General features: G+C 39.5%; 3 protein-coding genes across 4 annotated transcripts; all 3 read right to left on the bottom strand.

The window, feature by feature from the left end:
• Positions 1-1,101: 1,101 nt before the first annotated feature.
• On the bottom strand, positions 1,102-7,610 carry slitrk5b (SLIT and NTRK-like family, member 5b). The gene is made up of 2 exons (XM_004557826.2): positions 7,341-7,610; positions 1,102-6,881 (listed from the first exon to the last, which is right to left on the bottom strand). The coding sequence occupies exon 2, from the start codon at positions 6,824-6,826 to the stop codon at positions 4,226-4,228; it is 2,601 nt and encodes an 866-aa protein (XP_004557883.1). The 5' UTR covers positions 6,827-6,881; positions 7,341-7,610; the 3' UTR covers positions 1,102-4,225.
• Positions 7,611-30,712: 23,102 nt separating this feature from the next.
• On the bottom strand, positions 30,713-44,184 carry LOC101481378 (protocadherin-17). Its single transcript, XM_004557827.3, has 4 exons — positions 40,595-44,184; positions 39,357-39,415; positions 39,037-39,206; positions 30,713-32,413 (listed from the first exon to the last, which is right to left on the bottom strand). Exons 1-4 carry the CDS (start codon positions 43,061-43,063, stop codon positions 31,836-31,838), a joined length of 3,276 nt encoding a protein of 1,091 aa, XP_004557884.1. The 5' UTR covers positions 43,064-44,184; the 3' UTR covers positions 30,713-31,835.
• An 18,809-nt stretch (positions 44,185-62,993) lies between these two features.
• On the bottom strand, positions 62,994-66,730 carry pcdh8.1 (protocadherin 8, tandem duplication 1). Of its 2 annotated transcripts, none has more exons than XM_076874999.1 (4): positions 64,292-66,730; positions 64,087-64,157; positions 63,664-63,809; positions 62,994-63,525 (listed from the first exon to the last, which is right to left on the bottom strand). In XM_076874999.1, the coding sequence occupies exons 1-4, from the start codon at positions 66,653-66,655 to the stop codon at positions 63,197-63,199; spliced, it is 2,910 nt and encodes a 969-aa protein (XP_076731114.1). In that variant the 5' UTR covers positions 66,656-66,730; the 3' UTR covers positions 62,994-63,196. The 2 variants fall into 2 exon arrangements, with proteins under 2 accessions (XP_076731114.1, XP_004557885.1); XM_004557828.2 differs by having other exon boundaries at positions 63,676-63,809.
• Positions 66,731-72,089: the final 5,359 nt, after the last annotated feature.

The following is a 72,089-nucleotide window of genomic DNA, read 5'->3' as shown; positions in this document are numbered from 1 at the left end:
CAAGTTTGCTTCCCTGATGGAAGATAGCAAAGGTTTTTCCTTTGGTGAATGCTTACAGTCATATGCTGCCTTCACAGTGCCTGACACATCTCTTCAAGCTTACATAATGTAGATCTGCCCTAATTTCCCCCTGCCTCACAAAAACTGGAGTCTTCAAGCAGCTAAGAAACATAACACCATCAGTCTGACAAATGGCGTCAGTCAAACGCTGATCTGTTGTTACTCGTCTTATTAGAACTGACAGTTTTCAGTCACATTTTTTGTCTGTCAGTTATGGTTAAATATAATGCAGCAGCACATGTATCCTACAAATCACCTTTTGTCTATATGCACAAAGGTGTGCAATTTAGAGATGTGTGCAAGACACAATTCACTTAAATCTCAACTCTTTGAGTTACAAATGTGTTCAACTCTGTGCTGACATTGTACCTCTTGCTCTAGATTGTTTTTCTGTGTCAGGTAATTGGATGTTTCCATGGATACTGGGCTTCCAGAAAGCTATTTCTGCAAAGTGTATAGTTTCTCTGCTAGTATAGGGATGCAGATGTGTTCATATTGCAGTTACTGTAAGAATTTCTTTTTTTTTAGCATTAAACACAACGGCGGCAACACAACAAATACATTTTTTGCTGCTGCGAGAAGCTCAGTGTCAAACATTTTGTAGTCAAACATGTACAAGAAACTCTAGTTTTGCAATAGCACCAAAGGCTTATTTTGGCACTGCTATTTGTGCAGCTGTCATAATCCTTTGGGGCATCTGATAAGCATTTATAGATGGCATAATTGATCATTTAAGCAGTTAGTTTAAATAGCTTTGAATGTGACTGAGTAATCCTAAGGCATTGTGAAGTAATAAATATTCCATCTTGGTGTTGATTATATAACATAGCCTTCTCGTTATTTCCAATTTGTCCGAATGAAACTATGACACCTCTTGATCGAGACATTTGAATTAGATATAACAATTTTAGCAAGAAGAGAAAAAAAGGAAAAAAAAACTGCCAATAGCTTTGCGCAACACTTTCTCTCCTCTGTGTGCACTATGACATTTGCTGCAAAGAACATGGTTTAAAGGGTGAAGGGAAAACAAACACGAGTGTATCAAATGAATGCATATGTTTTATTCATTAGCTAGCAACTAAAGAAACAGCACATTGTAGATATATTTACCCCACATATTCCTAGTTGTACTGTGTTTTTGCAAGAAGAGACCAGGTTTTTGCTTTTCAAAAAAAGATGCAAGTTTGCATGAAAAGGCTGATGAAGTGTTCTATTTACAAATCAAAGGTTTACACAGGAAATCACTGTTTCATATGAAAAACAAACACAATCGAATAAGACACTGACTTCACCGTGTCTTCTTTGCGAACTGAACATTTGCACATATACACAGGATAGTCACATTTCAATTTAACACAATTTTGGATGATCAATATTTGTAGTCTTACATGTGACAAAAAAATCTGCATTTGGTCAAGGATTACAAAAATCTGAACAAGAGAAAACAGATTACAAATTTCTGTTATATACAGCAGATCCTGTTGTTCGATTATGCAGTTTCTTTTTTGCAAGATTCTGTAAAAAAATAAATAAACCAAAAATATATATATAAATAAAATAAAGTATGGAATCTCCCACACAATACATTTTCCTTTTAATACTGGATTATCCACTCTTTTGTCGCATTAGTTTGGGATGTAAAAACTGACACGTGTAAAAAAAAAGTTGAAACACAATCAATTAAATGCCAGCCACTGTTCACAACACAAACATTTTTTGTGGATCAGTCTGTGCATGTCTGCAGTTTTACATTGTTTTCAACACTGACTCACAGCAATGTAGTCTTTAAAAACAAACCTGCTGTGTAGGTACATGCTTTTTTATTTTCTGTGCAGACTTCAGTTCATTTGTTCTGCTGAATTTCTAAAGCACAGAGACAGGTCAGGTGACAAAAGAATCACAAAATGACTGAACACGTGAAAGGCAACAAACCCAGACTGTAAACAGCATGGTAAACAGCATGACTAATACTGCAGTGTAATATTTGGTGACATGCAGACCAGGTCCAGAAACACCATGTCCTGTAATTAGCTGAATTAAAATGACAGGTTCAGTGCATAATACTGCATATGATGTGAATTTGCTGCATGTTTGCAGGGAAAGTCACATTTCTAGGCATTCGCTATTGACCCAGAAACTGGTTAGGTGGCGTTATGCCTACATGATGTGTTTAGCTTCCTTTAGAGCATTCAAAATTTTATGCATTTTATCCATTCAATCGCTGCATTCATTTGTTGTGATTTTCAGTCTAATAATGCTAAAGCACTTGCAGATTTTTACACAGTTGTTACACTAACCATCAATCCCTCCCTAAGAAAGAGACAAGCAGAGACTGCTAATTGCAGAAAAACTGTCTAATTTCTTGCGACCCCGAACCGAACAAATGAGACAAACAATGCCAAGCAAATCCACTCAGTATTCCCCTAAAAACACATGTAATTAAAAATATATTACTTTTGCGAATAAATGAATTATCCAAAATGTGGCACAAAAGTACCTCTGAATATTCATGTGTGCTGAATTCCAAATGAGGAGTTATGGGATGTGATAGTATTATTAAATTTTGTGTTTATGGATGCTTTTGGTGACGGAGGGGTGAGCAGTGGGCAGGTTTGCAGAGATTGTCTAAGGATAATCCATATCTATGCATAGTGCAGTGCAAGAGTTTTTGACAGATGTAATCTTTATGTATGAAATTATTAAATCTATTTCTATGGCTATATGCACACTACTACATTGTGCATTTCAGAAAGTGACATCATTTTTGACCTGTAAAAGTCATAGTGCATTCTTTTTTTATATAAAATAAAACATAATAAACCAAATAACTGACAAAAAGCTCGATAACCGTATTTGTTTGCATAAGAATTTGAAGTTACTCAAATGTTTATAATGTATGAGCCTAAGGCCAAAACACTGAAAAATCTGAACTGAGTTTCAGATAGAATACTTTGCAGATATATCTCATTGTATTGTAAATTCACTCAAATGTGTTGTAACTGGGATACTACAGTAGACACATTCTGACAATTACAGTAAAGAGTTATTATAGGTTCAATATTTCACAGGACTGTGTTTTGATGTAAACTATATGTTATTCTTTGTGGACTGCTTTGGTAGTGGTACACGTACGTAACAGATGAAGGTGTAAGCGTGTGTTTATGTAAAATGCCAGACACACTGTTTGCACACATTTGTAACACATGACAAACATTGGCAGTTAAAGCTCATTTTCTTTCCTTTACAATACACCTGAATACAGTTATGAGTATAATGTTTTAGTTACAACATTTTTGAGCACAATTACAATGCATTAAATTTAACTCCAGCCCAACATGCTTTCATGATCATAATCACTTAGTGCTGTCAGGCTGGAGATAGGTAGTCTTTGAGGGATTTCACTGTACTGGTTCAGTTCAATACATTTGTAGGATATGAATTATTGTGATTATTCTCTTTAGAACCTCCCAACAAGTGAGCTGCGATTTATGAGTCTAATAATCTGTGGTTTGAAACATTACTTTAGAATTTATTCCATGATCTAATGCATTAAATATTATTACCTCCGAGCTGTGACTCCTCGAGGACTGCATAGCTAAATGGGTCTGGCTCAGTGCTTAAGTGACTTTTGTCTACCTAAAAGGTCAACTTCATGGCTATAAATCTATTTGCAGGACAAATTTGTTTTAGTCCTATGCACGTGTTTCATTTTGAATAAATTTGAAAAGGCAGAACTGGCAGCAATACATGTATCTGTGACAAAAAACCTGGTTTATTTTGGGACAAGTACATGTCGTCTGCACGGTTCATTAGCACTCATAAAATGAAGCTAATTTGGGAGTTAAAGCTCAGTCTCACATTGTTGTCAATGATACAGCTCCAGGATAGAGATGAGTCATATGAGCCCTGAATCTGTGCTTTCTTCTTTATATTTTTAAAATTAAACCAAACTGTTAAACAAAACAGGGATAAAGTGTTAAGTGATCATTTAAAATGAAGCGTGTTGTCTTTTCTTGCTCACTTCTGTTAGGCATGACTCCGAGAAGTGCACGCTGTAACTCCCAATGCACTGTACTAAAGTTGAGAAAATAATTATGCCTATTTTTTAGGACATGTTACGACTCCTGATTAAAATAGATACATCACAGAAATCCGTCCAAGTCTCTTAAAACTGTGTGAATGTAGTTCGTTTTTCAAGAACCTCCAGGTAATCTGGGTCAATGTGAAGCTTTGCTTTCAGTTCCCAGTACTCACTCCTGTTCGGCTCCACATAAACAGTACTTGGCGAAGTACAATACAGTATTGTCTGTTGTATTCTTTCAGGGGGAACATACTGATGCCTCGCATCAAAGTCTGTGGCATACTGATTTGATGAATGTGCTGTATGTCTGCATGGCAATGTATTGCTGTAGCGTGCGTGCTTGTCAGGCTCAAGCACATCCCTGTGGAAGCACGGGTCATTTTGGTGAGGGGTGGAGGGCTTGTTAAGAGGCTCTGGAGTGGTGGCACTGTATTCTGAGCTTATTACATTACTGGCTGGCTCTTCATCCGAGTTACCCAGAAAAGCGCCACTCAACTCATCAAAGTCTCTAAATCCGTCCGCTGATTTATTGTCCGCTGGGGTGTGAGCAGTGGTTCTGCATGAAGATTCTGTAGGAGGTGGGATGTACTCGTACACATGTCCGCTGGAGGTCCTGACTTTGGGGATGGATCCTTTTTTGTAAAGGCCATATTCCATGTTGAGAGAGCTAATGCAAGCATTCATTGAGTTATTCTGCTCATTTTGACTCTTTTGACGTCTCTTTTTCATTGCCACAAACAGCCCTGCAGCCACAAACACAGACATAATGAACATGAGGAGAAGGGCAAGAATCATCACAGATAAAGGAATGGTGCTGTACTGAGTGTCAGAGCCCAAGGATGTTTCTATGGTGATAGTGCTTCCAGGAAAAGATTCTTCAGACGGTGGAATCATGGAGGCAAGTATATCAGAGTTATTAGGGCAGAAATTAGTCGTCTTAATGTATCTCATATCCTCTCCAGCTAGTTTCTTAGGAGATCCACAGATGACATTGTTTACAACTGTGCCCGTGCTGAGCTGCTCCAGCCACATCTTCAACTCCAGTATGCTACATGAGCAATCCCAGGGATTCTCAAACAAATCAACTTGTACCAGTGCTGTAAGCTGATCTAGCACACCCCTGACTGGCAGATATCGAAGATGGTTGTTGCGAAGATTTAGTCTGGCTAACGTCAGGCCAGTAAACGTTCCCTCTGGTAAAGTTTTCAGTAGGTTATTGTTTAGAAATAAAAGCTGAAGCTTAGGTACATGCTGAAAGGTGTCAGATGTAACCTCTTTAATTACATTATATTCTAAATACAAGAACTGCAGGCTATCTAATCCATAAAATATATCAGCTGGAAGATGATCTATTAAATTACCATTAAGGTATAGTCTTCTAAGATTTGCCAAATCAGCAAAAGCTCTGTCATGTACTTGGGCTATTCGATTGTTACCAAGATGAAGCAAGTCTAATCCAGTTGCATCAATAAAGTCTGATCTGCGAACCACAGTGATGTAATTCCCAGTGTAATACATCTTTTTGGGATTGTAAGGTTTGGGATTTAAGTCGGAGATCTGCTCGATCTTTCGCTCCTGACAGTTCACGTTCAGGCCAAGGTCTGAAATTTGAAGATTGCACGTGCAGGCTGTTGGGCAATCTAAAGGCACAGGGGATTTGGTCTGATATGAAATAATTTGGCCATAATTTTGTGGTTTATTGGACGAAATGCGAGCTGTGGGTCTTGATTTTAATTTGGCTGACTGTCGAGGTCCCTTAGTGGGTCTTGATGAGGACCGTGCGAACCCAGATGAAGCGAAGGAGGCTGTAAGAGCTGGCGTGGTTCTATAGTATGCATCGGTGCTCAAATGCGGCAGGGGTGGCATCTCATATTCAGCAATGGCTCTCCTCGGGCACAACTCTTGTTTTGAAACTTCATCAAGGTCTCTCCCGTGAAGCCGAAAAGGGAACTCACAGACAACATCCCCAACTAAAGCTGTGTATGATATGCTCTCGAGCCAGGTTTTAAGAGCAATCAACTCACAGGAACAGTTCCACGGATTCTCCTCTAGCTGCAACTCCACAACACTGTTCATGTGCTCCAGCAGACCTGTGTAGGGAAGTACTTTGAGCTGATTTCCCCTTAAGTCTAAGTGGGTCAATGGTACATGCGTGAAAATGTTTACGGGCAGGGCAGATATTAAATTGTCATTTAGAATCAGGACCTCCAAATGTCGAAGTCTGCTGAAGGCATTTGACACAATATGAGTGATATAATTATAATCAAGTTGTAGATATTCCAGACTATCAAGGCCAAAGAAAAACTCTTCCTTCAAGGCATCAATTTTGTTATTGTTGAGATGTAATCGTTTTAATTCCTGCAGTCCATTAAAAGCTCCTGCTTCAAGATCAGATATTTCATTATTTCCCAGATGTAATATTGTAAGTCCTTTGTACTCAGCGAAATCATTGGTGGATAGCTTTTTCAAAAGATTTCCAGTAAGCAGCAGATGATACTGGGAGAAGTACACTGGGCTTATGTCTGAGAGACTTTCAATTCCTCTGTTTTCACAGCTCACTGTAAGCACCCCTTCTCTCTCCTCACAGGCACATAGTCCTTGACATATTTCTCCATAATGGCTCAACATCTCAACAGTGCACACTGACGTTGCACTCAGCAAAACATATGGAATCCAAAGATGCATTTTCCTGCAAATGACGGCCAAGCTCACAGTCCTGCTAAGGTATCCTCAATGTCATCTAGAAATAAAAGACAGGATGATGTAAAACAGGCGGGCTGCGATGAAAGCAACTTCTAAACCAGAGAGCTCTAGTCGGCATGAGTCAAAGCTTTGATTGCTGTTACCCAGAGGTAACTTCTGTCTTTGTGCCTGCTGATTTAAAACGGCTAAAGAAAAAAAGAAAAAGAAAAGAGGAAAAAAAGAAGGAAAGAAAGAAACTCCTTCAAGCTATGTCAAACAACAAAAAAGCAAGGTCAAAGGAAGACATAAGCACAAACAATAGTCTAAATCCACTGCGAGGGGGGAACCCATATCATACTTGCTTGTTAAGACCTGAAGTGCTGTTAAATAGGCTGCCGATTTAAATGCAAAGCTTTGCAAATTACAGAAGATTAGCAGAAATTCTGTATGACAGCGCCTTGCCTGAGATAAGATAGCCTTCATAATTTCTGTGTAACTCTTGGTAGGAAATACATACCTCGCGCACATTGATGAAGATGTAGGCTCGCTGGGTATTTCGGCGCGTCTTTTATTTTTAATCCGTCAAAACGAAATAGGAAACGGGCGCTATTGTACGCGAGCACGTTCGTCGTCACTAATGCGGGATGAAAGAAACGCTGATCAACCATAACTGTCAAATGATTTTTTTTCCCGACCCACGCTGTTCCTGTAGACACAGCTATGCTTGGTCACAAAGTTGCTTATTCTCTCTCTCCCCCCTCCCTCTCTCTCTCCCTCCGTGGACGCTCAGGCACACGCGCACTGAGTCGCACTCGGTGGTCGGGAGGATGTCAAGTCATTTCATGCACAAGGAATCAGCTCACTGGAGCATTATACCGAGATACAGCCCCCAAAAGATGTTGACCTAAAAGATGTTCCAAAGAAAAAAAATAAAGAAAAAAATCTAAATATATAAAACAAACGATGTCACCGCGCTAGGCGTGGCCCCGTGTTCAAACCGTTTTTTTGTTATTCATGCTCAGAACAAAACCCTCACCGGGATGCCAAGTTACATCAGCTTTTCATAATCTGTCAATCCCATAATGGCAGGTGGCTTTCCAAAAACACTGTGTTAGTTTTCCCTCTGACGTCCCAGCTGCTATATTTGGACATCACACCCGGAGACGCGGTTGATGAAGACACAGGGTGCCTTGCAAAGTGCTCGACTGATCAGCTTTCTGTCCATATCACTTCTGTCAGTGAGAGGTACGGGGCTGTTAGATTTTTATGCTTTAAAATATTTTGGCAAAATTCAGGTCACAGCATGAATGAACTATCACAGTAATCCCATTTCAGCTCTTTGAAACACCAATGAAGTGCTTATGTGATCTGTGCAGAGCAGTCTTAGTAAAAACCATGCCATTGGCCATCACTGCATGAACACACTGGGACTTTGCCACTTTTGGGATATGTAACTATGATCCCACACCTGCCAGTAGAGAGCTTGAAAATTAAAAAATATATCATTATTCTTAAATTATTCTTAAATTTGATGTGATACTTACTCTGTTTGGTGAAAGCTGAATGGCAAACTATGAGTCACACAGAGCATGAGTCATTGTCCTCACTGACTGTGTTTTCACCTAGCTTTAATGAAAACCAAACAGTTCTGGAACGAGTTCTCACACCGCTATAATTAAGAGTGAATTATTCATTTCTCTCATTTTAATTTATCAGATGTAGCATCTGAACTGGTGGCACATGGTGCGTGCAAAATTTCATGTTAGTTTAGAGATAATGCACAGGATAAAGAAAAAGACCTGTCATGGCCTTCTCAACCTGATGCAGTGCCATTCATGTGGAAACATGTCAACTATCATTGCATACTGCTGTATCCTCATGGAGCTATATCCATCATCCTCCCCACTTGGCTCTTGCTCACATGGGAGGAGAGCAGGCACATCAGGGACAGTGCCTGTGGCTCATATTAAAGAGTATGAAGGCTGCATTCAGTGTTCGTGCAATTCATTTGTGCGTCTGTTTCCTCTGCCTTCAGAGGTTTTCTCCTTATCCGAGGCTAGGCCCTCAGCATTAGCTAAACCCCATCATTATACCACTATTTCTGAATAAATTAGCATTTATGTTAATTGATGTATTGTGCAGCTGACTTACATCATATTACACTAAAAAAGCCATATATTCAATATACTTTCAAATGAATGTGACTTTGTGTATTTGCATTTTGTTTATGTTCACGCATATGTTTACACTCCTTGCACTATGATAATTAATTTCTGTCCATGGTCACAATGTGTAGAGGGAGCACGAGGCACACACACCACATGATATGAGGCTCATTTAATATCTCTCCAAGTCTTCCATGACACTGAACATAATCTTCACCAACTGGGAGCAGAAAACAGTGTTCTCCCCTTGCACCCTCTCCCCCTCCAAACACACACGCACACACACAGGCACACACACAGGCACACACACACACACATGCACATACACAGAGAATCAGCATTACAAATAACTGGAAGAAAAGGATGATGACTAACAATGTGTATGTGCTCCAAGGTCAGAAATACACAAACAGAGTTGGCGCCGTGCCACAGAGCATGATGGGTAGTGCTTCTGATGTATGTTCCTTACAGATGGAGCATCATACTTTGTCATCTGTGTCCAGCTGGAGCATACAAGAACATTCGGTATCCCAGTGAAATGTTCTGCCTTTGTCTGGCAGAAGCGTTTCTGTCAGGACTCTGACAGGCCTTTGTTACAACAGAAGGGACGTTACATTACAAACAGCTAAACAACACTGACTTTTTTTCAGGATTGTTATGCAAGTATAGCAGATCAAGGCAAACAAGTTCAAACTGAGCATCAGAATAGGGAAAGAAGGTGATTTAAGTGACTTTGAAATTAGCATGATTTTTGGATCCAGATGGGCTGGTTTGAGCATTTCAGAAACTGCTGATCTACTGTACTGGGATTTTCCATGTTGAGGGTTTACAGAGAAAGGTTCGCAAAATGAAAAATTTCAAGTGGGAAGCAGTTCTCTGATCAAAAAGTCCTTGTTTTTTTTTTGTGTGTGTGGTTTTTTTTTTTAAATTTGGCAATAAGAGATTGAGTGGACTGCTTTGAACTGATCGGAGGGCAACAGTAAGTTATGCAGAAGAGCAATACAACAGTGTAACAGATGGGTTACAGTAGCAGTCCACTCTTGTCAGCTAAGAACCCAAAACCTTAAATCTTATCAGACTCATTTCTTGAGCACGACAATGATCTCAGTCCAAAACAGCACCTTTGAGATGTGCTGAAACAGGAGATTGGGATCATGGATGTGCAGCTGAAAAATCTGCAGCAACTGATTCATGCTATCATGTCAACTTGGACAAAATGAGGAATATTTCCAGCACCTTGTTCAACTATGTCAGAAAGAATTAAAGCAGTTCTGAGGGCAAATTGAGGTCCAATAAGTATTAAAAATGTGAATTACAGATTTTAGAGTTCCTTTAAAATTCTCAAGTAGCCAGGCTCCAGACTGTTCTAACTTCTTACCAAACACGTTTCTGCTAGTACCCTTCAATAACAGGCTCAGAGTCTGCCGATTGTCCCATGTACGAGACTGAAAACTGGGGGGACAGAGCTTTTTATTCTGTTGCACTAAGACTCTGGAATAATGTTCCACTTCTGTTATGTTCAGCTGACTTTGCTGACTAAAAAAAAAGTTAAAAACTTTTTTGGTTAGCTAGGCTTTTTTAAAATATGTTTACTGACTTTAATTTATTCTTTATATTAACTTGTTTTTGTATAGTATGGATGACTTGATTATATTTATTTATTTTACTTTATTTTGTGTCTCCATTTGTGTCCGCTTGTCTGTGAAAGGTTCCTTATAAATAAATATTAGTTACTTACCTAAAGAAGCAGCCAATGAGTGTAAGTTGGATAGCAATAGCGTATTCCACTTGTAAATTTAAATTAGGGAGAAATAAGGTTAACAATAATGATATTCTTGAGAACCTGTGAAGTAATTATAGTGTAGTATACCTTTCCCAGGCATGCTGTGCCAGCAGGGATATAGAATGCAACAAAAAGGGCTTGTTAGTTATTTATGGAGTAAAGCAATATACTTACAGGAGACCTGACATGTTAATCACTTGCAACTCCACAAGCAATTTAGTCAGTGAGGATAGGGACAAATTACCTATACGGCTGTTCAGGTTGGAGGGCTTGCTGGGAAAGAGCTGGACAAATGGAACTTTGAGAGGCCACCTTAAACACTTCACGAGAAAATTCAGACTTCAAGATGATGATGTCGCAAACAGCCTGACATGCTGCATCACCAAGTAGATAATGAACTAAATGATCAACTAAATGACGGAGACAATGGGAGTAATAATTAGTACAGGAGGAAGACAGACTAAGGACAGATTGGAGCAGAAAATGTGAGCGTGTTTGTAGGGGCATGAAAAAACATCTCTGGCTACAAGCACTCTTAACAACAGGCAGTCTGTGTACATGCCTCCGAGGGTATCTCTGATCTCTCTTGAGGAGGTGGGGTGGGGGTGGGCTGAGAATGTTGGCCACATTATCAGCCATCATGGATGACACCTCTCACCTTCTACATGGTTCCCAAGGCACCCAGGGCAGCTGCGTATGTGGCAGGCAGCTCCATTTATAAAAGGCATACTACACCACATTTTTCATCCCCACTGTTCTAAACAATTTACATAATTACCGCATTTGCTCTAATGATCTAATGATCTTTTTATTACCATCCACGACATCCGCTCTAATGTACTATATCCTTAGATTTACTTTATTGACTATTTTGTTTTAGCACACATCCGTCATATGATGTTTATAAAAATTGAAATTGTAAAAATCTTAATGATGGTTTTTCTTTTTATCTTTTCATTTTTCATCTACCGCATATTCTACTCCTTCTTTTATTTCATCGCATTTGTTTTTTCTGGACTCACTCTATGTTTTTTAAAGTCAAAATATGTCAGCAGTTGCATCTAACCTTTTTGCATCAATGGTCTGTTGGTAGCTGAATATTGATTCTAAATAAGTATACCCATTTCAGCCCTCAGTGGGGCTCATCACTGAGTTTAAGGCCCCACTGCTGAAATCATAGGGGGAAAGAAAGAATAAGCTGCAGCTTGGAAATGCTGCAGTGACTTTCCACGAATATCAGCATAGATACTGCTGATCATGACTAGAAACAATATCAGGACCAAAATATTATTATTTTTTTCTTTTCTAGCTGCTATAGCCCCACCTCTTGGTCAAATTTGAGAAGTGCAGTTGAAATAATAAGAGGCGGCATATAAATAGCTCAACAAACCATGGATCTTTCCTGCTGATTAATGACACTGCAATTCATACACATCCATATATGTTAGCAGAATCATGCAGTGACACAGCCTCGTTTATTACCCTCCCAGTTCTCTAAAATGCGCTAACGTCATTGCTGTTATTGCATTCTCATAATCTAGCTCTACAATTGATAGTTGACTAGGGAAAAAACAAACAAACAAACATACAAAAAAAAAACCATCAAAGGAAATATTCAACTATGTCCAAAAGCATCATCTAACAAATGCGATGAGTGTGAAGTCAGTACCATATGATTTCCATCCTTTTTTTCATATTCATCAAACTGTTCAGAGCACCACTCTGCTCTCTCTGTGTGGGGGACAGTGTCATCCTTGAACAGAGCATATACACCAGGGTAGGAATATTTCTTCACAGGATAAAGGACTCAGCTTTGTATTGATTTGCGGTGACCCTTGTGTCTGAAGCAGTGGGTCATAAAGTTTTAAGGAACCAACGTATGACTGGGAGCCTCACAGGCAACAATGCACACATCAAGTGCTTTTAGTTTGTGCATGTCGTGTGTTTGTTATTTTTATACTGGTTCATAGTTCATTTCATAACATTTGCAACATCAGCTACAGAAAAGACACATCAGTGCAGAGGGGTTCATCCCGTGCTGCTGTGTAATGATTATGTATGAGAATGGTATGAAATGCAGATTACTGTAATGTAAAGAAGTATGCTGTTTCACTCTTACTGTGCATGATAATATGTTACCAAGTGCCACCTTTAAGGGGTTAAGTGGATCCAAGTTGAAATACCCAAAACAGCATAACAAAACCATGAAATCCCCTGAGTGTTGTTCAAGAGCTCGGATTTGACCTTTTATTTGTCACTTGTGTCCTTGTCTGAAGTAATGTCAGGCTCAATGGGAGCAATTGAGATCAAACAGATAATTAATTTTACTGTCTTGGTTCAGAAGAGAAAAGCTATAATATCCCTCATTACACTGTTTAATTTATAGGAACAATTTTAAGATTTTAGGATTTTTGTGTTAATTGTGTCCAACCAGCTATTTTATTTTTCTTGATTTGTTACATTTTGATTTCTGCTTCTTGCTTGCAACCATGCTCTTACTCCCATCAAATATTGCTCTTCATTTGAGTGTTTATGTTATCATACTATGAGAGATAATCCTCAATCCATCTAAACCGATCAATCTAAAACCAGCTGTAGTTTTATGAAAAGCCTCAAGGTGTCACTGTTGGCTTAGGAAAGAACTGTTTCGCGCTTCCTTTGTTGTTCTTTGCTATAAACATTAAATATGTGTGACACCAATGATAAAACAAGTTTTGATGAATATGAAAGACAACGGCAATATCAAAATTAATTGAGTGCAGACGGAGGGAGCTCAGAAACTGCCATGGCATTAAATGTCTAAATGCATGTCTTGATATTTTGATTTGCTTTTTAGAGTGATGGTTACTGACTGATCAATAAGAGCACAATGCAGTTAGCGTTTGCAGTGATTCCTTCCTTTCAATCTGACAGATATTAGCAGCAAAGCTTGTGGAAATACTCTTAATTTGATTTTCATTTTTTAAAAATAACTTCATGCATTTCATTTAATTTCAGTCTGCCACACATATTTTGAAGTAAGGCATGGCGAAAGATAATTTGACTGTGCAGGAAAAAAAAAACATGACTCACACTAATTAGCATTTAGGAATTTTGGAAACACTATGACAAGAAGCATAAAATAATGTTGCCTCACTTGACTGAAAAATAACATCCAAAACAAACACTTAAAAAATCCTCTGTTTGTGGAAATGAAAAAGCTGCCTTGCAGCAAAGCTATTCACTGTCTTCACAACTCCTGCTGGGAGCTGATGGGAGCAAGATAAAGTCTTGACATGTTCACTAAGGTCAATTGCTGTGTGGTGTCTGTATGTACGCAGATACCAGGAAGGCTTCCTACCCACGTCTTAATTAAATACTACATTCACCTGATCTCGGTTGCTCATGCTGACAAGACTGCTGTAAACCAAAGACAACTCTTCTTCAGCTGACAGATCAAATGCTAATGAATAAACAAACAAGCAGAAAGCACCACGTTAGTCTAGAATGAACAACTGTTCTGTAAGTCACAGAAGCCTGCAAAAGCCAATCTGCTAATCTGATGCAGAAATATCACTGTGGGGCTTTATCTATGACTTGGACGACTCAAGAGCTGAGGTAATTACTTTGGCCAGAGAGGTCATTGTGGTACAAAATGGCAAAGTGTGAAGAGTTAGACTCAGACATTTAACCAAGCTAGAGTAAGGACACTGCATGAAACTGCAAATGGTAAATGGTAAATGGTAAATGGCCTGTATTTATATAGCGCTTTTACTAGTCCCTAAGGACCCCAAAGCGCTTTACATATCCAGTCATCCACCCATTCACACACACATTCACACACTGGTGATGGCAAGCTACATTGTAGCCACAGCCACCCTGGGGCGCACTGACAGAGGCAAATGAGGGAAACAAGATGTCACCTTTGTGATTGCATTAAATCAGTCAGTGAAGGAGTGAAAAGAGACATCATTGTGTCGAACAATTACCGTCAAGTAGTAGTGTGACAATCAAAATTTACCAGTTTCATCATTTGCTTTTTCTTTTTCTTTTCTTTTTGTTCAGTGATTATTTTAAAATTAAATCCCAGCTAACAGGGAGCTACGTTGATTGTGGAGTGTTGACACTTTGCCTACTTTCCCCCCACAGAAACAGGTTGTTACAGAACTCCCTAAAGAGAAGAGACAAACAGTGGATTGTAAAAGTGTGGCAGCGAGGTACTTGAGCTTTATTTAGCTATGTGCCTTTAATTCACATGGGGATTGGGTGCAGTGTCGATTGTTCCTAACCACGGCATTAAAAAGATGGCGGTCTCTATGATGTTGCCACGGTAACACACATTGTGCCTTTAATGACAGCTTCTGCTCACATCTTTTGCGTGATCATTTGCAGTCATGATAGCATCCAACTTGTACTGCACTGTATTAAATAAGTTATGGGGTTGCATGTCTTTCACTCATTTTTGCATTCATTTAGCGATGGGAAAGATTGTGTGGCGTTCATTTGTTTACACATGATAATTACCTCACAGCATGTGTTTGCATGCATGCTGTCTAATAGTGCATTGCTGTATATTTAAGACTGTGAGCATGCGTTTGCATGCATGTATCAACATGTGTTGCTGTTCCTTGGTGTGATGTCCCATGTTCCGCACCAACGATGATCATTCAGTTGACCATCACCTCTCTTGCTCCCATGCGGATTTAGCAATAAAACAGGGAAGAGCACTGGCTGAGACGACACGAACTGCATGAGTATTTCTATCACGTTTATCAGACCATCCACCATCCAAACAGTTATAGAGCTGCTTTCATTTTCAGCTCATATTTGTATCGCCTTAGGCAGTAACCCAGAGTAATACCTAGTGGCAGATAGGACCCAGACATTTGTACATCACTGACGTATTAATGTCTCTACTCAATTAAAGTGAGAAAGTGTGTTTGTGGAATGTTACTCTGCTTAATAGCCCAGGTTTCTTGCTGCCATTAATAATCAATATTTCATCTGGATATACGTGGAAATAGGAACATGTGCCGGTATATTCATTTTTCCTGATTTCTCTGTGTGACACTCTGTGCATACATAATTGCAAATTCAAAGGATGAGTGGATAATAACTCGCGTCTGTGTGTGCGTGCTTGCACATGTGCGAGGATCTGCAGCCGGCAATGGAACTCAAGGTTTTCCTAAAATAGAGACAAATTAAAATTTTTAACATATTATCACCCAATTAAATCATTAAGAAAATGGTACTAAGCTCTCTTGGAAAGCTCAGTCTGTTCATCTGAGAACTGAGCTCTATAGAGTTTGCATGTAGTTACCTTGAGGCATCTGTGAGTGTTTGCGTGGTCGCCCCAGTAAGCAATGGTGGTGTTATGAGGATTCAATTGGCACACAATGCTTTAAGTTCAGAGATAATTTCTGGCAGTTTAAATCCGGCCTCGGTGCACACCTTAGCTCAGAGAAGAAGTGTATGAGTTAAGCTCCGAGAAGCGACATGTTCCACACATTTCCTTCTTTAAAGCCACGTTCTTTGGGGGTTTATTTTGACCTGTTGGAATTTGAAAGCGGGAGCATTCCAGCTGTCGGCTACCTCGTAGGACCCCGAATACTTAAAAGGACCATGTATTCACATGTTGAAGGATTGTTTGGGAGCCTTGGATTTTACAAAGACTTCAAAGAATAATGGGATAATTATTGAACTTACCACCAGAGGGGAAGAGAAAGGGAGAGACGAAGACACACAACAAGACAGGCGGGGAGAGAGGGAGAGAGAAGGGGAGGGAGAAGGGAAGTAATGAGTGTTCAAAATAGACAATAAATCTAATAGCGTGCAAATTGAATGGAAATATGCTTTCACAGGAACATCAAATCTGTGATTATTATTATCAACTCGGAGGCTGTGATCTTGTCTTGATCTTTTTTTATGGTTGATTTAATGAGAATTTCATGTTGTTGGAGTTTGAAATTGCCGTAAATCTTGTTGGGTTTTTTTGGTCTTTTTTGTTCTCCCAGCACAGAGAACTCGACCCAGGTAACACGAAAAAACAGCTGGTGTAAGCGTGGCTGATAGCAGCATGCTCACACTGATTAAATTGCAATCGATTTCTGCAAAATGTCAGGAAACGCAAGGGTCTAGTGCCATTTAATGTGCGTCAGATGAGAGCTGTAGGTAAGGGTCTGTGTTATCACTCATATGTCACAGAATGTGGAGAATGACAGGGTGGTGCCAGGGGTTTAATTGGCGTTAACACTTGTGGTGTAGAGAGCAGGCTGAGTCTCCTAGGCAATGCCCAGTCAATGTGAGTCAAGAGAAGCACTCAACAGGCTTTGAAGGGAAGCAGTTATATTTACTTACTGAGATGGATTTTGGAGGGGATTTTTTTTTATTAAGCTTTACAACAGTCTGGAGAGTGATGGAAGGCATGAAGTTCTAAAGAAATAAAAACAGAAAACAATAACTTGAGTACACACAAATCAAGATCAGTCAACACGGAGCTCTCCTAAGCAAAAGAAATCCAAGGCTAATAAAAACTGATTTTGTTGACTAATAAAACAGAGCCTATGATCAATATGGCTGTAAATTGCTTTTGTTGGATAAGGGACCACTGGAGCTGAATAAATATAATCATGCAAAATAGCCTCTCTAGAGCCATTATTTATCCAGGACCTATTCATACATGTGGCTATTGTTGCTGCAGCACAGAAAGACCTCTTGAGTTACTTTAAAATAATAATAAATGGAAACACAAAGCTGGAGCAAAAGGACAAAACAATTCACTTAAAACATCTTGGTTGACACACATAAGTACTAATTAGCCCAGGAATTTGTGAGGAGGGGACAGCCAGTCTTGGTCATTGTGCTCAGTTTCAGGTTTCAAAGACATGGAAAGATTATTCTTTTGGATTACCTAAATGGCTTCGCAGCGAAAAAGCCATTAATCAAAGGCACCCTCTGGTCAGGAAATAGCTCCATAGAAAATATCTACAACCTTCTCATTTCAGCACAGAGATTTCTGGCAAAGCTATAAAGCAGAGTGTCATGAATGACTGGCCCCACTCCAAACCCATTAATGATGTGATGATTGAACTCTCATTCACAGAATAACCCAAGACACTCGTATCAGCTTTGTCAACAAAGATCGTTTGGACAGACCAAGGTCACTTATTGGAGATGTGGTCTCAATGAAGCTCATCGCTTTCTTAAAAAAACTTTTGATTAACAGTGTAGTGTACACAGTTGAGTTAGGACATTTAAATCACTCCCACCCACCGGTTGAGATAAATAAACCTTTCCTCATTACAATGCATTGTTCTGCTCGAAAACCTTGGGTCTTGGCATTCAAGTGAATGCTGCTTTGACACACGCCAAATTTGCACGCTTAGCCCAGAATGTCTCAGCAGCATTTGAGGAACACGACATGAAGCCTAAGATGATGGCTCAGCCTAAAAACTCTATATATACCAATGTGACCAAATATCCGCGTGATAACCTGGAACAAAGCCACGCCCTTCAACACACAGATCACAAAAGACGCCAACAACCTGGTGCCTGTCACCGCAGAGCCCCACTCAGAAGTAAATGTCCATGCCCTGTCAGGGTTAGAGTGGTGTATGCTGAAGGCTTGAAGTCTATTCTTGGCAAAACGATGCCCAGTAGTTGCACTCGTAGACCAGGCCTTTAATCTTTTTGACCACTGAGAATAGCTTTGAAAGCACAAGACACTGTCTGCAAAACAAAATCTGATTGATACTGTGTCAAACCGCATAACTCGTCATGATTTTTGTACTCGCATGAATTTTCAAATGATAAGTTACTCCGTCTGTGAAGCAGCAACTCATTCATGTAAAACACTTTCCTCTGGATGTTATCCTCTGCTGAATTGACTGGGGTGGTAGGGGGTGAGAGAGCTCCAAAATTCCAACATGAAGCATGACAGATACATAAAGTGGAATTTAGTTGGAAGTTTTCTCAAATCACAGATAATTTATTCTGCGTTGTTTCCTTGTTTTCCTTCTCTTCCACATGGAGCAGGAAATGCAAACATCCAGCATGAAGTGTGGGCTAATTCATCACACAGCAACACGGAGGAATATCTGATGGAAATTTTGCATATCATGCATGTATACTGTGTGGGAATTACAGCGTGTTACAGCTACTCTTTCGAAATCGTGATAAGCAAGGTTGTGCTGGTTTGTTTTGTGCATTATTTTGCATTCCTGTCTGTCACTTGCATAAATATGTGATTTCCCCATTTTTTTGTGGATGCAATAAAAAAATCTAATAAAACACTATTAGAAAAAATAAATGATCCATATCTTGTGAACTAATTTTTTCGCTGTAAGCTATAGTTTTATAGTTTCCCTTTCTTTTATATACCACACTCCAGTTTGCGGAGTCGTTTTGTAGCTTGAAATTCGCTATAATTCTGCACTGCATAGTTTGTTAGAGGATGCAATATTATTATATGAGGTTTTTTGCACTGAAATGGGCAATTAGCCTCTGCACTGTGCCGAGTTCCCTCTCAATTTCTGCCCCAGGAGGGTGACGACAGCTTAAAGTGATCAGTGTGCTATCGATGGAAGGAGAAGTGGCTGAAAGCTAGCAAAATATTTATAGTTTTATTTTAGTGGTAAAAGATGAGGTGATCAAATCTTAGTAGCAAGTATAAGACTAAATTTAGCACAGTGTTGGGCAGAAAAAAAAGGCAGTTATGATATTACAGGTTTCAGAAAGGCGATAAAAGAGACTGGAAGAGAAAATGTAGTTGGAGTTGAGACCAGTAGAACAAAGGCTCACTTAGAAAAGGGGGGAGACTTCTGCGCTCCATGCAAAACTGCCTTAAGATAAAGTTCTTAAAGTGGCTGTCAGATGCTGTATTGAAGCCAGTAGTGAGGCTCCCATACAAGGTTCTTCATGCTGTTTCCTTTGATTTCCTTCAGCCTGAGAAAAGCACTGTCCTAAAAAGGGAAAAGGAAAGAGATTTTTTGTCCCCACGTGTCCTTACTCCAACATGACCCTCTATTCAGATGCTACTTCCGACCTTTGTCATTGCATTACATGCCAACTTTTCTTTTAGCTAGACTATTTCAGCAATCTTTCCGCCCCTTAAGTTACAATTGCTCTAGTGTTTCCATCAAGGTCAATGAGAGGTGGTTATAAACAGAAAAAAAGAAGAAAAAAAAAGCAACATAGTGCACTATGGTATTCAGATCCAGCTCTAATCTCCTTTCTCAAGATGACGGAGGAAAAGGATCACATATGACGGAAGAGTCTTTATAATGGATTGGGGGGGAAAAAAAAGATGACGATAGCCCACGCAATCACTTCTCCCTCTGGTGCAAGAACTAAATCCCAAAGGGAAACTCCTTATAAACATTCAGTTTGTTCAAGGCAGCTCGAAATGTGTTCAGTTTCTCATTTATTGTACCTCTGGTGCATATCCAGCAGAGCTCTCCAGTAGCATGTCGACCAATCAAAACCTGGAAACAGGTTTGCTGCTTCTGCCATGGCAATAATTTCCACCCCTCTAAGAGGCCTTCTATTTCAATCTAATTCAAACAAATGTATTCATATATACTTATATATTAATCTCATTTGATTTGGCTTTAATCAGTGACAAAACCTGTTTGTTTAGAGCAGCAGGAAGGCTCACAGAACTGGTGGATTTTGATATTTAAACATCATGCTGGATGGTTATGTTTCATTCCACTCACTAACAGGTGGAAGAAGTAAGGAATCAAGGGGAATGCAAATGCTCCCTCACCTCATCTGAGCCAGAATGAAACTCCACTTTGGCTGCGATTTTCATCCACACATGGAGTTTTCAGGAATGGGAATAGTGAAAAGAACACATTCGCTTTCACAAATTGCATGAAATCCTGCCCAGGATTCGGTGATAAGGGTACACGGTTTGAAGAACTGCACACATTTCTTAGTGAAGCTTTGATAGATTCATTTCATTAAAACGCTCTTTTTTATTATGAGCAACATTAGTGACCTTGAGGAGTCGGTCGCCTAATCACCAAGGTTAAAATATCTGGAGCAATTTGAATTTTTTTTTTCTGTCTGCAGTGTCCTTGTTGCAGACAGAGCACAATGAGATTTAGAATTAAAGTGGATTGGACAGGAGGTATTGCGTCACAGTCTAATGGGGAGCCTACAGCCGATGGCAGTTAAAGCATGCACATCTGAAATGGGAATCCAACTCATTTTATGAGCTGCCTCTGATTTTGGCTTTGTCTAAGCTTTAGGTAAACAGTCAACAGACCTCGCGTGATCTGACTTTGGACATCTGACAAAACAATTATTGCACAAAGAACTATTTGTAAAACTTAAAAACGTTTCTTTTACAGTTTTCAGGAAGAAAAAAAAAGATCGACTAGATGGACAAAACAGAACCATCAGAGCTGGATCTTACTGTAGCCACAGCTCTGTGGTCAATATTGCAAACAGTGTTTTGACTCCAACACAAACAGTTTCGATCCTAGCCTCCCACTGATCCAAACATTTACTTATTCAAATGGGCTGCCAGTTATTGCCTGAAATGACAAAGTGAGGGAGTATCGTTGCTGTTTAAAGATGTTCCAAAGATTGATCCTGGCTGTCTGACAACGTGTGCTTTGGTTCTGTTTTATTGCTTCCATAAAGTGCTCCAATGAGACAAATTTAAGATTCAGGTCAACTTTGAGACCTTCTTAACCTCTCTAATCAGCGCAGATATGACACAATGCATGCTCTGAGGTTTTTGACTTTAATTATGGCCCATTATCATCATTGTAGAATGAACACAGAGGTCACAGATTCTTTCCAAATTGACCCTCACATTCTTCTTTTTTCTGTTTTTGTCCTCAGCCTTTCTATATTATGCAGCATGTCTTTCCGTACAAAGTCTGCATGCATAGTTTCTCTGCGGTTTCTCAAATTCATGCCTGGGGATGTTAGTGACCCAAGACTTTTTATTTGCAATGTATTATTTGTTTTTGTTAAAGCAACTTACTCTCAGGTACTCCTCAAACTTTGTCTTATTACAGTGTTTTATTATAAAAAAGAACCAGAACCATTCTTTCTTTCTTACTTACTTACTTACTTACTTACTTTCTTTCTTTCTTTCTTTCTTTCTTTCTTTCTTACTTACTTACTTACTTACTTACTTACTTACTTACTTACTTACTTTCTTTCTTTCTTTCTTTCTTTCTTTCAAATCTAAAAAGTGTATAAAATAACAAATTGACAAGTCTAATAACTTGTTTCTGTCACAGTGTGCTGGACCATAATTACACATCTCAGTGCTGTAATTTCCAGTATAACCTCATGATGTTTTTTTTCTCCCCCTTTTTTTGTCTCACCGTTACAATGCCTAAAGCCAGACAAAATAATACAGAAGTGTGTCTGTTTGGCTCATTGTCACAGTAGCGCTGCACTTAATCCCCTTAAGCGACCGAAGTCCGTGTGTGAACATAAATGTCCGACACAGTCAGGCTGGACATTAAACAGTCTTTAACCTGCCAGCTCCCTAGTACAAATTCCAAGTGATCTCTGATTATGCCCTTCTGTTTCAGATAGTTCCCTTGTGGTTTGCTTTAATCTATTTTACCTCTATGAAATAGCTAAATTACCTTCTGATACTGAACCTTTTACTAGGTCAGTATACCTTAAGCTGGCGTTTTAAATTATTCACTTTTTGACCATTACTTATCTATTTTACTCAAATAAGCATTACTTTTGGGGTTTTTTTCCTACTGCTGATTCATGACTCAAGTCGTAATTGTTAAGTCATGGCTAAGCAACTGCAGTCATTGAATTTAAATGTAATTTCAGTGTTCTTTTCTTCTTTTCTTTTTCAATTAGTGAAGCTAATATTTTCATTCCCCTGGCAACTGCAAAATTGCCCATCGGGGTACTTGTATCTCCGGTTGGAAATCACTGACATAAACTGCTCTGACCCTGCTTCTATAAAAGCCAGAGTGGTGTTTGTTTTGCCCAGTGACAATTTTGCAACAGCCACAATCACATGATTGTAATTACTATGCTGATAATTTGGATTTGTTAGCCATCACTACACAGGAAGTTACAGCAAGTGAAGGCCTAATGAACAAATTCATTTTAAAATGCACATTTGTCTAAAATGTATAAATAATCATTTTATAACTTCTGACGCTTATTCCTGTATTTTCTTTTGTCCTTGAAATGCTCTGAAGAGGTTACAAGAGGTTACAAGAAATATGATTTAATATGATATGTTTAATGATAACATGTGGCCTTTTCTGTATGTTACAGTGCTTTGAAATCAATGCATTCATTTGATAGTTAAACTAATAAGAAAAAGATCAGATGAAATAAGGAGAAACCTTTCCTGAAAAAAGGCTTTATTACCCATTGAATCTCAGGGCTTGCAAGCTTTTACATAAATCTCATCTGTCTTCATCATTTTGCTGTTAAGAATGTATAGTGATCCTGAACAGGATTGAGAAGAGATATATAATAGCATTGCATGCAATTAGATTCAAACCCATGCAAGAGCTGAAAATGGATGATTTCCCAGGGGGTTGTACTAATCCACTCAAGTGCCATGGCACCTTGTCATGCTCTCCTTTAAACAAATCATATTTTTATCCCGGCGTAAGGTCATGCATTCCTGCAGCTGCCAAAATTATTAGATTTGGCATTACTTCTTAAAACAGTATAGACTGTTCTGGGCCACAGTTTACCTTAGCTGGGCATTCATGATGAATCCGTTTCACATCTATAAATACACTCTCCTTGTGGAACGACAGCCCCACAGGACATTCATGTCCAGTTTGCGGGTCTCACAGTTGTACTGTAGTTGATGAATGCCTTTCGCAAGACTCTATCATCAAACAGCTGCCAGTGGAAATGAAAAGCATTACAACATCCATCAATACGTTTACATGTAAATGAAAGTGTGTGTGTGTCATGACTAAATAGATTACACATAATCACAGACACCACAATAATGCGATCCCCTGTAATAATGCCGATGCTTAACATGTGTTTACCTCTGCTGATACACCACTGTGTGAGCTGTATTAGCGGTCACACAGATTTGCATTGAAAATCTCGTTCCTTACGGAAAAAAAATTAAGCAACCTGATTTACAGGTTAACGTACGGCACTACGATAAGTGGCCTGTAAGAGTTCATGTAGACAAACGCTGTCATTATGAGGTTGAGAGGTTTGGCTCGCTGTGATATTTACCAGACTTGCACAGTGTTATGGTTAACCTACTTTTGCTCATTCAGACAGGGAGGGGGTTGCTGGCTGCTGCCTTTCATAGTTTTATGCCAGCGGACTGATCTCTCTCTGGGTGAAACACGATGATAGGTGGATGAGGATATTCTCTTAAATGCCTTATTTACGATAACAGTGCTTCTCAACAGGAGGTGTCAAAGCTGCATAAAATTTGCTTAACCTATATACCAAAGTACAGATAATCAGAGTATAAAAAGGTGCTTGAGTATGAAGGACAATTTCCATAGCCGTACTACTCCAAGTGTACCAGTTGCTTCAATGAGTGAACCTCTAAAGTCTATCACTAATATGTCACTTTGCTCATTACCAACCAACAGATGACCCAGAAAACTTCAATTTAGTCACAGCGAGACATGTTTAATGTTTTATTCGCTGTGCTGTATAATGTAATGACAGGCTTTTTTCATCCCTGGCTACTAATACAAGAGTTCTTCCTCAAGCATTAGAGTATACCTAAGGCTGTAGCAAATCAGCAGATTTGAAAAAAAAAATGAAACAGACTAACAACAAACACGTCAAAATGGCCAATTACTTTCAACACTGCAGACTATTAAAGACAGTGAAAGAAAAGGTGAATGAGGAATAATCCAAGTTCAAGTACTTATTAAAACAAGCAACCCCCAAAAGATAATAACAAAACTGTTAATTAAAATCATTTCTTTTTTCAGTTTTGCTATTTTCCCCTTAAAAGTCTCAGCAATTCTGTAATTTTGTTATATTTTACATGAGATATAAAACTACCTGGACTAGGAAGCCAATTTAAGTGAGCTTTGATCACTGATTTGCATTTATATCCAATTTGTTTGCGTGTCCGAAATGGCAAGTTTAGTAAGGCTCTGATGAGTAAGTTATTCCAATCAATCTCTTTTTGTGCAAAACTTGGCTCAGAATTACATGATGTTCCCACTGTCTGTGTACTAATAATCATAAAGGTCTAAACTGACTGACCCCACAGGTGAAATAAAACCAACAGGAGAGTGAGGGAGATGTCAGTTGAGTACTTGCCTGAACACACCCACACAGTCCTCTGGGGAGGTTTAATCAGCTAAAACAAGTAAAAAAAACACCTATGTGGGTGGACAATGGGTGTATAAGGGCTTTAATACTAGTGAAATTGCTGCAAAATGGTAAACTTTAAAATGTAGCTTTAGCCTATCCTTTTCACACCATCTGTAGCAGCATTTCTTTGGCTTGTGAGTTGATTTTTTCTGACAATACTCATCATAAAAATGCTCTAAAGGGAAGTTATATATACAGATTAACCACAATATTAAAAATCGGCTAAGATTGTATCGGTTCCCCTTGTGTCACCAAAACAGACCAAACTCTTGGCCCCATTAGGACACGGTCACAGGACTTCTGTGGCTATGTGGTGACTGGCACTGGGAAGTTGGCAACTGATTTTTCTGCACCCTGCAGGCTTGTGTGGGTGGGGCGTATGTGAAGCGGTCTTTGTCATGTTCTGTGAGTCATTCCTGTCGAGTTTGAGTGAAGAGGTAATCAGCTGCTGCAACAGTGATTACGTGGTTGATATGTGTTAAAGTAATATCCATATGATTGCCAAAAGATAGCAGAACTATAATGAGAAAGGATCAATATTATTCGTGTCACCTTTGAGAAATTTCAATGGTGCATGGCTAATACAGTCGAACATATGCAAAAACAAGTAAATATATACGCATTGCAGGACACATATTAAGATATCTGAAAGTTGTTTTGAGTAATAAATTGAAATGCAAAGAAAAATTGTGGTTTTCTATACAAAGAAAGGATCGAAAATTTTATGTAGTTAATGTGCTAATGTATGCATCCTCATGCAAACTTGAAATCTCCCAACTAACTCCAGCTAAAACCTCCTCCAGACAAGTTGGCTGCATCATTAACTTTCGAGTCCACTTCCAGTAAATGCTAATGAGATTTCTCCTTTTTAACCAACTGAGAAGCTTAACATAAAGTGGGTTTTATAAAAACAGCAAAGGTGACACCCGCACCTTTGCTGTTGCTTTACCCGTGTCAAACAGCTGAAAATTGTGAGGCTTGCTGGGTCTGAAAAGTCTCTGGATCATGCACTTATATCTGCATGACACTTAAATCTTCTTGAACATCTACCACTTTTGTCAGACAGCCAGGTTTTGCTACACCAAACTGTGTATTGATTTAATAAACTGTCTATTGATTCTAAAAGGCTGGGCAAGTTTCTGTACTCTGCCTGGTTCTGTCTAGTGCCTCCTTTCTCTATTTTCCATCTTATTTATGATGGCAGACAAAGCACTTAAAGGGTGAAGCTTTTTAGACAGAGAACTTTTGAGCATATGACAGAACGCATTAGCTTTTCCACTTTATGCAGATATTGGCCCACTTTGTCCCTAAAAAAGCATGTAGAGGACTATTTTTGCCCAATTCAAAGTGAGGAAAGTATGTCATGACCCAGTAGCACATAGCGAAACCTGTGTGAAGTCCTGCCGGATCGCTTCCCTTCGCTATACCCTTTCTTGGCGTTAAACATTAATCATGATTGACAGATTGGCGTGTATTTGAACTCCTCCCATAGGAGAATGTGTTAGTAACACCTTCTTAACAACCACTTAAAATGAAACGGTTGTGTAGTCGGGAATTTTCTGTCAGACGGGGTCAACAAGAGGAGTGTTAATTCCCATGAGTCTGAATGAGGACTCAACGCATTCTGTGGTGGCATACATCTTTTAAGCATGGGAGCAGAACAATGATTAAAGGACAGTATTGTGCAAATGCCTCCTTTGCTGCCCTGTCAAGTCTGTCCACTGTTATAAAGAAAAAATAAACTGTGAAATTGCTGTTGCTTCAACACATGCATATCATTACAGCACCTTGAATCCAAATTAAGGAAATCATTACTGAATAGTGAAAGTTGGCAGGTACATTTATTTCCATGTCACTGTGCCTGGTAGAAATTTAACAACACATTAATCAATTTGGTTAACTGTTTGGCTTTTTCTCAGTCTGTTTTCACAAGTATTTTACAATCATTGTGAGTTTTTTGTTTCTTTTAATCACTAAAAAAGCTCTATATTCTATTAAAAAATACAAGTACATGAAGAGACAGTCTGCATTTTATCATTACAGAGAAACATGCAGTGGACGTTTTAAATTTAGTGACACAGCAATGTATAAGCTGAAGTAGAAAATTGTATTCTCATCCTTGTAACTCAACAACTTTAACAACCTGACTTGACAGATTGTGGTAAAAATGTTTACTTACCTAAAAATGATACCCTGATCCATGCCGCTGCGTTAAACATGAAACTACAGTAAGCAGCAAGTTTAGCTAGCCATAAAAAATGAAGACAAAGAGAACAGCTAACCTGACAGGGGCTGTGTATAAAGGGGTGGCAGAGCCACCACCAATTTCATTCTTTGGAGAGTAGCTATCAATATAGTTGATATGACATCTCCAGTACCACTGCATCTAAGCCCGGACAACAGGAATGAACCACTGTGTTGAGAAGATTCGAAGGACATTTACTCTATTAGTGCAATTCTAATGTACATTTACCTTAAATAAGTATTTCTGTATTATCCTCTTTTCCACTTTCACCTTATTACATTTTGGATGGAACTTTTATGCAGTGTAGTTGCTAAATATTTTGTAGACATTGATTAATATAAAACATTAATACACTGATAAATGATCCGATATTATTACAGATTATACAGAACACCAACAGCTGTCATCTCCAACAATAATATTGTGTAAATACTAATAAAGCTACTTTCAGCTGCTTGCTTGTCACAAGGGTTTGCCACAGTGGGTAGCTCCCCGAATTTGATTTGTCAGATTTTTACTCTGAAAACACAAAGAGACGTGCCTGTTCTCTAAGCAGCTACACTAAGGAGCCACTAATAATAATTACTTGCTATTTATGTATTTAGAAATAAATAAAAAAAATGAATGAATGATGTGTATTTTGATGCTAATCATTTTGTTCTTTTCTTTAAGTTGGATTTTTGAAATGAACTATAGTGTAAGTAAAAACCTCATCTCACCATTTTATTTAGTACAAAATGATTTCAGAATTTCGAAATGTGGCGGTCTTCATCTAATACCATGGGCATGGTCTATCATGGTCATATCATTCTGGGCACTGTACATGAGCCTGACAGCTGTGCCCAGTTTTTTTCAGAGGCAGTTCTTAATGGTGATTTTATATCTGACAGTGTTTTCTGATTTTCTGATGCTGCACAGCTCCGCACCTCGACTTGTTCTTGATTAAAATCGAATTGCCTTTGCAACTGTCCGTATCCTCCAGGAAAACAACAAACTGTCTTTGACACTTTGTTTTTTTGTACAAAATAATGAAACAAGATATAAATTAGATAAGTGTAAATTAGTGAGCTTCAGAGATGAGGGAGTATTTTCCCCACTTGTAACTGATTGCTGGCTGCAGGGTCGCACTGCATTTGCCACAAAGATGTGAGAGGTTTCCATTTCTCATCCTACCTAACTCCAGGCATGAACATGACTTTTAAAGTTTTTCTTTTATTCCAGATTTAAACCTATAAAAATGACAGCAAATTTTATTCAGAAAACCAATTAGAGTCATCTTTGGATCGTGTCCCATTGCAGCACTTTCCTATTTTTTTTTTTTTTTTTTACTGGAAAAGAGAAAAGATTCTTTCAACATGACATAAATTCACTCACTATGTTTTAGGCTATATAACCATGTTATCAAATTAAAATCTCTTTAAGATAAATGCTCTGGCGTCTAGTTTACATTGCCTAATAGTGCCCTGTTTAAGCCGTTTATTTGCACGTTTGTTTTCTAGGTTTAAAATGCAAATAAACCTGAAAAGCAGCGTTTTGAAAATTCCCCCTAAAGGCATGCACGCTGTGTTCAACGACATGACTGAGTTAAAATGAAAACTACACTCTCAATATTGTTTACTGTTGTTTCCCCACCAACAGTTTTCAGCCAAGTGGAACCATCTCCCATAGAATTTAGTGGAGGTGGAAGACAAGCTCTTAATCGGCTGTGTTATTGAATTATTGAATTAAAAGCTTAAGTACTCAGGGTGAGCATGTCAATTTTTCACAACTGAATGGTACAGTGCTCATTCTATTTTCATTTGAATAGATCATTTGTGTATGTAAAATGTAGAAGAATGGAGGTATTACACATATCAGTTTCATTGTCTGTAATTCCCTTTCACTGTGACTGTAATCATTCTGAGAGACAAGTCATATTCATCCAACACTGCATGCTGGTCCTTAATCTGCATTCAGCTCCCCTCGACAACATAGCACTTTTTGTCAAACAGCTGTACTGTAGCACAGTGTTAATTAAGAAAAGGCTTGCTTCAAAGCAAATTTTGCATAATTATTGCAGAAGTGGAAGTTTAACCTGTATTACATCCTTAAGTGATATAGCGTTCAAAAGTTGGAGGAGTAAGAGTCGCAGCAAATGGTTCAACCCTTTTCCACTTGACATTCTGCTCACCTGTCTTCATCCCTCGTGTTCTGAAACCCTGGGACTGATACAGATAAAATGATGTGATGTTTCTGTCTGTATTTCAATGGGATGAGTTGCTGTGACCCACGCAATCTCCCTCTCAAAGAGTATTTCAACTTATGCAGATGAGCTCATCAGAGCTGCCTGCTGAGATGAGACATCTAGGTCTGGAATTGTGTCAATACCAGCACCAAAACAAATGCAAATCAAAATCCAAATTAATGTGTTTTCCCTGAGGAGAAACTGAGTCGTACTTATAGTCAGCTCTCAGTAGATGACAGGATTCTGTTATCCAGAACTCATGAAAAACAAGGCATTCTCAAACCGCTCACTGAGCCAGGGTACAAAAGTCAGTGTCTCCAGATGGAGAAACTAAACTAAACTAAGTAAAAAGAAGCGAGAGGCTTTTGTGTGATGGTTTTACAGATGAGAAAATAGAAAACACTTTTACATTTCCAGGATTCCAGGAAGTTTAGTGATCTAACTTTGTAAACATACATCCATGCTTATGTTTAATCTCTCCATACACAGTGTCAAGTGAGTATTTTGGCAGTTTTCAAAAATAAAAAGAAAAAGGAATAAAAAAAAATGTATATCCCTGTCTCCTGCTGCGATGGATAACCAGCAGCCACATTTGGAAAGCAGGAGAGAAATTAGTAAATGGATGGATTGCTGCAGTTTGTCTGTTTGAATATGTCTGCAGACTATGGCCTTCTGTCACTACACCTACCCCTTCTGCATTTGATTGAATAGTAAATAGAGTACAGTGCATGCAAACAGCAAATTTGCACATTTGGTCTCATAATGAGGTAGGGAGCAAATATCGAACATTTTGTACAGTCAGTAAAAAGACTATAAAACCCTGGATATTAAACGCTAGGTTCTCCTAACCTTGAAATCGCTACAGTGAAGATGTTTTATTTGTGCTTGATGCATTATTCTTTTTTTCTTTTTTTGCATATAGTTGTGATAACCTCTAATAGCACTATTTGTTCAATCCTTTGCTGCTGCAATGACCTACTTCCCCCCACAGGGATCATTAAACTTTCATTTTATCTAATCAAAGAATTCATTGCAAAAGTCCTTGCTTGTAACTGCTTGTTACTGCTGAATGTCATTTTTTTTCCTTTTTTTTTTTCTTAGAGTCGTGTCTCATCATTTGTCAGGAAACATGCATATTTAACAAACCTATAATCACAAGTAGCCCAGACTGACAGCAGCTCGGATGACTTTGAATTTAAAAATATCCCTGAAAATGTATCCATCTCTTCCGTACGATACATATTTTTAATAAAAGCATTGAGCAGAGGGAGTCAAGCCATCTTCTGGTGGGTGCACTAATACACAGTGCCTGTTTTTATTTGCCTTTATTAAATAGAAATAGCTGTGTAAAATGTTGATTGTGATTTTCTTTAGCAGTGTCTGTGACTAAGATCTTTATTACTGCTAGGTCACATGTGCTGGTATACAGTATATAGCTAAAGTTGGCACATTTGCAGAGTCACTAGTGCTATCTGTCATTAACACACATTAAGCACCTTGTAGACATAAAAGCACTTCTCTCACATAAACAAGACAGCTTCAGAAGTTGTCACCAGTCAAAAATAATTGCCTTCCATGCACGCACAGTGTATACAAATTTAATAAAATACACAACAAGTACAGTGGCCCACATTCACGTGTAAGCTCAGCTTATTTTCACATAAACTGCAGAGAGGACGACAATAAAATTACAAATACATTCTTAAAAAATTGTTTTTCGAGGAACCTCAAATGGTTTCATGAAAAGGGACATTCCCTGTTGCACCACCATTAACAGTTCATAAGACACTTCACTTTTTGAATGTAACGTCACTGATATGTATTTCAGTTGCTGTGATATTCAAAGAGATGTTCCTTATACACTAAATGGAGACAGAAAGCTTCACTGTACAAAAGCAGACAGGACTCAATAGCTTAACAGTAGCAATTTGTTCAACAGCCTCACAAAATTGGAGTTTGAAATGTGTAAAATACAGACACCTAAATCGACGGGTACAGTACACTATGAAAACACTTGTAGTCAGGTAAGCACTGATTGGCCCCCACCTCCCCCCCCACCCCCACCCACCCCCAAATCTTCACAGCAGTCAAAGACACATATTTCACTTGAACACAACAAGTCACAAACTCAAAAAGAAAAGACATACAAAGCAGATGGTTTTTGGTTACAATGCGTGTCTGAACACCTCTGTGGGTTAAATTAAATCAGCTCTTGGTCATTTGATCTGTGATATCATCATCATCACCCCTGGCAGGTGAGAGAGAACGGGATCGCGCCCCACCTGTCAGTTACCAGAGTCCCGAGGGTCGAGAGCACAATCTGACCCCCCACACTCCTGGCTGATGACAGAGCTGTGAATGAGACTGCTTGACAGGGACTTAGGCCTGAGCTCGCAGGTCAGGTAGGAGGGCTCCTCCAATTCTGTGTGCAGTGGGGAGCACTGGCCATCTGGAGGGCCATAGGCACTGCTGTCTGAACCCCCGTCCCTCACTTCTTTGGGCTCTTGGTTGGCCAAGTCCGGGGGCACACTACTCTTGGTGGGACTACTAGATGCAGATGGACTCTCCTGGAGCGGTGGGCTTAGTGCACGCTGCGATTTTAAGTAAGGTTTGACATTGGCCACAAGGATTGTACTGTCCCGCTGTTCCTTTCCAAACGTGCTGAGGGTTTTTCTGCTGTTGCAGCTGATGGTGCCATAAATCTCTGTCTCTACCATTGCATCCATTCCCACAGGGATGAAAAGGTTGGTGCGATTATCGGCGCTGTCTGCTTGGCTTCCTACCCGTAACTTTGGCATCCAGCATCTGTCAGAATGTCCCAGTGCACGACATTCATCGGTGCAGTGGACTGATTTGTCTTGCTCTGTAAAAACAGTTAAACATTTTGTTATTGGACCATGCTGGGGTGAGTAAAAAAAAAACAGAAGATGATGTAGATGGCATTTGAAGGATGAGCAGCAATAATAAAACGCCACAAACGGATGCAAATTTTGATGCTATTAAAATCCAGCTCATAGCTAAGTATCTTTGTTGATATAGAGTATGTGTCACCAGACATTTTCAGAATGAATAGCAACAGCAGCTTATTGCGACAGCAACTGTGAGGGTTTGAATTTAGCAATGCATGTTTTCAATTCTAAAAACTGCTTACGATGCAACCTTAAAGCACTGATACGCAAATAAAGTCATATAAAAAAAAGTTAATTTTACTCTTTTCTTTTTCCGTTATTGTACCAAATGAATGATTCGTCCTATATATGAAATCTTTTCCCTCTGCTATTCTCAACAACCTGTGTAGGTGTTTCCTGGAAAATATCATCTGGTGCAGAGGAAGTGATGTTTTTTTTTCATTTACATTTCCATCAGAAGATGTTTGTGTGAAATAAACAAAAAAAGAAAGAAAAACAAGCCTGAATTTGCATGACTGCATTTGCCATTTCTGACCAGAAAGTTTTGAAACACTCCGTAGTTGGGATGTTGTTCGACGTTGTGCGGGCTCATTATTTTCATTTTTATATATTTTTTCTAAAACTTCAAAAGATAGAATGTTTGGGAGGGAGTTCAAAAACTGTTATATTGACACTAAAATAATATATCCAAGTCAGTTGATTTTAGTTTGATTGTGGAAGTGCCATTTGACCTTGAGTGTTTCTTTTATTTATTTTAAAGGACTCTGGTGCATAGCCAGGGGCTCATTGGCACATTTTTCATCTTTTTTAGTGGATGCATATTGTGAACTAAGCTGTTCTCTGAACACTTGTGGACCTCTGCTGTAGTAAACAGTCATCAACAAGCTCCCTAAACAACTGTCTTTGGACACTGGCTAAAATTAAGATTAAATCTTTCTCATAAGCTTCTTTTAAAAGGCCAAACAATAAGCTTTACATATAATCCACACTGAAAGTATTGAGTACTGTTGATTTAAGTGGTCCGCTGGATATTCCATGGCTGCAGTAGATTCTGCTTGATTGGCTGATGCGGCACACCACAACACAGGACTGCACAACGTGTTCATGGCACTAAATGTCAGCAACAAAGGAGAAATGGACAGCGCTCTATATTTGGGTTGTAAATCCATCGTTTACATTTCACACCACACCCAGCCCTGGAGGGGTACAATAAGCACACAGAAAGCAACACGTACCACAGAGCCAATTTCCATGGTGTAATGATGTAGAAGGTGTTGTTTTTCCTGACGCCATTACACTTTGCTATTGAAATTAATTTGACAATGATGCAATGGGATGTCTTGCATGTAGCCACAAGAATAAAAATGTCAAACACGTCTTTGTAAATTGGCGGTAAATCCTACTTTTCTTTCATTTGCTATACATGAAAATGAAACTGCAATTTAATCTATAAAACTAATATTTCAAAGAATCCTCCAATTGTTCTGCTGACTGATTAAACTTATGTAAAAAAATAAGTTTTCATTTGTTGTGATTACTTTGAGGTTTTAAAGGCACCCTTTCACTAAATATGCAAAGAAATGCAAACAATGAATTGATTAGTATTTGATTAAATATTTAGATGTTGTAGATCCCAGAAAATTGATTCTGTTTACTTGGGGATAGTGTTTTCCGTTATCTCCAGATGAACAGAATCAACTTTCTGGCATTTCCTTACCTGGATGACTGAGCATGCATCAAGACATAGATGGCTTGTACGCTTATTGTTGAATGGGGGAGACATTAATACAGATTGGGACACAAACAAAACAGGACACAAACACCGGTAATACAATCTTGTTACATATGATGTTAAATCTTCACATCATTCCTCTCTCATAAATAAAAAAATCACTTTCCTGCAACTAAAATTCCAATCAAAACTTGTATTTCATTTATATAAATAACTGCAATATTTAATTCACACGACTTGATGCTACTCTGATTAGCTAGATAAGACTCCTCTATCTTGCTCCCATGTCATTCTGTGGAGCAAATGAGTAACCCTGAATGAGGCACTTGATCTCATTTTGAAACCCGGCTTTGATGAGGATGGGACTACACAGCCTGGAATAAGAGGAAGCTCCACATGAACGCGTTCATCCTAGAAGAGGTGGATAGATCCTCCTTTTCAAAGGCAACAGTACCTTCCGCATAAACTGGCCTCGACCAGTTTGCTGGAGGATACTGAACGGCGAAGAGGAAGTTCAAAATTTTAAAAAAAAGATACGTCCTCTATGCCAAAACCCCCAAAAGCAGTAAAAAGCAGCACCATGTGCCACACAGCCAGTGGAAGCTCATTTGCAAAGTACATGCCACAATTATCACATACCGCTGCTCAAGTATACGAACACCAATACACCCACACATAGCCATAGGATATAATGGAACTGTTATTTATAAGGACTGGGCAGATTTAAATGGGGTTGTTAATTTACATAAGAACTGTTTTACAGATTCCACGTCTGCAAAAATGTTGAAGGGAAAGATTTTTACATTTTCTTCCCAACAAATGTTAAAATGGCATTCAGTGTGCTACAGATTTCTTGAAAGGGCAACAGTCATTTCTTTGTAACGTTGTGTGTGTTTTATGTGCAAAGTAAAGACTTTTGGGAATAATAGGTGTAATTTTAAATCATGTCATCTCCTAATTGTATATGAGATGTGACTTTTGTCTGTTTATACAGGCCAATGTTTTTCACATTGAGGTTTTCTGTAGAAAGATCTCGCATCAAAATGAGTATAAACACAGACCTTGCAGATTTCACTAAATGAAAACCCCACCTTTTACCTTTGTGTGCTGCTAGTTGCTCTGCTGCTATTCCCAGCTAAGTAAACATAACAAACATTGTAGAACTGAAGATCCTTTATGTGTGATGTGAGACGTGCTCTGAGAAGAATTAAACCAGCCGGTGCACAGCTAATGCACACAGACTCACATTTTCTTAGCAGATAGCTCTAATAATTAGTCCAATGATCTGGAAATTTTGATCTTTTTATGATCTTTTTTTATATTTTGCTTTTTAACTTTTTTTTCAATTTATTTGTATATAAGACATAAGTGGAACATGTGCTTTATCAAGTTTTCTCAGGTCAATGATCATCATCGATTGTGCTTTTACAGTTTATATTAAGTTGCATGTGATCCAAGGTAAAGAACAGAAACCTTTGTGATTATTGTTAAAGTTGTATCTAAACAGTAGAAATAAAGTCTTCTCTTGGTCGCTCATATTTGCACTGGGTCAGTACGATGTGTAAATGTATCTTTGAAAACACAAGTAGATGCTTGTAGCAACTCTTAGATTTACTAAACAAATTTGTATTTCTGGGTTTCGGGCAGCAATGATTTTTTCCTCTCATGCTGGAGGTTGTAAGAACTTATGTTGCATTCTTAGCATAAACTATTATGGTGCTTTGTCAGGATTCAAAATATGCATTTGCTCAAAAAGCATCTTACAAGAGAGAACTAAATTATGGCTTTGATTTGGCATAACTGCAACACAGATCCTGCATATTGTAAGTGCTACACGCTTTGATGCATCTACACCCCAGATTACAGTTCTGTGCCCCATGCATTTGTGTTTCTCCATCTTCTTTTCTCCGCCACAGAGAAAAAAGTATTTTTTATGCACAGATACACAGGGCCAGAACAATAAGCATAAGCAAGGAGAAGCAGGGAGATGCTGAATTCATTTCCATGCTGCCTATCACTAGTGCGGAGGAGCGAGCAGATGATGCTGATGCAAAAGGATGTATGTGCTTAGAAGGTACAGCTGCAACAGGGTAAGGTATTTTTGCCGTTTGCACTATTGTGTGGTGCTAGAAAGCCGAGAGTAATTGAAAGACGTGTTTATATTATACAAGATTAAATTGTTACTCAGATAATACTTTACATTATAGACCTTTCTGCTTAGAATTTATTACCAGCATGTAAACATTGTATATATGGCACCTGTGCAGTTTTAAGCATATCTAGGCTCATACACACGAGCTTATAGTGTCTATCAAAAGCTATAACGTATTCTATCCTGCAATTAAGATTATTAAATAGTTTATATTACTACAGTTATAATATATATATATGTTTAGGGATTTTGCAGTCTCCACTTGGGTGCCAAAAAGAGTTGTTATAGCTTAGAACAAGCACATTCATTAACAGTTGAAGTGCATTAAAAGGCATATTTTAACTGTTTATATTGTCTGTTTGATTGGGAAGGTTAAGCTATTACCCCCTTTTTTTTTTTTGCAATTGTGTAAATTGCACCAAAATGATATTTTTCCCACTTTTATTGTCCTACACTACAGGTTTTTCTATAACACACAATATATACATAGGAAATTAACTAGGCACACTAGCTTGTATAGCAGTACTGTTAGATGTTGTGGGATTTTGATAGTTTAAAACAGGCTAAATGAAGTGGGAGTGCCTTCATCTGCCTGCTCTCCATTTTACATTTATCACTGAGTAAAATTTTGTTAAATGCGTGCTCTGAAACAACGGAGCACCTTTATGTATTCTGCTGCTGCTGCATTTACACCGCCACATAACAGAAACATGACAAAGTGACAAATAGCTGTGATCTTATGGGCAACTGTAGAATGCAACAATAATGTGTTCTCAAAAACAAAGAAACTGCCTGCCCATTATAAATAGAATCAGAGAAAGCCTAGCAACATACCCACTGTGCATCTGGTGTCTGTGAGAGTGAATAAATATTCAGAGTGCATGATGGTGGAAGCTGCACAGGTGCATATATTACCTGTATCAAAGCAGCCAGGAGACTAGAGGGATGGTAAAGGTAAAGACATAAAAGCAATACTACTTAACCCACAAGCTTTTGTGTTGGTGCATTTGGAACTAAAATTCTGAGGTGTCTCCATTTTGGATAATAGCACTATCTTGTCTAAATCTGCAAAACAGTGGCTTTGTTGTTCAATAAATGTACCTGCATGTTTGTGTGGTGTGTGTTTGTGTGTGTGAGAGAGAGAGACAGTGAGAGACAGAAGGAGTATGTGGGTTGGAGGGTGTTTTGTGTGTGTGATCACGTCTAAGGCATAATGCATAATGTAGACCTTCCAGCTTGTAGTCTGCGGACAGTGACACCATTTAATGTTCAACTGACCAACCCCAGGAGAGAGAACAGAGTTTAATCCAACCATTAGTTTTGCCTTTTAACTGCATTCCTCACATGCAAGCAGGGAAGCCATTAGCAAAACATGTTGATATTAAAAGCAAAGCCCGAATTCATCGCTTTTCTCTTATCTTATAAATGCAGGTCTATAAATTAACTGACATTCCTGTCAAGCGAAGCGTCAGTACTGCACTTGTAAATATTCAGTTTTGCATGTACAAAACATCTCCTTCAATATCTCTTCATGTGATTGGCCTTAGAACTTGGGTTGAATCAGATTCAGAAATGTGCTGCAAAAAAAAGTGATTGAATTTACACCTCCCACAGAGTCAAGTTTGGTCTACCATAATTCCTCATAGCACGCACACACACACACACTCACTCACTCACTCACACATATATAAAAGTGAGATAGATCGAGAGAGAGAGATTCGCACATCCTTCTGGCAGCCGCAAGAGTGTTTCCATCTCTGCCCTCCTGAGCATGCTGCAAACAAACAGTACATAGCAATGTAAATGGTGTGGAAAGTACTGCACAGGGACATGATGACCACAGCCATTCTCTTCCAAGGCGCAGACAAGGAAATGAGAAACATCACCACTTCACTCAAGTCCCCCATTATCTTTTATCTTACCACTGAGAGTTGCTCTCATATTTTCAGTTTATATCCACAATAGCTAAATATATCAGACCCTATCAGGTCAGCCAGGTTGAAACAGATTGACAGTCATCTATGATTATACTCCTGGCAGCGCCAATCGTTTCAGATTTGTGAAATAAAATTTAACATTTCTATTTCCAGTTGGAAAGCAGGCTCCTCTCAAAACAGTGCAACCACAGCAAAACCAATAACAGCTGAGAAAGTCTTTCCAAGCAAAAGGTGGAAGCTCTGTGTTGTGTTGCACCATAAATATCTTTCATTTTGCACCGCAAGTGCCGATCATGTTTCTTGTCTCTGTCATCTTATTCAGGACATGTATGTGACAAACCTGTATTAAAATAATGACATGATCAAAGAAAGGCGCCTACGGAGGTACACTTTGCCATGCATATGAGGTGGTTTGATAGCTAAATCAGACAGAAGATGTTTGCAATTTCTACCTTCAGCCAAGGAACACTTTTATCCTTTTAAACTATCATCTGCCTTCCTCTCTGGTGCCTTCATGTCATCTTTGAAACACAACTCAGGCTGCATGCAAGTTAAAGTGGGACAAAGTAACACTGCAGCTACAGCATCTAATGACAGTTCAGCTTCTTGACAGGAGAAGTGGCTGCATTGGCTGCACCCCCAAAATGGTAGACCCCCACTTAAAGATCAGTGAGGTGCATGCATGTTCCCACTGGATAAACTATAAATAATGTCTAGTGTAAGAGTCAGATAGGCATCTTCAAGATGTCCACTCACCCTGCTCGAAAGGCTGGCCATTAACTGCTGTTGCTTTCATCTTGAGGGCCTCCCTGGCAGACGTGTCGCAGTGTGAGCCTTTATTAGTATCCTGGTCACTATCAGCTTGGTCACTATCACCATGGCCACTGTCTCGGAGGCTTGCTCGTTCTGCATCCTTAAATGTTGAGCTGCAGCAGAACAGGAACAGGACAAAAAGAAAGAAAAAAAAGAATTTAACTTACCTCTTAACTCCTGTTTGATAGCCATAGTCAGCTGGCTTGATACAAAAGTGAAGAAGCTAAACGCACTGGTCAGACGTTTTTGGCTAGTGCTCTTACCTTTGAACAAATGGCTGCCTGCTGCCAGCATAATTGGGCTCTGAGGGAAAATTTTCAGTCTAAAAATGAAAGGAAAATAATATTTTACATTGTCCATGTTAAAATTTTAATTGACAGCGTAAGTAACATGAGATTAAGACAGGAAACGAAATTCCCTTATCCAGTTTTTAGATTCGAATTTCTTTACTCTAGCACGTGGAAAATCTGCTCAAGAAAATCTGCTGAGCACCTGGCAGTGACGAAATCACGAGAGGAACAAATCTCCATTGTGACCATATGTACTCTCCCTCGGCGAGGCGAAGAGTTAAGCATTAGCCACTGTCATCAGCATCCTTTCCACCCTATCTTGACAATAATGTGTTTGTGTTGATCACACCCACATACTCTAGTGACTGGTGACAGTGCCAGGCCTTGTCATCTGCGTTATCATCTCCAAATGAGACTGTCTGCGAGACTGTCCTAGATATTTACATCGTTTACAACACATAATTCTGCTGTGCTAAACTGCACTACAAGCCTATGCTGTCAAATTAGCATGTTAGCTGGCTCGTGTATTCAATCAACCCTGCCGTCTCTACAAGGCATGGCTGGACCCTATTAATGGCCTTATCGTGCCAACTTTGGATACGGGCTGGTGGATCTGGCCCATATTTGCGGGGAGCGAAAAATGCGATTGTAAGGTTATGCTGTGTGCATCTCGCTGTCTGGTGCACATTGGTTCAGTAATGTGATCGGACAAGCTGCTCAAACACCTGTCCAATCCCACATTTCAGGCAAGGTTTTGTTTTCACTCCATAGCAGCAGATCTGGCAGGGTCACAGCAGCCTTCTTCAAGACTCACGCTGTTTGCATGTCTAACTGAGAGTGCTTTCTGATTATGAAGACCAACTGTACCATTTTCCAACAGAAGACTTAAGATTGAGCAATTTCGAAATGATTCTCAAATACTGCTATGGATAAAAAAAAATCAAAAAACCTCTCCTTAGTGAAATGCCATTTGAAGCACATGAATACGATTCAACAGTAAGTTGCCGTGTAACGCTTTATATGCAGAGAATGATTCAGAGCATCATAACAGCGGGAGAAAAAGTGAAAATAATGATGTCTGCTCACAGTGACAGAGTTTCTCTTTTTTCAGTCGATTACTTTTCTTTTGTCAGATCAGTATGGCTAAGCAGTGTGTACAGATAAGCAAGAATAAAGGGCTGATAAAGAACACAGTGCAGCATCCTTCTTACCTGTATCACTGACATCCTATTCGCTGGAGTGTCTGTGCTAAGCCCGGCAAAGCTGGAGTGGCAACCTGCCCTGGGGACTGTCAGGCTGTTTGGGGTGGTTTTCAGGTACATGACCTCTGACCTGGGCAGTGTGAGTGGCAGGGGGCTCTGGTAGTCAAAACAAATTGGCGAGGTGATGAGAGACGGGCTGCTCACCACGTTCATTCGACTCGCAGAATCTCTCTCCTCCATCTCACTTTGAACCAGCATGATGTCACTCTTGTTGATCCGTTTCTTTTTCCCCTTCCCCACTGGAGGATTGGAGTACTCAGCCATGCGGCAGTTATAATTCCCAGCCTCCTTATCTTGATGCTTGGACTTGACAGCAATGGCGGTCATGACTGCTAAGAGCATGACAGAGATAATGCAGAGGGTAACTATGAGGGGCAGGGACACATCCCAGTGCTGCTGTTCCCCACTCGCGCTGGATCCCCCTCCTGTTGCTGTGTCTGTGTTCGCCTTAATGATCAGCTTAGCCACGGCAGATAAGGGGGGCTTGCCATGGTCAGTTACCTTCACCACCAGCTCAACCACTGGGGCGACCTCCTCCCAAAGAGCATGGGCAGTTCTGACCTCTCCTCCCACTGGATCCATCTCAAACAGGTGGTCATCGTTTCCCTCTGTGATCTCATAGGTCAAATGTCCACTTTCTCCATGGTCATGGTCCACTGCTTTCACTGTAGCCACAATGTATCCAATACCTACATTTCTAGGCACCGGGATTTCCGCTGTATCATTCTGAAGAAGCGGTAAAATAATAACCGGGAGATTGTCGTTGACATCGAGAACACTGACTCTAACTGTAGAAGTGCTTTCCATGTGAGGTGATCCACCATCTTTAGCCTGAACTTTGAACTCAAATGATTTAGTTTGCTCATAATTGAAAGACCGGGAGGCATATATGGCTCCATTGGTGGGATTAACAGACACATATGTGTAGACTGAAACATCTCCTATATGTGATGGAAGAATGGAGTACGTCACTGTCCCATTTCGACCCACGTCTGGGTCGTGGGCCAAAACGGAGCCCAAGTATTCCCCCGGGATGTTGTTCTCAGGCACCTGTAGCACATACACTGCTTTTGTAAAGCGTGGTGCGTTGTCATTTTCATCCAAGATTTTTACAGTAAATGACCTAGTGTAATTCAAAGATGGGATCCCATTATCTCTGGCTACAATTGTTACATTGTATTCATCTTTCATTTCCCTGTCCAGAGGTCTATCAGTGAGCAGCGTATAAAAATTGTCATTGTTTTCTTGCAGTCTGAAAGGTACATTTCCTAGTACCCGGCACTGAAGTTGACCATTACGGCCGGAGTCTTTATCTGTCACTCTGACCAGCGCTATGACAGATTCTGGAGGCGCTGCCTCGCTGATGGCTCCCTGCCGGACAGAAACAAAACTAATTATTGGCGAGTTGTCATTTTTGTCAAGCACTTTGACGGTAATTTTACAGTGGCCTGGTATTGGGTTGGGCCCCAGATCCTTAGCCTGCACATCAAACTCTATGATTGGATTCTCTTCATAGTCAATCTCTCCCTGGACCTTGATGACGCCAGTATTGGGGTCGATGGAGAACAAATCTTGTATTCGCTCAGATGCATATCCAGTGAAGGAATACACCACCTGCCCGTTACTTCCTTCATCTTGATCAGTGGCGTTCAAATCTATAAGTACTTTTCCAGGGGGAGAATTCTCTGGAATCTCTAAAACATAAGAGGATTTTTCAAAAACCGGGCTATTGTCATTCGAATCAGTCACTCTGACGTTGATCTGCATGGAGCCCGATCTTGGATACTCCCCTCCATCTATTGCTGTGAGAAGGAGGGTGTGATGACTCTGATCCTCCCTATCCAGAGGTCTCTGAACCACCAGCTCCGGATATATAGTCCCATCGCCTCTCACTTTTAAATCCAGAGAAAATGTATTGTAATCATCTCTTGTGACCTGGTAGGTCTTTATCCCATTTTCCCCAGAATCTGAATCATGTGCAATAGTGAGAGGAAAGCGTGTCCCAGCAGCTGCGTTTTCTGAAATATCAATATTGACATGATCTGAGGGGAAACTGGGTGAGTTATCATTTATGTCCTGTATATCAATCTTGATCATGCATATTTCCTTGTCATTTGCAAACACTTCCATAGACAGCTGGCACTTTGGGTTACGCCTGCATAATGTCTCCCTGTCAATCCTTTGTTTGGTGAAGATTAGTCCACTCTCCGGGTCAACATCCACCAGATGTGGTGCTGAATTCTCCAGTACTCTGAAGTTTGATTTTTTCCCTCTCTCCATGGTCCCATATCCGGCATCTTTTGCTATATTACCTATAACAGTTCCAGGTCCTTGCTCCTCCGGGACAGAATAATTGAGATTTTTCAATGTCAGGGCTTTAACCCACAGCAGTAAGAAAACTGGTACAGAGAGACGCATCCCTTCAACCTGATCCGCAGTAGTGGCAGAGAGAAAAAAAAATCCTCGTTGACTTTCAACCTGTTGATTACGGCAAACCTAGACTACTAAAACCGAACCCGGCATGTGGTTTACGCCGATCTTTGGCTAATTAGGTACTAAATCGATGCGTGAACCGCTACCTCTTTTTAAATTGGTATTTTAACCTCTTTCATATACCGCTCGGCTATGATGAACTCTTTCTGTAAACAAAGATGACCGCCTGGCGATACCTGATGTATGAATTAAATATCAAATTCAACATCGTGTACGAGAAATGCTTTGGGTTTTTTTTTCGTTGTTTTTTTTTTTTCTCACGGGGGGGACTTAATGAATAATCGATGACTATAAAGTATTAATATTCCCTCCTGCATCCAAGGTTAAAGCGCTTGAATCTCTCTGGTGAAGGTTAGACCGTAGCTTACAAAAGCGCATTGCCCTCATGCGACATCTACACCTAGGCTACAGCAAATTCTGACATGCCCGTTCAAAATGCAGCATTGGCCGATGTTACCATTCGCAATGCATTTACTTTTTTCCCTGTGCGGCACACTGTTGCATATGGGTTCTGCTCGTGTAGCATATACAGCCTACCCATGCCACAAAGTAGAATAAAAGCAGGATATAGAGCTGCTACTCCTGTCCAACCTTTTGTGTTCCCGTCATTCAAGAGCATCTATAGCACGGCTGCGACTTTTGCCCGATGATTGTCCTATAATCAGTCCAGTAATCCCATAATCCAGTCCAATTGGACCCAGTGCTCTCGCATCCTTCATTCGGACAATGCTCATCTGCACTGCCCCCGTAAACGTTGCCAGAAAATGCAAAAAGAAAAAAAGGCTGCTGGAAGATTTCAGATAATCAAAATTAATCGCTTTTCCTGCGCTCAGTTCTCTCCGCGTCAACTGTTGAAACCTGCTCCCTTCACAGTGAGCTGATCTGCCCGGAATCCTCTCGACGCCTTTATAACAGACTCTGGTGTAGGTTGTTTCTTGGTGCATTTAACATAGTTTCTGATCGTCTTCCAGCAAATGAGTGAACAGTGACAGATCTTGCCTTGGGGGTTTCTCCAATAGGTCTGGCAAGATCGCATGAAGAAGGGCTGTTCTAGTGCTACGTGATTCATTTACTGATGTGCGCGCACAGAGCAGCAGCATCAGAGGGAAAACGTGCTTGTGGATGTTGCTCCTAATACATGTGGAAGTGAACTAGGGATTATGAAAAGATAGGTGAAATGTGTTTGGCTGGGAGGAAGTAGAAGCGGTGAGGACTTGACAAGTGATCATTTTTAAGGTGAATTGGATCAGATGGCCAACATGTTGTGGAAAATGTGAAATTAAAGTTGATAAAAATGTTTCAAGGTTTCTTCCCCTTGCAGTGCCATGTTCTTGGTGTCATTGAACATCTTTGGATATTCAGAACTAAAGATTCTTATTAATTATTAAAAAATAGCAGGCGACCACCTGTCTCTTGCATTGCACCTTGTTGTCGATTAGTGCGATTAGTTTTGAGAAAATCTAACCATGACATAAAATAAGAGACAGACTGTGGGTGTTTTCAGGATTATCTCTGCAAAGGACATAAGAGAACTGCTTATTCCTCTGAAAAAAAAAAATAACAAGGCTTATTTCCCAGCTCAAATATCACAGCTGTTGGTATAACCTGCCTTCTGCATCTATCACACTTGCTTTCAATAGCCTATCCACATCAATCTCATATCTCATATGGTAAAAGATGGACTGACATTTAGTTCACTCAGCATTTCAACAATATGACATTTGCATTTTTTCCCCCTCACTTGACCAAATCTTAGTGATGCATGGGGCTCCTTGATGATGCAGGTACCATACCAGAGTCATTCTGAGAGGAAGCTGTGTCAACTAGTGTGGCCCGGTTTCTCATTTAATTCCATGTTGCCCAGGATCTAAATCAACCTTGAGTTGTCCCCGAGTTCATTTTCATTGTCTGAAACATGGCTGCTTTCCTCCTCTGGGGAGCATCAACTTTGCCTTGCCAGGGTGCAGCCTGCATAAATTGGCCATTTCTGCAGGTAAGAGATAAGGACAACAAAGGGAAACTAATTATCATTCAGTCTATGTTAAAACCTCAGGAAAGAACTGCTATTGACAAATGTGTGTGCATTGTCACAGTCATACCATTTAATATGATCTGAACTTTGAATGAGAGGGTGGTTCATATCCATAATAAATAGGCCACATCCTAATGTGAGGCTTTGGCTGCCTTGTTCTTATAGAAGCTGATGACTTTGTCATGGATAAGTTTCTCTAATGAGACCACTGTCCCCGCCCTGGAGTATGAACCACGATCTCTGCTGCTTTTCTTGCAGTGAAAACACAGGGATGTTTTATGACGAATTGATTTTTACCTGGAAGCACAATATCTGGCTGGTGTAAAATCATACCTGTTGTATTCCACAGGGGTTGAAACGGCAAAACACTGCTCATTTAAGCATACTTGTAATATCTTGGCATCTCTTTGATGTCATTCACTTACCACTCTGCACAAGCGTGATTAGAGGTGAGATTAAATTGTTTATCATTCTGTTTTTGCTCCCGTTGCTGGTTGCACCACACTTCAAGCTGCACACCGGAATACTGATGGTGGTGAGTGGGAATGATGATCAAGTCAATGAATCTTGGTGCAGAGTAAACAAAGGGAAAAGCAGGTTCTTCAAACAAATTCCTCCAAGAGACATTTTGCAAGGATGTAAATTGCGCACACAAAATAATTTGTACAGCAATGGTCGGGACAGCATCCCTATTAACTGTAAAGAAAAAAAGTTACAATAGTGACAACAGTTATTATGTATGATGGTCAAAATAACACAGAACAGTGACATCCAGTAATAATTATTACTCTGAACTACTTAAACTACTATATTGCAATAAAAAGAAGTCTGTATTTCTGTAAAGTTTCTTAAAGCCCACTATTATGTGTCTTTTACTGTGAAATAATGATCCATATCCCTGCATAATCGATGTGTCATGATTCTTCAGCAGAGTACCCATCTTAAAGGGACAGTTCATTCAAGCACCAAAAACTCTTCCCCCTATTCTTGTAACCACTCATGCAGAAAATTTTAGTTTTATGTGTCAAGATTTTTGAGAAGCCTGCCTCTGAAACTTCTGCTGCCAATATAATACAAAAAAAAAAAAAGTTGTACCGAAACACTGAAACTGAATTTCAATGTACCTGCCGAAGGGATTAAAGGGAAATCTGTTTTGTACATTCCACACAACATGATATCCACATTTTAAGGCAGTGGTTCTTAAACTGGGGTTTATGCCATCTACTAGTGGGGCGAGGATCAGGAGAATGAAACTAAAAGTTGAAGGAAGGACATTGAGTTTTCCCTGTTTATGCAATAGGCATGCCAGAAAAAGAAGGAGGGTGAAGAGTCCATGTGATGGGTGACTGGGGTCTTTGATGATTTTCCCAGCCCTTTTCAGACACCGCTTCCTGTAGATGTCTTTTATGGCAGGAAGTGGTGCTCCGGCGATGCGCTGGGCAATTTTCACGACCCTCTGCAACGCCTTCCGGTCCGAGGCAGAGCAGTTCCCGTACCAGACTGTTATACAGTTGGTCAGGATGCTCTCGATGGTGCAATGATAGAAGTTCACCAGGATGTCTGAGGACAGGTGGTTCTTCCTCAGAGTCCTCAAGAAGAAGAGGCGCTGGTGAGCCTTCTTGACCAGCTTAGAGCAATTGGTCGTCCAGGTGAGATCCTCGGAGATGTGGACTCCCAGGAACTTGAAGCTGCTCACACGCTCCACAGCCGTCCCCTTAATGTGGATGGGTGGATGTGGGTCAGCATTCCTCCTGTAGTCCACGATGAGCTCCTTGGTCTTCTCGGTGTTAAGCAGCAGGTTGTTTCTGTCGCACCACTCAGCCAGACGATCCACCTCCTCCCTGTAGGCGGCCTCATCGTTGTCACTGATGAGGTCAATCACCGTGGTGTCATCTGTGTCTTGTTTATATGTAAACAAAGAAAACCATCATTTTAACTGACACACATAAATTTTGCCTTTCTCTAAAACACAGGATTAGTTTATGATCACCACCCATAACGACTTACACCTCAGAAGGTTAATATTTCCTCAGTGACTAACATACTGTTTTTGGAGAAAAAAAAGTTTGTTTTTGGTGACATGCAATTTTCTTTCACCACCCCAAAACAAATTCAGTTTGCTTCAGTTCAGTAAAGGTAGCAGCAGACATCTTGAAACTGCAGCAAATAAAATAAACATTATCTGCATGTGAGTCCAGTCATGTCCTATTTTCATCTATTCTGTTTTTGCACTCTTCTTAAAGCATAAGTCTGGCCATATTCCCTATTTTTTTCTTCACAACAAATCCTACAAAAAGACCAAATCCAACAATGCCAAAAAAATGATCTGACTGACAAGTGATGCCTGGAATGTAAGAGGTAAGGACGAGCAGAAAGATGGCACAAAGCATAGGACTTTGACTCTGGAGAGGTTTGCATCCTGAGCCCCATCTGTGGTTAGACTAAGGCAAGATTAGGAAAAGACTGTGGTCTCATCTAATGTTGATGACTGCAGTCGCCGTTCTGCATCGAGACACAACTGGAACTTACTCTAACCTTAACCATGTGCTTTCAGTGCATAATCACAACCATAACAAAGCTCAGTGACAGTGTGATTAGTTTTAGGTGTATGAAATGCGCTATTATATACTGTAATACAAACCAAACATGATAATAAATACACTGTCAGCAAACATTTCACTGAAATTTTTATGTAAAACATTTTTGTAACTTGCCAAATACCTTAGTTAACAACATTTCCTTAATATGTTAATAGAATATGTAATTGGGGCAGCTTTACATTTCCTTCAAAATATATTAAAATATTTGCTGCTGCTACTTGTAGAAATACAATCTCATAGGGAGACGGGTTGACACTGTTGCACTGGGTAGCATGTTTCTTCATTAAGATTAACATGGGAGCTGTTGTTTATTTTTAGTCCCATATACACAAGCTGTCATAATTCACTGGCATACCAAATGTGCATTAATCTGCTGCTGAAAATAGTCCCAGAGAAATGCCCTATTTGCCAACGAGTCTCCAAACATAAACAGCCATATAGGTCAGCTGTTCCTACCCAGTGATATGACCCGTAAGAGAATACCTGAAGCAGAAGAAATGCCACAGATAAATTGTCAACAACCTTGGCTGAAAAAAATAAAAAGCCATTTATGATATGACAGTGCTGTGGTGAAGGACTGGTTATTTTTAATTACTTTTTAGATTAGCTTTAATTCAAACTATGATCTTTTCAGGCATGCAGGCACTTATTTTTAAATTAGTCTCTTGTATTTACCTCAACCATGAAAGAGCAAGGTCGGCAGAAGAAAGATACTACTTCTCTGTAGGGTTAGAGGACTTTTTGTCATTGCATAAAAACAATATAGGTTTAATCAGCTTGAAACAGAAAGTAAACAGCAGCCATCCATGTTACTGTCTGGTGTTGTGTTGTGTTGACCCATCCATAAACCCTGACCACCTTTGTATTTAAGGACTGGGATTTGATCTGTTTCCAAGTATCTGTGTTTAACTTTTCATTAACTGGAACATGACCTCATCTAAAATCATCCATCTCTGATGATGTTTAACCTGACCCCAACCTTACAGCGAGTCTTGGAAGCAGATGTAAGAAACCTCACCTGATGTCCTCCTTTGGTCCTTCGATAATAATTCCCATAAGTGGACTTTGTTATTTGTGGCGTTTGGTGTTTTATGAAGTTGTCCAACAATTGAAAGGATTTTTTTTTCTAGTGCACTGACTTGTCTTATTTGAGCTAATCTAGTTTTCAAGTATCTCCACTAATATGTTACAGTTCAAAGCACACTCAAATACCAGACCATTGTCACGTGTTATTCCCTCCACTTTCTTGTATTATTCCCTAATTTATAGGTGTCTTTCTGTATATATGGAATAAAAACTTTTCTTGTTCATTTCTCGCAATAAATATAGCCAAAGGATAAAAAAATATGTTTTTGTTTTATTTCACTGGTTTTCTTTGCACAGCACATCCACATCTTGGCCTTTTACTAGTGGCCATTACTCTTCCATTTTTGTACTGCAGGTTGACAATTGTTATGTGGTTCTCTCATATCCACCTTTATAGCAGAGCTGCTTGCCTCTCTGTGGGTGCAACAAAAGGAGACTCACACATCTCACAAGCCTTGTTATCATGATACGTGTCGAATAAATTATTTTTGCTACAAACCAGCTGTGGATTTGCATGTAAATGCAAATCCTCAAGGGTCAGTGTGTCAATTCTCCAACATTTCAATTCTGAATCAGAACTGCGGAGTCAAGCCTCCCTCTCTAGAGTGTATGGGTTAAAGCGTTGATGTTTTTGCATTAGATTTTTAAAGAAGCTCTCCAGGGATCCAGGAGTTACAGCATCTGTCTGCCAAATTCTTAAAACATAAATTCTGAAAATCATTTTTGGAGTCTTCATAGCACCCAGTGCAGTTTTGGTTGTTGGTTCCTAATAAATTCTGAAAACAAATCTCCATTTTTTTTGTTTGTGTGTGGGGGGGAAGGAGTTAAGAATATGACAGTCTTTTTAAGAGTTTATGCAAATATGTACCTTAAAACCTCACAAATTGCCTGCTCATCAATCAGTCTGGTAAAGAAGCATGCAATGCTGTGCTGTGATCCAAACACAAAACACATTAGGATGGCAAAACTCGCAGGTACTTTAGTGGAGCTGAATTCCTATTCAGTTCACATTGAACATTTCAGACTGGAATCGTGAATGCAATTATAAGACACAAGGAAACACACGCCATAGCCTGCAATTGCACATTTCCAGAGTTTCTGCAGTAAATGAAAAACAGAGTTTAAAAAGAGCTCTGTTTGGGGGTCAGTGCTACCTAAAGGCATGTCGGATTTGGTGCTAATTGCCTTTGACTAAGCCAAAACATCAGTGAGTCAAATATATTAAATCATTTTAATTTGGCTTCACTTGGTCACAGTTGCTGGTTTTAAGCTTTGTTCACGACACAAAGGCTAACGTTATTTTTAAGCACAAACTACTTAACAGTCAAAGAATGCAGTCAAATAGAGTCATTAATTCATGTCTGCCTCTTGATCAGGTGTACATAAAAAATGGTAATATATATTGAAATAGATACTAACACTCGCGCATTATTAATATTTCAGTAAATCTATACAATTTACCATTCAGCTAGGCTTCATTAAGGGATCTGGAATTTGTATTTCAAATGAGTCCAATAATTGTAAATAGCCTGAGCTGTAAAGTATTGCAAGCATAAGGAAGAATCACACGCTCCTGAAGATACATTGATTATTCATTTCCGTAATGACCTAATGTCCTAACTCGTTAGACCTCAGCACTCTAAAGTCACGTGGCAGATTTTAGCGACTCCAGCAACAACTTACTGTTCAAATTTCAAAACAGGCCTGCAACACAACTGCTGCGTCTTTGATTATGTTGGGAATATCACAGATTTGGACATTTTGATTCAGGCTTTGAACAAGGCTGTCTGCTCAATTGAAGTCATTCTTTCCTATTGTAATGTAAGAATATCTAGTCAAAGTCTTGAAGCTATAAGTATCCTGCCAGCCTGCGCTTACACATTAACATCTTTCCAAGTACACTCCAAGGAGAAGATACCCCTTAAGTTAAAACTGATGTTTTTAACTCAAGGGATGGTGTATGAAAACCCTTGGGACAGCTGTAGGGGAGACTACAGGAAATGGTAAGGAGCCAGAACAAGAGCTGGGAAAAAAAAGAAAAGAAAAGAATAAGAAGAGCACACCTCTCCAGGTGCACACACACTCAAAATACGAAAAACACTACAAAGTCCAGCATCAAACTGCAATGTAACCAAGGTTTTTTTTGTTTTGTTTTGTGTTTTTAACCAGAAAGTAATAGATGAGTGGATAAAGCTTAAGAAGGCCATCATCAAGCATCTTACACCAAGATGTAATTTCTTCAATTACACGACAACTGAACCAGTATGAGAACTACGAAGAAAAGTGTATTGTATTTGCTAATAAAGACAGAAGTGAAAAGCACTTTGAAAAGGGCAAAAAGTTATGGAGTGCTCATAGATGGGCATATTACATAAGCGCATCAGTAATCCTACTGGTGCAAACATTTTAAGAGAAAAAAGAAAAGAAAAGATCAGTACCACTCTTATCGTGTCGATACATGTGGAGCAGGAAAGAAAAAAAAACAGTTCGGCTAGATCTGATATAAGCCTATCAAGACTTCTAAAGCTCAGGGAATAACACAATATATCTCATTTGTTTTATCTATACACAAAGAATGAGCTTAAAATTGCACATAAATTTTGTTGCAGGTGGAGTTGTATTGTGCGCAGTGTCCCTACTGGTTGGAGTCTAATCTTGATTGCGATGACAAGACTTCAGATAACCAAGCAAACCTTGCTTGTAATTACCAAAATGATTGATTCTCATTAGCAGATTTCATTTTGTGTAGATATTAAACAAACAAAATCTGATAATTAGTGGGCTTTAAAGAGGTGGCAGGCACACAATTTGCTTTGGTGATATCTAGGGCATCTCTTTCCCCAGTGGTAAAAGCCTTTATGCTAAGCTAATCTAACTTCCACCTGGCTTCAGATCCACTCTTAGAGCACAGACACGAGTGGTGAGTAAGTTTTCCTCTAACTCCTGGAAAGAAGTCAGATTTTTTTTTTCCAGGTTCATTCTATTTTTTCTAACTCCTATTTATTTAGTGAGACGTTAGAGGTGCATAGGCCCAGAATAACTTACAAAGACATATAAATGTTTAAATCTATTTGCATCTTTTTCCACAGACACAGAACTCAGTATCAAAGAGTGAATTTGAATCCTGCCACAGAAGAGCCATATATTATCAAGATAAATATAACATGTGTGCTACTTTATTTTGGGGGTCTCTGTCTAAATTTCACTGAGCTGAATCTAGTGCACAGTCTCGGGAAGGTTGTGCCAGATGTCTCATCTCACTCTTAGCTCAAGTGTCCCACATACAGTGTGAGAGAATTGCTGGTTACACTGCTCTTAGGACTGGCAGAGAAGCAGCAGGTTAGAAAAAAACACCTCCCAGGAGAAATGATTCAAGGTATTGGAGAGCCACAAAGGTGAATAAAGTGAATGCAATTTCAAAGGGGAAATAATGGAGGTCATGGTGTTTGATGTTCCTATGCTGGTCACGAAAATAACTTGGTTGATGATGGAATCAATCACACCTACACGGGAGTGAATGTTAATGAAGATATGTTTAGTAGTTGTTGTTTTTTTAATTCTTCTTCTTTTCTTTTTTTTTTTTTTTTGCATTTTTAATAAACAACGTTAACATCAAGCCTAGACATTGCTCCGTTGCTCCAGACAGAATGAAGCGCCGTTATCGGCAGCCATGACTGAAGCAATAATATTTGAAATGTGACGGGTGTTTCTTTTTTTCTTTTTTTTTAAATGCTGTTCTTCTCCTGTGTTTTTGTTGAGATGAGTGAACACAAGGTCAAAATGGAGTTTATCCTCTGATATCACCTGCCAGTCCAGACAAGAGAAGTGCTCACTCAAGGTGACATTACTTTGGTGTCTGTACTCAGCATGCCACTACATCTTTCATTTCCTGTGAGCTAAAATTTACAACTTATCCTTTGACAGGAGGAGTAAACATCTCTAATATGACCCAGGCTGTGATCTTCCTCGGTAAACAAAAGAAAACCTGCCTCAGCCTCTGTGATCTCTGAGAATCCAAAGCAAAACAATAAACAAACCGCTTTTTTGTTTTTATATATTTTGAATATGAGCCTAAAGCCCTTGAAAAATGAATCGTAAGTATTCAAATTCAGCATGCAACACTGCAGTGCATTTATTGTAAGATTAGTGGTTTTGACAGTGACTACATTCGGTATTCTGTGTGGGATTAAGGTGAGAGCCATGAAACGAACAGCGCTTACATAATTAGATTGATAATAGATAGCTACAATAGGGGAGTGATTTGGAAGAGCTCATAACATATTCTTATTCTTTCTGCTGTGGCACTTCATATTAGGCTTGGAAAGTTATTTAGTATGCAATGGATCAATCACCATCCTCAAAAGTCATTTAAATTAACTTCTTGGGCAGATATCTATCCTGCAAAGTGGCCGACAGAGGCAAGGGACTATCAGAAAATTAAAAAAGCATAACACTTTTCAGTGTGAAATTGAAATGGAACAAAACTGTGCAAAGCATAAACATGCCAAGATGTTCACTGACAGACTGTCTTTCTTTTATATGTGGATCTTTTTTCTTTTCACAAATCTAAACAATGAGGAGCGACGCTTTTTTTTCTTGCATTCACGGCTCATCATCCTCTCTCTCACAACACACTCGGCCTTTTTTATTGACAACTGGACTAGGATTTTGTGTCCTAGCATGCCACTAATATGGTAGCCATCAAAAGCATGACAGCTAAATTCATTTTTCAGTCGAGACACTGTCCAACTTATTAAAACTTAATAAGAACTGAGGGTAAAACCCCTGCACTAAGTCTCTCTCAGTCTCTCCTTTTAAATTAAGAGGAATCCAAAGTGAATGTTTGATTCTCACTAAATAAAAATAAGCCAATCTGTGTGCAGTGCATGTCTAATTGCAGATGAAGTATCAAATTAAAATGTCAGGGACCGGTTGGAGAAGCAGAGGCTGCCGAGCCTTAGTGTTTAAATTTATGTTTGAGATTATGCCATTTTCAAGGAAGGTGTAATTTGTGCAGCAGTATTACCAGCGCAACACCATGTTATTAGTTTCGACAATTCTCAGTCATGTTAATGTCGGGAAGGAAGGAAGACTGCGTGCCACCTAGTGGGATGTGAATAACCCATATATCTCGCCACCAATTAGTATTAGGCTGTACTGTAAAGTGACAGGAAACTAATTCATAAATACTGTAGCAACATGAAAGAGGAGGGAAGCCATCCGCAGAAGAAAAATAAACTGTCAGTTCCATACAGATTGGGGAACATCAACGGAGCCTTTCCAATTACTTCAAGGTTAACTGTGAACCAATAACTTCAGGGAACCGAAGAAACAAAACATTGTTAGCTAATTATAAGCAAGTCATTTAGACTGATTGATGCAACATATTATTCTGTCCTCTCCCTCTTGCACTCTCCCTCTCTCTCTCTCTCCTAATTTTCTCTCCCATGTAGCGGAGAATAGTATAAAAGCCGTGTTTCCTTTGGCAGCTGTCTCCATGACGGCCCACACTGACACAATGAATGAGACACTCTCCCTGCTCAGCAGTATACCACAATCAACTGGTGAACAACTGGCACAGATTTATCATCATCAGCACAGGACCAAAGCTCGATGTGTGAGCAGAATCAGTCTGCAGATACAGAACTGTAGGCAGGTCAACCACACAGTTTCTGAGGTGGCAAAGATGCAGTCAAGCCCTTGTGTGCATTTCCGTATTCAGAAAAAAACCTATTTGACTGTGCCTGTGGTTGGTTAGGTAAAACATTCTGTTTGCATAGATGCTACATAACAAAGATGCTTAAAAGAAGGTCCTTTATGAGAATGCTATGATCATTGTTTTCTTGAAAACGGATAATAACAGCTCATCCAGAATACAAGCTGAATTGGGATTTAAATGCATATTTTATATTGCGATCACTGTGAATATTCTCTGTAATGGTCTTTAGCGTGCTCCACTTTTTTCCCCTTAATCCATGAATAATAATTACAGTTGAAGCAAAAAGAAAGAAAATGGAATATATATTTATTTCTATATTGCGTGTAATTTTGATTTTCCTTTTTTGGGGGGTTCTGTTTGAGATAAAGGTAAAAGAGCAGAATATGGATTGCATGGTACTGGATTACTCTTAGATGTGCTCAAGCTTAAAATGAGCACTCAGTGATCTGATTGCAGAACCCCCTCAAAATGTACTCATCCTTTGTTTGTTCATCAGACTTGAATGCAACACGTTCGTAGCCTCCAGATGATGCCACATTGGACCGACAGATTTAAATCAGTGGAAGCTCTTAACAGAATTATGTAAACAGCACTGAAAAATCTCGAGCTATACAATGGAAAAAGATGAAATAGTAGTGGGAAAGTAAAAGTACTGACACATTAATGCCACGCTGCGTGATGTTACTACTGAACACAGGCTCCGTGTGAGACTAGAACTCCATTAAAAGCGGATGTTTTGTAAAAGCATAGCGAGAGCTCATGGATTACACTGCCCTGCTTTTGAAGAGAAACATTTTCTACTTTGAGTGAACCAGTCACAATACAATACATGAAAATACCTATTTTTTTATTTGATTATTAATATATTTTTTGAGACTTCATTTTAACAAGATTGCAGTACATAAATCTGCGCCCCATAAGTGTAAATGATGTTTGGGCAAACTGTAATTTCTTGAGGTTCCATAGCATGATGATTCCCCCTAGTGGTATAAGAACCAAAATAGAACAGACAGATACTGGCACTGTTATTTAGTGCTGCCATAAGCTACATAGAGTGCAGTTAATTATTCAGGTTGTAATAGTTTTATAGATAAAAAGCAAGGGTCTGTGTAAGATAACTTCATCTATATGGACTCAATTTCACCCCAGTTTGATTGAAACTGACAGAATTAAAACATATAATAAATCTTAACTAACCTAACTAACCTATGCCTGTTTACATTTATTTTCTTTAAATTTAAAGAAATTAGCTCAAGCATTCCTGTTTGTTCTTTGTGGTTCATGCTGTAAACATTAACCTCCTAAGACCTGGCGTCCACATATGTGGACATCACATTTTGGGTTATTTAGACCAAAATACTCAATTTTGCTCTACAAGGGCCTGATATCCACTTACGAGGACATTATACTGCTACTGTCCTATCAAAAATTTAAATGAATTTCCTCATATGTGGCTCTTATTTTTCTTTAAAACAAAAATAAGGTAAAAAAAAAAAATCTGGTAATTCTTTGTTTTTACATTCATCGGGCCCCAATATGCCCAAATATCAAAGAGAAATTAAAAATGCACGCCATCGAAGAGTTCAGGTCTTAGGAGGTTAATACATTTCAGATTCAACTAGAGTAATAATATAAAATCAATAATGACTGATGAAGGAGCCAAGATGAATTGATGACCTCTATATTGTATTATATAGCAACATTCGCCTTTAAAATGTGCTCCTCATGTAAAAATTCTGACACATATCATACATGATGGTACCAACTTCCTAATCTGTGACAAATACAGCAAATATTTCTATTTGTAAACCCACAGAGTATCATTTTGGTCATTTTTAGTAAACTTTGGGGAATATAATGACTTTCAGTGCACAGTTTCTCTGAACTTATGATGCTGTTTGCCAAATTAATCAATACATAAAAAACTGCACCAATTTCTTCTAACAAATTGGGGATTTTAGCAAAAAGGATGAACACATTATATAGTGAATACTATGTGCTTATCCTTTGTCCTGCAAGTATAATTTGTTTTGTTTATGATCTGTAAGTAACTGATGCTAACTTGAGAGAGTTGAAAATAAAGAGAGCGATCCAGGCTACAGCATCTTGCAGTAGCTTGCTGTGTTGGTAATAATTCTAATAAACTTGAACACAAGAGAGAGGAAGACAACCTACAATGAGTTGAAACATTCACTTTTTATTTATTCCTGCTTAAAATAAATTATTATAGATTTCAAATTTTTCTTTGGTTTTCATATGTACCTGTTTTCAGTGATATCAACTTTCATAGCAGGAATTTTAATAGGCAGATAATTCTTTTCTGTTTCTCATTTTTGCCATATTTTCTTTAAATAAACTATATTGGGCAACAGCATAATAAAACTGGAAATTCTGTTTTTTGGTGTGACACCCCAATATTCTCAGTGGCCCTATGAAAAAACCCCAGAGGCGCTACTGGCTGTGTGACGTAAAGAAGAAAAAAATAATAAAAGGTGTACTAATAAGTCGTTGTACCAGCATGTGGGGCTGTAACAGTTTCACTGCACCTTGGCATTGCCTTGACTGACAGCGCTCTATGCAGTCCTGTGAAAAACAAAGTATGTTCTTACTGTTTCCATAGGAATTAAGAGAGTGAGTGACAACCAGGGTCTGCTAATCAAATGCACTTGGCTGATTAAAGATCAGAAAATGAGTCTAACTGCAAAAGCAGAGCATGGTCCAGAGCAACAAGCGTGCATTAACAAAATACCACAATCTTGCAATCAGAGAAATTGCAAACAATCCAGGAGTTACATCTTAGACTATACAGGCCATTTTAAATATTGAAGTTCATGACAGTATAATTAGAAAAAGACTGAAAAAGCATGGCTTGGGAAGGACTGCCTGAAGAAATCTTCTCTCTGAAACATCATGGGAGCACAACTTAGGTTTGCAACGTTGCAAAGTAGAGGTATCTGGCCGCAATACATAGCGCCACATTTGGTAAAAGCAAAACATATCACATCAATATAAACACCTCATATCTATCAAGCATGGTGGCAGAGATGTGATGATGTAGGTTCGATTTGTAGCCACACCATGACTGTGCACACCTCTGTATAGCAAAGTATTCTAGAGTTATGAGTGAGTCTATCTGTCCTAAAGCTTGGCCCAAACTGTTGCATACAACAGGATAAGGATCTCAAGCAGAAACAGAAAAATCTACAACACAACGGCTGAAAAAGCAAGGAATCAAGGTGTTTCAGTCAAAGTCCAGACCTCAACCTGATTGAAATGCAGTGGCAGAAGTTTAAGAGAGTTGTGCATAAATGAATGCCCACAAACCTCAATGAACTGAAGCAACGTTGTAAAGAAGAGTGGGTCACAATTCCTCCACGGTGATGTGAGAGACTGATAAAGTCACAGAGAAAACAATTACTTCAAGTTATTGCTGCTAAAGGTGATTCACCAAGCTAGTGAATCATGGGTATACTCAGTTTTTCACAGGACTGCATAGAGTCCTGAGAAAATTTTCTTTTTCACATGACTGTATGTGGCCTTAGGCAATATATTCTTTATAAAAAATAAAAGGATACACAAACATGCACTGAATTGGATTTTTATGTTCTTATTTTAGCTGTTTTTAAATTCTTAAAATTGCCTTTTCTTTTCATTACATTGTAAATAGACACAAGGTTAGAACAATTTATGATTTATAACTAACAATTTATAATTAAAGGTTTGAATTAATAGTTAAAGGCTGTTCATTTAAAACAAAAGAACAACAAAAACAACCCAAAAGACCTTTTTTGAGAGGTATCTGGACTTATCGTTTAAAATAGACCCTGGATCTGAGCGATCCAGGGTCCCTGAGCAGTTATGGACTTGTATTATATTATATGTGTTTTTGGTGTTGCTGTCCCTTGTTCTCCCTGCTTGCAGGTATGTGTGTGTGGGTGTGTGTGTCTGGGAGCACCTGTTTACAGGCGCCTTCAGGCCTGGTAGGTGTGGCCCTGCCAGGTGGTTGACCACTCCTGAAGACCATCACACAGCTGATCAAGCCCCGTTGGAGGAGCTATTTAAGAGTATGGTGGAGCTCTCTCCGACACTGGATCATTGCGTGGCTTCACGTTAGTCTCTTGACCAGTTACTAAGTTTAGTCTGCTGCATGGTGGTGTGTCTGACGGCGGCCTCTCTGTTATTTCCCCAGGAGAAGCATGGAGACGAGAAGGCAGTGAGCATGGGGTGCTCAGACACTGAGAAGCGGAGACAGGGATACTAGAGGACATGTCACCGGAGTTGGGAACGCACTGGGGATCTATTGTTATGTTTTCCATTTTCACTGTAAATAAACGCACTGTTTGCATTCAGAGCTCCACGCCTGGGTCCTCCTTCCTCACATCCCCACGGTTGGCCAGCGTCAACCGTGGCAATAGTGTTTATAGGAATTGAAAAGTAACAAATATTCTGAGTCCTAAAAATATTCAAAAGCACTATTTCATAAGGTAAAGACACATATATAAAACAATACAGTCTAGAACTGAAAGAACACCTTGTATTAATTAAGGCTGAGTGCAGGAATGGCAGCAGTGCAACTGAAGGCAGCACACTGTGATCCCTTGTTACAGTCTGAGTGTCTGGCATTGGGTACTGAATATTACAGGTTGTGATCCAGGCAAGAGACCTAATCCAGAGCGAGTTTTTTTTTTTTTACTTCACTTTTCAAGACTCATTTTTATGCAATGTGTGATCAAACAGAGCAGGAAAGGGGGAGTTGGCTAGCTGAGCATTCTAGGTTAAGGTAATTGTTCCACATTTTTGATAAATATACTGCATTTCATTTTCTTTTTGCAGGTTACATAAAAGGTTAGATATGCCATACTCGTATCTGTCCATTCAATAATAACCGGAAGCCAGTAGCCAATCAGCTTAGCCTCGCTCCAAGATGAGAAATTGGGAAACGGCAATCCTGGCTCTGCCCTATTTTAAGAACATACCTTCGGCAGCAATAACATAAACGAGAATAAAACAATCTGCAGTCATCTATGTGAAGAAGTATTTATTGTCCCGGTATCCCACAAATACAGTTATCAGAGAATTTATCAAGTATCGGCTAATGACTTGCCCCTGGGGGTCTGAGGTGTAACCAGCAGCTACAGGAAATAAGGGATAACCTGATATTCAGGTCACCACTCCCTGTTCCCAATCGCTATTTGCTGTCCAACGATGGATGCTGAATAAAAAAAGCTATTAAGAAGCTAAACTGTCAGAAATTGATGGCTGATGGTTTCTAGATTTCATTTTAGACCATGGATTTCTCTTTCTCTCTGCACAGACAGTTATTCTGTATGCAAACTCAAAAAAATGACTGTTCTGTATTACTCGGACTACAAAATGACGACAGATGTAAACCAGAAAATGTCTGGTATGAAAAATCTTGTCCCTTGCATGCAGAGCCTGCATATTCACATGCAGATATCTGTTTATAGAGATTACAATTACAGTGACCTTTAGCAGTCTGGTTGCCTTGCAACCAAAGAGAAAAGGCTAACTGTTTCTCCCAATTTCAGCTCCTTGTGCTAAGCTAAGAATTGCCAGATGAAGGCCACATGTCAGCATGCATTGGTCAAGCAATAAATCTGTTCTGTTATGTGTTGCCTTGTTAAGCTAAGCTAAGCTAATGAGCTTCTGGATCCCACCGACTGATATAAGTGATATTGATCTTCTTATCTTATCTTCTTCAGCTCTCAGCAAGAAAACAAATCAGTTTTTTTCTTCCCAAAGTGACACACCGTCCTTTAAGATTGTTCATAATCTCAGTGTGGCCTGGATAGTGAGTCATAAAATCAAGGTTTCTGCTAGTCGGTGATTAAATTGAATCCATAATCTCAATAATCATAATAACAGTTTTTCATTCACTGTCACAATTTCAGGCATTTACTTTACACAGGAGTAAAAAGCCATAGTTTGACATAGGCTTACATGTAAATGATGCAGATGACATCTTAATAGTAAATGAACATAAACAAAAGTTTTGCTTCTAGAAAAAACTGTCAAGTGGAAAACAAATGGTGTTATTTTTTTTTCACACCAGCTTCACAATTCAAAGCATCCAAAAGTCAATACCCACACTTGGCAGTTCAGACAAAGATGAAGATGAGGTGTGAGACGTACAAAACATTGCATTCTGGGATCGGCCTGAAGCACAAAATGACAGTGATTCAAAAAAGCTCCATCTGTACATGCTGGGTACACTGGGGAATTGTGTCTCAAAGTTGAAATGCTAAGAGACCATAACAGCATAATCACAGTCACATAGTTAGCTATTTGTCAAAAATAAACCACAGGTGCTGAGGCTAGAAATGACGTGTGCAGATCTGACTCATTTGTCCGTAGACTACTGATGAGCTGAAAACCAGGTCTAAAACGCTCACTTTCTACTACTATGAGGAGATTTCAAATGCACTGCGAGAGTTGCTGCAGGACATTAATGGGAAATCCATTTGAAAATAAATGAACATGGTGCCTGCTAACAATGGCTTTTTCTGACAGACACGTAATTTATAACAAACTGTGTTTATAAATGTACCTTGTGGCATAAATTGTCAGGTCAGTGCACAACTTATTTGACCTACAAGGAGCATACAAAGCAATGACGAAGGGAACCATACTGTATTGATTGATAAATGCATTTTCTTTCTGTGTACAATTGGATATCTGTCAGACCAGTACACATCACTGGGGGCACAAATATGACCTTCTTTTTAATCGTTTGCCTTTTGTTTTGCATGGCCTTGAATAACTTAGCAATATTCGAACTGGAGTGACTTTGCAGAATACAAGCATTCAATAAAAAAAGGTGGCCATGACAGATTAAATATGGAATAAGGTTTGAACATTGTCCTTTATTCATGAGGCACATTGAGGTGATGTGTGAGAACTCTGTTAGTGCTTTAGGTGTTATGTAAAAGGCATCTAATCCACTCCATTCCAGCTTTTATCACAGCTATCAAAAACTAAAAAAGCAGGTATTTATGCTTATGCAAATGAGCACTGCCCTTAGCCCCCGCTTCCTGCAGATGAACAGAAAACAGGAAAAAAAAAAGTAATGGCTCAGGCTGTCATCAGATTCCACTGAGAGCTCTTTTTTTCTACAGCTTTTTTTCCACAACTATTTATTTCCTCTTAAGTAATGTCCCTTAAATGGCTGTTATGTAACTTGCCACAGCTTCAACTCTTGTCTCATTTGCCTCCATAAATCAAATGCTTATTTAAATCGACCTTTAAAATAACGAGGACAGAATATTGTGACAAATTTGGACATGAGCAGATGAAAATCAGCAGGTATTGAATACTGTTTAAAATGCTCATTTCCATGAGTAGTAAGTACAGTAACGCAGCTCAGAAGAAATTTTGGAAAAATGTTTATGAAAAGCAGTATTAAAATTGGCCCGTACTTTTGAAGTTGTTGATGAAAACTCAAGCACTTCCCCATGGACACGGTCTCTTGATTGAGAGATGTATTTAATTGATCTTTTTCCTGCATAATTTAGGTATAGGCTTTCTGGATTCCTGTAGCTGTCCTGGATTTGTACTTGTACTCACCAATGATGGGTCTTTCTGAGGAGACAAACAGTACAAGCATTACAGCTTTGAGATTGAAAATCATGTCAAGGTTGGCTAATTGTAGGCCAGGTTTCTGTATATCTGGCTTTTAAAAATCATCAGTGTTTCATCAATAAACTATTTGGGACCTGAGGCACTTCGCACTGTCACTAAATATTTCTGGTTGAAGTGAGCTGAAAAATAGCAACCAGTGTGGCAAATGTAAGAGTAGCTTGGCAAGAACATGGTTTATCAGTGTCAGAGGACAAGTTGCATGAGAAAACTGTATATTACTTGTATATTTATGTGCTATTTTCTGAATGAATGTACATGAATTTATATTCACGGGCTAAGGATTTGTCCCTCACAGCAATGACAGGCAGGAATTTGTCAAGCACCATAATACCTGTTGTTCTGTGTTGTGTACAGTGATGTGAATTATTTCAAAGCGCAAAAGCAGGTGTGACAGCACCCAGCATGAATTTGTAGGAATAATGGTTCGTACTTTATTTTCCACCAGTTCTACTCTCTCATTTGCATGCAAGAAACTCCACGGAGCAACCTAGGAGTCTTCAAAGCCAGTCTCTCAGGTAATGCAGCAGCATCAGGTTTTACATCTGATCATATCTGACTGGAGTTTTGATCATGTTGATTCAAACTGCGGGAACAGTTCTATGTGTTTACCAATTCAGGCAGTGGTTTCTGATGGCAAGGGGATACCACTTCATCTTGAAAAGCTAAATTTTGTTCAATTAAAATAGATTAATTGGCAATATTTTATTATGTTTGCCGTGTCACCACATTTGGAGAAGAAAATCTTGTAATGAATGAGCCTTTTTGGTATTTCAATCACACCTTTATTGGAAAAAGAATGAGCAGCGTGCAGAGTGCATTAAACTGAATTTCAAAGATGTAAAATAAAATTTTGCAGTTGTGAAAAAATGTCTTCTATCATAAATATGTCCATGTTTTAATGACCCACATGGACAACAAAAAATATTTACACTTTCTATGTACACTTGGAATAACCTTTTTTTTTAAAAGACAGTTGCAACTTCCGAACCTGTAGCCACAGTCACAATATTTGGGCTCTGCCTGACTGCACCACGAGCCTCGTGTTGTTGCTGAGGGTAGTAGGAAGGAAGGGTTCTGGTCCTGGAGAAGGTCTGCATGCTGCTCCGGGACTTGGGCTGACTTGTGCCATAACAAGAGTCCTTCCAAGACTCAGGGCAGCCATGAGGACTGTTGAAGACAGGCGCTGGGGAAAAGCCTATTGTGTATGCAGTGTTTCTAGGGGCTCGGAAGCTCTGTGGCTGTATTGCACAGTAGGTGCCTTGGCAATCCTCTGATAAGCCGTTAGCTGCACCTGAAATAGAAGCAATATGAATTTAATAAAATAATAATGGTGAGCATTTATAGATTAAGATTTTACATATATTTTAAAATAATTGATCATTTATATATTTCTGGTGAAGGTTTGCTTTATCTGAACTTAAACACATACAGGAAAACTCACTCTTTAGCCTCGGCTGGAAGGTTCTGAAGTTCTTTCTGACTCCATCGCCACTGATATCAGAGTCACTGTCGTTGAAGTCACTGTCCCCTTTACCACTGTCCTTCACGCTCAGCTGATCAGTGTTGCTCATCCCACTGCAAATGCAATCAACAAATACAGTATGAGGCACAACTGCATCACATTAGCTTGATTATTGATGACTTTTTTTTCTCTGCATACACAGCACGGGACTTTGTTGCCCATCTAACCTCATTTTGCATAGATGCCACAAGCAACTTGTATGTTTTGTGTCTGTGACTGTGTGCGCGCGTGTGTGTGAAGTACTGTTTTTTTTAAGAAACTCTTTTTAGTTTGATTTCACTGTTTGTAAAGCATCAGATCTGAGAAAAGACATTCATTTAGTTGTCTTACCTCACTTGCAAGCAGTATTTGTCACCTTGCCACACAGATGTTGGTTGGAAATGCTTGGAGGGCAGGAACATCTAAGAGAACAAAGTGACAAGAGAGAGCTTAGTTTCCATTTCTGGCACACAGATCAAAGCAGTACTAGGAAACATCCTATAAAAATATGAGGGAAAATAAAACAGAAAAACAAGACTAAATGTAGTTTACTCACCTTCGTCTCAGAGTCCCTGCTCCTCTCCTCATACAGGCAGGAATCATCGAGAGACAAAGAGGTCCTCTCGTGGAAGAAGCCTCCTTGACCTGTGTAAATGTTTGGTTCTGTTGAACTAAGCATGGGCAGGGGCCTGCCATCAAACAGGCCCTGACACACTTCTCTCTTGGCGCCACGGCTTCTCCCCCCACGTCTGAGTTTACATGTCACAGCTACAACCACTATTGCAATCAGCAACAATGCACAACCCCCACCGAGCATAATGATGATAATTAGTGAGCCATCAACGCCGGCGCTTTCTTCATCACTTGACCGCAGCACAATGACAACTTGGTCTTCGGAGGGCTCTGTGTCTGAGACGACAAACCTAATAGTGGCACTGCTAGAGAGCGGGGACCTGGCATTGTCACTCACTGCGATTTTCATTTCCAGCACGTCCCCAATTTCAGCTGTCAGCCATTGTTTTAAACCAATCTCTCCAGTGTCTTTGTTCATTGTAAAAAGCTTCAGATCACCTTGCACAATTTGGTATGAGAGTTCTCCATTCACTCCATCATCCTCGTCTTCAGCTGTTACACGAAGGGCAAGATAGCTAGGAGGTGCATTAAAGGGCAAAGGAATCTCAGCAGAGTCATTCACAAGGACAGGGAAGGTGAAATATGGATAGTTGTCATTTTGATCCACAACTCTGACCCTGATTGTTGATGTGCTTGACAGAGCAGGGGAACCTTTGTCTTCTGCTTGGATGACCAGCTCAATCTCCTGAAGCGTCTCATAATCAAAGGACCTTAAAGTATACAAAGACCCTGAGAGGGAATCCACAGAAACATAAGTGGACACTAAAGAGCCGCCTGGTACCTCTGAATCGAGGAGTTTGTATGAGACTTTGGCATTTTTTCCCATATCAGGATCTCGAGCAACAACAGTGGTCACATATGAGCCTGGGATGTTATTTTCCAGGACTGAAACTTCATAAAGTGGCTTACTGAACAGAGGGAAATTGTCATTCTCATCTGTTACACGGATAGTGTACTGTCTGATAGTTTTGAAAGGTGGGCTTCCCAGGTCTTCTGCAACCACAGTCAGGTTATACTCTGGTATCTTCTCTCTGTCTAAAGTGGTGGTGGTAACGATCATGAACGTGTCTCCATATGCCTGCTGGAGGGTGAAATGCACATGCTCGAGCAGACTAACGCGCACGTACCCATTGGAGCCAGAGTCTCTATCCGAGGTGCTGATCAGAGCCACGAAGCTCTCTGCCGCTGCAGCTTCCGTGATGTAGGCGACTCCATCACTGCTGGAGGTCATGGGTTTGATGCTGATTTCTGGTGCGTTGTCGTTCACGTCCACGATATCTATCAAAACCTTGCAGGTGGAGGGGACAGAGTTCGCGCCTAAATCAGACGCTTTGATGCTCAGCTCATATGATCTCCTCTTCTCAAAATCGACAAGCGCCTTCAGGGTCACGTCACCGGAGTGGGGGTCGAGGTGGAAAAGGCGCGCAGCTTCTAACGACAGCCCGTCGGAGAACGCGTACATCACTTCGCCATTTATGCCGTCATCGGGATCAAACGCGTGCACTCTGAGAACACGGTGGCCTACCGGAGAGTCTTCATTCAGCTCAACTTTCAGAGAGCTGTGCTCAAAAGTCGGGCTGTTGTCGTTAAAGTCCAACACTTTGATATTCACAGTCATTGACCCGGACTTTGCAGGCATTCCCCCATCATATGCGGTGACTTCAATAGTGTAGGAGTCCTCCACCTCCCTGTCGAGCTGCCTCACCAGCACCAGTTCAGCAAACTTCACCCCATCCTCCCGATCGCGTACTTCAACAGAGAAATGACTGGAGGAGGAAGTGTTGTAGCTTTGGATGTAGTTGTCTCCCACGTCCTGGTCGAGCGCGATTTGCAGAGGGAATCTAGAGTCCAGTGGCACATTTTCTACAATCTCCAGAGTTGTCTCGTTGAGAGGAAAATTGGGAGAGTGGTCGTTGATGTCTTTCACCTCGATCTCCACGTGAATGAGTTGAAACTTCTCCCTGGAGAAGGCCACGATGTCGAAGGTGATGAAGCAACGGGGAGTCCTGGGGCAGAGCTGCTCTCGATCAATTATTTCTGCGACACTCAGAAGTCCGTCGTTCTCTCTCATGTGAATCACAGAAAAGTTATTCTCTTGCATAAAGCGGAATGAAGTGTCAGGGTCATCAGCTGGATCAATCTTTAAATCTTGAGACAAATTACCTATTTCTGTCCCGGGTGCGTCTTCTTCATAGGTGAAATACCTTGTAGTTGTACACTGAGCAGTATTTAAAAATAAAACAAGCGCCACGCACAGCCCAGCTGCTGCAATCTTGCAAACTGTCATATTGAAGGGCTACTGAATGCTGCACAAAAAAAGTCATAAATCATGCAAGCAATCCGCCACTTGTGCTATGTCAGGTCGAATCACAACGGTGTTCAACTCTGACTTTGCTGCGGGACTATAAGCTCCGGTATATGCAAATAGGCTGCCCAGTCGACCAATGGCCTTCCAGTCCTGCACCAAACGGAACACGTTTGCCACTTCTGTTCACTGTTTGGGGTGCAAATGGTTCACTGAATAAACCAATTGTGGGGCTTTGTGCAGGCTGATAAAGTTGTTTTCTAAATAAATCTACATAGGGCCATTAATTAACTAACTAAATTACTTGGAGGACTGCATATAATAGGACTTCATGCCACAAGAGGAAGTTTAAAATTAACAACTTAGAATAAATGACTGGGCGAGTTTGTTGCCTCTCTAAAGGACATTATGCAGAAGCTAGGATGTAAAGACATTAAAGCGCAATGGACATATGCCAGTGAAATTATACATTGGTGGTAATTACTGAGAAACAGAAAAAAGTTAACAGGGGGGCATGACATAAGAAAATATTATGAGCATGATTGGCAGTCTGAGTGCAGTTTTTGCTTTGCGGGGAGTGATGCTTTTAAAATGTGAGGAATAAAGGTAGTGATGGAAGAAATGTAAGATGTTTGAAGTAGAAAAGCCACAATGCAAAAAAAAAAAAAAAAAAAAAAAAACCTCATTACACAAGGAGGAGCAAATGCATAAAGTAAAAAATAAAAATGTTGCAGAATGATTGCCTGCATGTGTTTTCTTATAAACATTTTATTACAGCAATATTACTGTGGATGTTTTAACAGTGAGGAGTAGGGCTGGGTATCGTCACTAATTTCTAGAATCGATTCAATTCCGATTCACAAGGTCCCGAATCGATTCGATCCACGATTCAATTTAATTCGATTCGATTCGATTTAAATCTGGGAAATTTTGACAGTCAGAAATATTATAATTCAGATCAGTACATTTACATATTTTTGTATCTATAAAAAGGAAGCTGACACATGCAAGACTTTATCACAGGTGTGAGCGTCACAGCAGATGCCTTTGTGTCAAAGTAGCTGAAGATAAAACACAGGAAAACATGAAGGTTTTCCTGGCCTGGGATTTATAAAAATATTCTGCAGTACATCAAAAACGAAAGAAAACCATTAATCAACATATGAACATCACCTCTGAAGTTACAGCAGTCTTATTAGAGACACGTTAAGTGTTGTGCATTTTGAATAATTTTGAAAAGTTTAAATTTGTTCAGTATTGAACAGCAGAAATGAGGTTTTCTTTTCGGAAGAATGTAAAAGGGAAAAAAACAGCGGCCGACAGCGCTGTAAACAACAGTAGACTTGTGCGTAACAAGCAAGCGAATAATGACGAAAGGGAAACTGTTCTTGAAGTACAGAGAGAGAGAGAGGGAGAGAGAGAGCTGTGCATCGTGGTGGAAGCAAAACAGTAAAAGTCAGAGTGAATTCATGACGATTTTATGTGAAGCGTTTGGATCTTCTTTTGCTGCTGGTTCGGTCAATATTGTTTGGGGAGAGATCAAACTAACAGCTTTAGAATCGGCTCATAAAGGGCGTGAACACAAAGCGCGGACCCGCCGACAGATCAGAATCAGCGAGCTGTCGGCTTTCAGCCCCGACTGTGAGAAAGGCAACATCTAACTGATTCTGATCCGCGGGGTCGCGCTGTGTGTTTAAGTCTATGTGCAGAATCCGTGTTCCTGCTCTCATTTACTGTCTTAACTGTTTGGTGGTTCTTGAAATTTTGTGAGATGTCACCAGAGATTCTGGCATTTTGGGCAAAATAAATTTATATTAAAAAATCGATTCAGGATTTTAATGAATTGATTTTACTATCCAAGCCAGAATCGATTTTCATCGATGAATCGATTATAAAAACCCACCCCTAGTGAGGAGCATCTTAATGTTGTGGAGGTGGTACTATTTTGAACACGTTTATACCTACTGGCTCTTTAATAATGCATTAGTACATACATATGCCCAAGATTATCATATGAGTATAGCTGTCAATTAAATGTGATGCAGGAAAAAAGTTCTACATTTCCCTCTGAACTAAGTAGAAATATAATATAGCGTGAAAATGTAATATATATACAAGCAGCAGAACACAATAGTGAGTTAATGTATTTAGTTATTTCCAGCCTGTCTTTAAAGGCAGGAGAAAATGCAAAATAGGAACTAGGAAAGATCTAATAATGGAGGGTCCCATCTCTAATGACATTCATTTATATTCATTTTCACACATATTAAAATCACATAGTGCTCATATTTTGACATTTAAACTTAATAAAACTCCATACATATTTATTTTTGCAGTTTTTTTCTCCTTCCACATTTATCCGTGTAAATGTTGCAAATAAACACGATGCATAAGGAAAAGCATGTGGTTTTTTTTATATTCTTTTTATTTTGGGGTGGAGCATCTGCAAATGCTGTCTCATCTGTTCAAATAGTGGAGGAGGAATTTCAGCGTAATGCGGTTGAGAAAACCCACAAAGCCAGACAAGTGTCATTTGATTAGTGCTGTGTTTTGGACACCCACAATGTTAATTACACATAGAATATCACTGCCAGTATAATCAAGACCATCTGTATTGTAATAAACACCCAGTCGTACTTAATTTACCCTTTTCAACAATGGTTCTATAACAGGAACTGTGGAAGCCTGAAAAATAAAGAAGTCATAAAGGACTGCATTGATTCCCAATCATACCACACACACAGAGTGAGAGACTTCCACAGACTCGCGCACACACGCACACACAACAGCAACAGCCCTCACAGTGATAACAAAAGAGCATGAGTCAACCAGGCCTTTGTCAACCATATGGGTGATTAGCTTCTGCTGATTAAAAGGCGTCTATTACCCTTCAAAGGGCTCTTGACGCCTCACAAAAGTTTGGGTTAAATTTGTCTGAGCCCCCCCAAGAGGGCACACACTGAAAGGTGCAAAAAAGCACGCAATAAAGACCCACAGAGACCGGAGATACTTGTCAGTGAGAGGTGATAAGGAGCTCTGGGCTGCCATAGTTAGAGTGTTATACAAGCCCAATTTTTCTTGCTAAATGTGAAAATTGATTTTTTTTTCTTTCAAATAACGGTGCCTGCTGTTCTTGGCAAGAACACCAGGCACCATTAACAAAAAACAATAACAAAATGTTCCAACACTTTGTAGCAGAGAAGGCTAATTTATAATGTATGGCACTGAAAGCTGCAGTATATCCATATTGAACTTGGAACGTGCCTCAGTCTGATCACATTACAACAGAAATGGATGTTCAGAACTTGCCCTCCAATCCATAAGGCATCGAGTCAACAAGTGGGTTTTCCTATATGCTGAGGTCTGTTTACTGCCACAAATGATTACATCAAGTGGTATTTTGGGCTAAACGCCAAGGCAAGCCAATGCAAATCTAACCTAAATGGTTAATCTTGCAAGTGTAACAGCATTGCGTCACCATTTGTGCTACTCAGCACTAAGTGAGAGATGTTATGACGTGGAGTTAAGCGTAAAAATTAAATGTAGCCTCTATATCTAGTCATTTTTGGCTATTTGTTAGTCCGCATCTCTATTTTCAACCTTTATTAAAAACAAGATCATGCTGAACATATGAACACTGAGCCAGCAGGGGCTCAAACATAAGATACTTTTCTGCCATTACCAGACACACAAAGCCTTCAGCACAATGGCCCCATGCTGGCTGGGTGTTAAAATCCAGGATTTTATGGCTATGAGGAGTCAGAAGGTAATACAGAATTATCAGGCAAATTAGTTGTTTGCCTCTAAGAGGATTATGCTTTAATCTTATCAAATGTCTCACACACTTACCACTCTGTGCTGCAATGGATTCAAGGTAACAACTGAGCAGCTGTTGATAAAATATTTTAGTCGGTACAGACATAGCGATTAAAAGAGCAGCTCCACAGGTTGTGATGATCTGTTCATTTGCGATTTTCTTCGTGCATCCTACAGTGTAAATGAGCTAACTGGCTCGATGAGAAACCTCAGCCACTCGTGTCCCGAGTGTTTTTTTCTGATCGATACATCATTACAAGGTCACCAGAGGTCTGGCCACAAACAAAGCCAGGCTAACACAGGAGTGATACTTGTTTGCCATTTAAGTCAGGTGATTAATGCAGATCACGGCTTGATTAAGATGTGTGTGGTGACAGTAAGAACATTACAGCAGATTAATGGGTTTTGCCATCTGTTCTCTCACTGAGGTGATTTTAATTAATGGTAAGAATATTGTTAATCTTCCCATAGCAGTAAGCATCACATTAATCACAATGATGGTCAGAAATCAATCTGATTGCCAGACAGTCTTCAACATCACATGAAAGCCATTTGAAGATTGCATCTTGCCCACTTCACACACCTCCAGGTATGGAGGCAGGAAAGGCATTTGGTGACACTGGAAGCAGTAATCCTGGCATATGCCACTGGGACCAAATGTCTCAAAAGCCCACCTTTTGGAAAACAGCCACAGCGTCACCCAGAGTTAGAAAATTCAGCCAATATTTTGCTGTTTTCAATAAAAAGCTGAGAGGGTATGTAAACTACTTTAAAAAAGTTTCTGTAGGGATTTTTTTTCTTAACAATGTTTTTGGTTTGACTGCAAAAGACGCCTGCACAAATACTGAAGACAAACAAAGAGGCACGGAAATACAGGTATGTGTATGGACAAACTACAAAATTGACACTTGGTAGGAAACACAAATGAGCTATTATGCGTAAAACTAAAGCATGACACAGAATAAAAAACACTAATCAGCTTGGTTTCCTTTGTTGATCTGGCTCGAATTCATGACAACACTTTGTGTTGTATTTTACATAATTGAATAAAATGACAGTCGTGTCATGCAAATTTTGCAACCACCAGGCGTTGCATATTGTCACAGACACTGCATGTACTCTAGCTTAGATAATTTACATTAATTAAAAGTTTTTACACCGACTTTGAAATTCTTATATGGAATCTCAAAACAATCATAACACGTCTTCCTTCTCCTAAAACTGATTCACATCTAAAAGAACCAGCTGTGTGAATCCAGAGTATGGACAAACGCTGTTCTCTGGTATGTTTACCCACCTGTAAATGTCCTGGCATCAGGTTGTTTAAACATTTACCCTGCTGCTAAGCGCCTCAGTGGAGTCTTCATTGATTTGTATTCATGACACAGCTTTTTTAAAATTTAGATAGGTGCAGACTTTTTTTTTTGCTACGGCTAGAAACTCATCCAGGCATTTTCAGGCCAGTCCCTTATCAGTTTCCTCATCTCACTTTAACCTTAGGTGCTCTAATAAACTGGGGGTATACATGTCAGTACCCTGGTCGTGAGGGTCATGTAGCAGGTTTAATCTCAGCCATTTGGGCTGTCTGAAAGGCAGATAA

Source organism: Maylandia zebra, linkage group LG16 (assembly GCF_041146795.1).
Source record: "Maylandia zebra isolate NMK-2024a linkage group LG16, Mzebra_GT3a, whole genome shotgun sequence".
In the NCBI taxonomy this organism is placed as follows: Eukaryota; Metazoa; Chordata; class Actinopteri; order Cichliformes; family Cichlidae; genus Maylandia; species Maylandia zebra.
Note: the sequence above shows the minus strand (reverse complement) of the source record. Positions and strands in the feature narration are given on the sequence as shown.

What these genes read in the sequence shown, in the direction of transcription:
- pcdh8.1 (XM_076874999.1), bottom strand. Translation starts at nt 66,655, where the DNA reads ATGACAGTTTGCAAGATTGCAGCAGCTGGGCTGTGCGTGGCGCTTGTT. An exon ending in GCAGGGACTCTGAGACGAAG is followed by an intron (nt 64,158 to 64,291) that starts GTGAGTAAACTA and finishes TTGTTCTCTTAG; the next exon opens with ATGTTCCTGCCCTCCAAGCA. An exon ending in GCTAAAGAGTGAGTTTTCCT is followed by an intron (nt 63,526 to 63,663) that starts GTATGTGTTTAA and finishes CTTCTATTTCAG; the next exon opens with GTGCAGCTAACGGCTTATCA.
- LOC101481378 (XM_004557827.3), bottom strand. Translation starts at nt 43,063, where the DNA reads ATGCGTCTCTCTGTACCAGTTTTCTTACTGCTGTGGGTTAAAGCCCTG. An exon ending in AGGCAGCCATTTGTTCAAAG is followed by an intron (nt 39,207 to 39,356) that starts GTAAGAGCACTA and finishes GTTCTGCTGCAG; the next exon opens with CTCAACATTTAAGGATGCAG. An exon ending in TGGCCAGCCTTTCGAGCAGG is followed by an intron (nt 32,414 to 39,036) that starts GTGAGTGGACAT and finishes CTGTTTTTACAG; the next exon opens with AGCAAGACAAATCAGTCCAC.
- slitrk5b (XM_004557826.2), bottom strand. Translation starts at nt 6,826, where the DNA reads ATGCATCTTTGGATTCCATATGTTTTGCTGAGTGCAACGTCAGTGTGC.